Source organism: Equus quagga, chromosome 14, assembly GCF_021613505.1.
Source record: "Equus quagga isolate Etosha38 chromosome 14, UCLA_HA_Equagga_1.0, whole genome shotgun sequence".
Lineage (NCBI taxonomy): Eukaryota > Metazoa > Chordata > Mammalia > Perissodactyla > Equidae > Equus > Equus quagga.
This window is the reverse complement of record NC_060280.1, coordinates 29,169,252-29,241,340: the sequence shown is the minus strand read 5'-3', so window position 1 is coordinate 29,241,340 and position 72,089 is coordinate 29,169,252. Positions and strand designations below refer to the sequence as shown.

Sequence of the window (72,089 nt, the reverse complement as noted above, 5' to 3'; positions counted from 1 at the left end):
GAACTTTATTCTTCTTCAATATTGTGTTGGCTCTTCTGAATCTTTTACCTCTCCATATAAACTTTAAAATCAGTTTGTCCATGTCCAAAAAATAACTTGCTGGGATTTTGATTGGGATTGCATTGAATCTATAGATCAAGCAGTGAATTTTTTAAAAATTATATTCTTCAGTTCTATAATTTCTATTTGATTCTTTTTTATAATTTTCAGTTCTCTATTGAGATTCCTTATTTTCCCTCATTAAGCTTACACTTTTCTCTAATGCCTTGAACATGTTTACAACTATTTTAAGCTCCTTGTCTGCTAATTCCAACATTAATGTCATTTATGGGTCTGTTTCTATTAAATTATTTTTCTTCTGGTTATGAGTGACACTTTTCTGCTTCTTTGCACGTCTACTGCTATTTTATTTTATGCTGGACATTATGGATGCCACATTGCTGGATGTCCGAACTTTGCTGTCTTCCTTAATGGGGTGTTGAGTTTTGCTGACAGGGAGATAACTGACTTGTGGACGAGCTTGATCCTTCTGAGGCTGGTTTTAAAGCTTTGTTAGGGTGTGTCTGGAGTAGCCTTTAATTGAAGGCTGGATTGGCCCTACCCTTAAGGCTTGGGCTTTCTGAGAGCTCTACTCAATGCTTAGCGTACTCAAAAGACATCTCTATATTCTGGCTGGTTATAACGGAAGCACATCTCAGTTCTCTGCATGCAATGGCAGTTCTTTAGCTCACAGTTCTCCAGCAGTTGTTCTCTGCCTGGCCTTATGGAGTGTCTTCCTATGCACGTATGGGTAGGGGACACCTATGCATATTACTGGAGCTCCTTTTCTGTGCAGCTCCATTTTCTCTGAAACCCTGCCCTGCAAATTTCAGCTGTCTCAGTAGCCCCGAATTCCAATTTGTTTCCTCATCTTAGCAAATGTTCTGTTTGGCCTCCCCTTCCCTGCATCAGGGTCTAGAAAATGCCTCCAAATTGGCAGATAATGAGGCACATTGCATTTGTTTTCTTTATATTAGGGATCATATTCCTACACTGCCTGTTGTCCAATATTTGAAACAATTATTTCATATGTTGTATCCAGTTTTATAATTGTTTGGTGGGAGGGCTAATTCAGTATCAGTTACTCTGCACAAGCAGAAGCAGAAATCCCTCTATCATTTTTTAACTGTGTGATCTTGGGCAAGTCACTTAACTTCTTTTAGCCTCAATTTTTTCATGTCAAACTTAGGCTAATAAAGCCTACTTCAAAATATTGTTGTTAAGATGAAAAGAAATTATCTGAATTCCTGTTAGCATCTGGAGCATGTATAGAAGCTCCATAAATGATTGTTGTTTGTTACTGTGGTTACGTTTCAGTGCGTTAAAATCTGTATTGGGCAGATGCCATGGGAAAAGACTAACAGGAGATCAACAGTCAGGTGGAGAATCATACCTGAAGCCACAAGTTCTCACCATCCCACACCCCAACAATTCAGCAGCAATGGCATAGTGTGTGGCCTTTGGGTTGTCCCAACCAGCTACTGACAGGCCTGGCTAAAGGATGGTGTTCTTGGAGCCATTGTCCATAACCAGAAATGAAAGTGAGAGCAGCAAGTACAATAGAGCAGTGGGACATAGTGAAAAGAAGACACAGGCTTTGGAGTCCGCCAGGCCTGGGTTTCAATCCCAGATGTGTTACTTGACCTTAAGTAAGCCACATAATCTCACCTATAAAATAGGGGATAATATATACCTTGCAAGGTGGTTCTGAAAATAAGACATACTATATGTAAAGTCTCTGGTATATAGCTGACATGTAATAACTAACTGCTATTATTAGCTTTGTCATCCGATTATATCATTTCCTTGCTTATTAACTTTCCTTGGTTTCTTATTTCCCTTAAGAAAACAATCCAAACTTCTTAATATGGCTTGGAAGACCCATGACCTGACCTCCTTTTATCTCTTCGGCCTTGAATCCTGCCACTCTGAGCTTCTTTGACTTTTGCTTCAGCCACATTGAACTACTTTCCTGACCTCTCCTCTCCAGGCCCTGACACTCCCTTTATCTCTGTATGGAACATTATTCCTATCCTCGACTTGGCTTACCAATTTAGACATCACTTTATTCATGCATTCTTCAGTTCGTTCACTCATCAGATCCTTATGGAGGACCCAGCATGTAGCAGGTACTGGGATACAGCAGTGAACAGGCATATACCATCCCTGTCCTCATCGGAATTTACCCTGTAGCCTTACCATATCCGCTAAGTCTGGACTTGGGGCCTCTGCTATATACTTTCATGGTACCCTGTACTTCTCCTCTCATAGCTTTTCTCTTACTACCTACAGTACAGTTATTACCCATAGTTAACCGTGACCAGATTGTAAGCTCTGTGGGGGCATGAACCATGTTGTCCTAATCTTCATTTTATTTCCACTGCCTAGCACATTAAATATTTGTTGAACTAACAGCAAATTACTGAAAACTCAGCTTGGCTCTGCAATATACTCAGAGCATCTACTCTGTGTAAGGCACTGTAGAAGATAAAGATACAGGCCCATCACACCAGCCCAAGTGAGGGTAACAACCACCAAGATCTCTGACTCTTGGGCCCATGTCCCCACTTGCTGAGCTAACAAGCCCATGTGCTGATACTCTCTCAATTCTGCTGGCAGCAAACTGTCAGTACTTTTAAGGCCCCCAATCCACGGAGTTCTATCAGCTTTACAGATCCTGCTTATGTCTCCAAGAGCCACAGCAGCAGCTGCACAAGCAAGAGCACCTCCCTGTCAGTGAATGACCAGACCCCATGTGAGGCACCTTTTGGCTTCTCCCAGGCCTCAGGCAGTTTCCTGCCTCCCCTGGGCACTATCTCTGTAGTTTCATCTTCTTTCCTCAATTAAAACTGTCAAAGCAGGGTTGTTATTTCCTGTCTCCAAATGAGCAAAATAAGTATGACTGGAAACTCAGCTTTATTCAGTTTTGCTTAAGGAAAATTAGATCGGTCTCTGTTAGGAAGCAGTGAGAAAGTCATTCTCATGTACTGATGATGAGCATCAAAATCAGTACAGCCTTAGGGAGGGCAATCTGCGTCAAGAGTTTATTAACAATTTTTTCTTTGATGCAGTAATTCTAGTCCTAGGAATCTATCTTAAGGATAATTTAAAACACATCAAGGAGCTGGCCCCGTGTCTGAATGGTTAAGTTCACATGCTCCACTTCGGCAGCCTAGAGTTTGCTGGTTTGGATCCTAGGCATGGACCTACACACTGCTCATCAGGCCATGCTGTGGCGGCATCTCACTTAGAAGAACTAGAATGACTTGCAACTAGGATATACAACTGTACAACAATATGTACTGGGGCTTTGGGGAGAGAAAAAAAAAAAGAGGAGATTGGCAACAGAGTTTAGCTCAGGGCCAATCTTCCCCCCCGCCCCCCCCAACCCACAACACATCAAAATTTGGTTGTATTTAGGCAAAATGCAAGCATAACGCTCAATAGAAATTTGTCTCTATTGGACTTGCTTAAAAGTTGCTTAAAAGACATTCAGTTTTCAGATGAGAGTTACTATTACAAGGTATTTAGGTCCAAAATTTAGCAATTTGGAGGATATGAGAGAGAAAAAAAGCTCTCAACTCTGTAATGTGGTAAAGTGTCGAGAGGAGCGAACTAAAACTTCAGAATCAAGCTCCCCAGCTGACCTACCGCCCTGCGTGGCAGTCTTGGTGAGTCACCTACCCTCCTTGGGCCTGCTCCCTCCTCTAGAAAATGGGGTACTATCTGCCCTCTCTACTTTGGACAGGCATGTAAGGAGGGGGTCCAGCTTTCCCTTTTGTCTTTACTAGTGAGCTCTCTGTAATGACAGGAATGGTCTTCACTGGCTTCCCTTGGCCTTTAGAATGACAAAATCCTTACCACAGCCACAAGCTTCCCAACAGTCTGGCCCAGCCTACCTCTCTAGCCTCATCTTGGGCACAACCTCCCTGTTGGTCACTGTGTTCCAGCCACACCTCCCTCCAGGGCCTTCACACATGCTCTTCCCTCTGCCTGAAATTCTGTACCCCCTTTGCCTGACAAACCCCTACTTATCTGTAAGTCTGAGCTTAAATGTCACTTTCACTAGGATATCTTCCCAAATGACCCCCAACATGGTCAGGTCCCCCTATTGTATCCTCTAACAGTGCCCCCTGCAGATCCTTTGTAAGGCTTCTCACACTGGTCCTTAAATACCTGTGTACGCCATTATTTATTTGGCTGCCTCTCCCCTCCAGAACTCCCTGAGGGCAGGTTCTGTTTCTGACTTGTTCATGACTGTCTTTTCAGGGCTTGGCAGAGTGCCCAGCACAGAGACACAAGGTAATTTGTTAAATGAATGAATTCTTATAATCTGAGATCGTCAGGGATAGAGATCTAATACTTTCATTTTACAGCTGACAAACTAAGGCCCAGAGAAGATAAATAACTTTTCCAGGATCCCATGGCCAGTGAGCGGAAAAGGCAGTTTCAGAATTCATTCATTCATTCGATAAATGTTTTCTAAGAGCCTACTACGTTCCAGGCACTGTCCCAGGTCCTGGAGATAGACCGATGGCCAAGACAGCCCCTGACCTCCTAGAACTCACATCGTGGGGAGGAGATGGCCAACAGGCAGATAACCAAATAGCACTTATCTCTAGCTCACATCTTACATATCTATGAAGAAAGAGGTGCTCTGAAGACAAAATCATATAACCAGTGAAGTCTCAAAGCCATGTTTTTTGCTTCAAAGTGCAGGGCTCTTTCCACTACACCACGCTGCCTGCCCTGAGTAAACAAACAAAACCATAATTTATGAGGCTCCCTCAGCTGCCTCTGTGTGTGCTTAGTGGGGTGAAACCCTCATGCTGTCCATGAAAAAGGGCCAACATCATCAGAAGCAGCAGCTGACTGGCTTGCCTGCTAAAGCAGGTGTCATAGCATTAGCCAGCCTGGCCTCTACTGCCTTGAAACTTCACATCTGGCGCCCAAAGAGCGAGGGAGTGTGTTTAAATAAGACAGCTATTGACCAAGTGGACTGAGGAGGGTTGGAGTTGGCTGGTCTCTGGGAATGATGCAAACCACAAGGGGACAGTACTCAGGAGGTGAACAGGGAAAACAGATGGGCTCAAACTGCAGGCGTGACTATTGCCTGCGCACCCCATACATCATTAGGGGAGGCAGGGGGAGGCCTCTTCGCTGCTGGAGATATGTTTATTTTTTCACTTATAAAGGCACCCTCTGATGTCTGTACTTGGGGAAATAGAACATACACTCAGACCACTGGCTTTCCTCTAAACTGTTTCAAGTAGAAATGTGGTTGAAACAAGAGTATAGAATGCACGCAGAGTGACACGGCAGCCCCCTGAACGGTAAGGGTGCTGGCGGATCAAAATCAAAGGGGAGTCGTGGATTGTACAGGTGAGCAGAATCACAAGGATGCCCCCAGAAACACTGGGTCCACGAGCACTCCCTCCTCACTTGTCATAACATCAGTTTTGATAGCCCAATGTGTTGTCTGTAACATAAAGTGGACACTCGAATAAAGGATGGTTGGAAAAAAAATAAATGAAGGATGACAACTCATTCTTCTCACATAGGTAAGATTAAAGCCCAAAGCACTGTTTGAAAATATTAATAGTCACAGTTTACTGACCAACCACTGTGAACTGGGCACTTTATATGTATTACCTCTAGTCCTTGAGGTAGATATTACCTTCACCTTACAGATGAGGAAACTGAGGCTCAGAGAAGTTAAGTGACTTTCTGGTAGTCACACTGGTAGGAAACGGGCACTGAGTTCCAGTCTGTCCGACTCTAAAGTCCAAGTACTTTCTACAAAACCAAGATGTGACAAGCACTTGCCTGATAGCAAAAAGCAACTGTCGCTAGCTGCTCTGCTGCTTCTAACATTTTACGGGCTGGGAAGCCACATAACTCACACTGTGAGCTACGCACGATTCTAAGAAAGGGGAGGGCGAGCTTCAGGGTAGCTGTTCCCTCATTTTAGGGGTGAGCTTTGGGGTTCACAGCAAAAAACTTACTGCTAGAGTAGAAGCATATCACTGTACAGTCCCAAGTATAACGGCTGTTCAGTGACTGCCTGATGTGCACCTTAATTATGATATGCAAGAAGGCTTGCTGCACTCCCTGCCCCCGGAAAAGAACTCACGTCAAGAATGGGTGACGACAGGACACTCAGTCTGCCCCTCAAATCCCAGCTTTCCATGTGCTAGTGGGGCAGCCTCTCTGCCACTCAATTTCCTAATTCACGAAATTGGGCTGATATCTACACCTCACAGAATTGTTAGGATTAAATGACATAAAGTATACCGAAGCACCTGGCATGGAATAGGTGCACAATAAATATGACTTAGGAGGAATTTAGTTGTCCAGTCTGGGACTATGGGTCATTCTGGCCCAAAGAATTCCGGGGAGATGCGGTCAGTTCCAGGTCTAAATCAGACTGTGTGTTTGTGCGTCAGAGAATGGCCTACATGTATCCTTAGTGGAACCGTGGAACCAATCCCATCTCCATGGTTTAACTCGGCCCATGGCTCAGACAAGAGCCAGAGGATTTCCAAGCATGAGATGACCCAGCAAAAGGCAAATCATTCCACATTTGAAGTCACTCCCAATTCTCTCCTGTCCTGAGTTTCCAAGGGGATCAAAGGAGTCATTTGCCTAAAACTGAACTGAATCCAGCTGCATATTACCTTCCCCTGCTTGCTCTATCTCAAGATGCAGGTGCAATCTGGCTCTTACGTATGGCCTACTTCATACCGGTAATTTTCTCTTCTGGCGATTTTTTGAATGTACAAATTTGACATGTTAAAAATTCTTCAATGGCTTCCTATTGCCTGTAGAGTGATCTCAACTACTTAGCAAAGACCTCTGTGATCTGTCCCTTGCCTACTTACTTGGCCTCATAACCCACCATCACCCCTTCTCACCAAACCACTTAGAACTCTCTAAACACCCCATGCTTTCTCTTGTACCTGTGCCTCCTATCTTGCATATGTGTTCCTCCTGCCCGAGATGCCCTTCACTTTCCCATTTGGCAAACTCCTATTCTCAAGACCTCAGATAAGCACTTCCTCTTCTGTGAATCCTTAACCTCTAAGGCAGTCACAGTCACAGACAACCATTCCCTAGGCCCACACCGACTTGTGGGCACGTATCCCCTTTACGGAGAGGAGAAACGACATGGTACAGCGGAAAGAATACAGGCTTCAAGTCAGAAAGCCTAGAGTTCAAATTCTGGCCCTCCCTCTAGGCCAGCCAGACACCAACTAGAAGAGAAAGCCTCCGTCTCTAGCCTAATGTATAGTGCACTGGTGTGGTTTCCCATATGTAAAGATAGATGCAGGGGATTGTAGCCAAAAGATTCGGTGACCTGAATCACTGGCAAGATCATCCCCATCTGGGACTGACAATTTTAAAGGTATAATTCACGCTGCTCCTTTTGTTCTAACCTCCATGTTACACTCATCTGACAGGGAGTCAGCTTCCTATACAGGTTTGCTAATTGCAACCATTCAAGTATTCTAGTTCCTCCAATTTTTCATTATAAATTTGTTATTAAAAAAACACATCTCTTGGGGCCAGCCTGGTGGCTCAGCAGTTAAGTGCCCACATTCTGCTTCGGTGGCCCAGGGTTCGCTGGTTCGGATCCCAGGTACGGACATGGCACTGCTTGGCAAGCCATGCTGTGGTAGGCATCCCAGATATAAAGTAGAGGAAGATGGGCACAGATGTTAGCTCAGGGCCAGTTTTCCTCAGCAAAAAGAGGAGGATTGGCAGTAGTTAGCTCAGGGCTAATCCTCCTCAAAAAAATAAAAATAAAAATAACACACCTCACCTTTGTCACTTATTGGGCAAATCATTTAAACTCTCTTACCCTCCTTATCTTCATATATAAATGAAAAGTGTTGTAAGGATTACAGAAAATATATTTAGATACCAAGCATAAATTTTGGCATGTGACAAGCACTCATAAATATATTATTATTATAGCACATTATAATTATTTGTCTATGTCTCACCCTCCACTAGGTAGTAAATTCCTCAGGGGCAAGAAATTCATCTTTGTATCCCCAGCATCTAGCACAACAGTGCTGGGCACAAAGGAAACTTTTAACAAAAGTCTGAAATGCAAACATGCACGTGTCTTGCCAAGAAAGGCAGAGAATCTGTCATGTGCTTCTCTTATATCTTTCACAGCAGCCACTATGGTTGTTGAGCAAATCAGCAAGCATTCATTCAGGGTACACTTAGGAGTCGACAAACACATCCTTCTTCTTAGGGGTTGCTTCCAGTGGAAAAGTCACGTGATGTGAAGTCTGAAGACCCAGGTTCTAGCCTGGTTCACTCCCTTACTGTGAGATATTGGGCATACCAGCTAAATAACCTGGGCTTGTTTTCTGCAAAATAGGGGAGAGAAAAACCTTGTGGGTTATCACAAGGATGAAATAAGATAAAGTAAAGCACCGCATAAATAAAGGTAGAATATAACTAAGAGGGACAAGGGGAACACTCACAGCAGGCTTTACGGTTTGCAGGAAAATGGTTCTGCTTCCTGTACATCCCATTCCAGGATAGAATAAAAAAGCACAATATCATGATTATGCTATGTTTATGTAACCTTCACACATCTTTTAGGAAAAACTGGTTTTGATAATCAAAATGCAAAACACTGCCTTGGCTAACCCAGTGCAATCAGTGGGCAACCAGTGCTCTGGGGCCACTTTTCTACCTATGAACCTGCAGCGTGGTGCAAATAGGGCAAAAAATGCCAACTTTCCTCTTGATTTTCTCATGAAGGTTACGTCAAAAGCAAGGCCAAAAATTGGACAGTCTTTTTCAAGGAAAAACAGCGTTCTTGATAGAAACTGGGGCCAATTAAATGGATTGCTTAGGGAACTATGCTCTATTTAGAAGAGTTTCCTAGTGATCTAAAATTAATCAGAAAACTTAATTTTAGTCTAGCCTCTCTTTAAACTCTTCTTAACATTTATTAGTCTACTTATGTAACTGTAAGTTAGTAAGTATGGTATACTGAACATAAGTGAATCTTTGTTTATAGATTCAGACCACTTGGCTGGGATGCTGTAGAGAAGACTCAAGCAGCAGATGAGTGGTTGAGTTAGATAAACATTAAGATCGCCTTCAAACCTGACAAGCTAGGATCTGAAAAACTAGTTGTACTTTCACTTATAAAAACGAACATCAATCATCATTGCGCTGTATGGAAGTGTGAACTAATATGTAGCCAAGAGCAGTATAGCATCATGGTTAAGACTGCAGGCACTGGAGCAAATTGTCAAAATTTATATCCTGGCTCTGTCACTTGCTAACTCCGTGACCTTGAACAAGTTACTTAACTTCTCTGCCTCAGTTTCCTCATGTGAAAAATGGGAATAAAAGTATCTATCTCATAGGGTTGCTATGAGGATTAAGAATTAATACACCTCACATACTTGGAACAGTGCCTGGCACATAGTAAGTGCTCAAAAAATGTGGGTTATTTTGCTTTGTGTTAGTTTAATATACGTCAGAATACTAAGGGCTGCCCATGTAGTATTTCATGAAAGCCTTAAAACAATCATTTAAGGTAGGTGGAAGCTCACTGTAAAGATGCAGAAACTGAAGTTCTCAGAGGATGAGTACCTTACCTAAGGTCAGTGCCTTAGGTAGGGTCTGACTCCGTCCCAAGCCTGGTTTGTTTCCATCACAGCACCCTACTTCCCCAGTACACCAAAACTGTTGAGTGTGTACAAAACTGAGCTGAATTTATGCTGATCCAATATATATCCTATAAGCTGCCTTTTGGAATAACTGTTGGTCCCTGCTTGCTATGTTGTCAATATTCTTAAGGTAGGACAGAAATAAATCCATTGAGGGTTCACTTAATCACGGTTTACTTACATCACGATTGTGTAAATGGTGAGTGACGTTCAAACAGCTAAATAAAACCCGCTAAAATGGTCAACCTTCCTCAGCCTGTTTCTTGTTTTAAATCCTTTTTTGTTCTTTGCACAGGACTATAACATTTTGTCCATTATGATTATCCCAGTTCTTTTCTGAATTAAGTCACTTGTCTACCACTCATCTAAACATTGTCTCAACTGCTCTGCAATGCTATTCAGTGTGTACGTCCTGCCACTCTAAAGTGGTAACCTCTGAGCTCTTGCAATCTCTGAAGTATCTCATCCAGGACTAAACATAACTAGCATTCAACAACTGCTTGACGCTTTGGATTTGAATGATCCAAAGCAGATATTAAACGTGGTTTTTCCATTCTTCAAAAGCAGTCCAGTAAAAGACATGAAATAAGAACTTTAAGAAAACCTAAAAGACCAAAAGACAGCAGTTAAAGAAGGACTAGCCATGAAGAACTTTGAGTATTAAAAATAAGAGGGGGAGAAGCCTCAAGAAACAAGGAATCTGGCAAAAGCAAATGAGAAAAAAGAGGGGGAGAGGCGTAGAGGAGTCAGACAACATTCAAAGTCTGAAATGAAAGGGGAATTCTAGAGTTAAGGTGGGTTTGGATCAGAAGCGTTACCAAGTTTCTCTAGCTAAAGAGCCTGGGTGGCAATCTGTGGGTGGCCCACACTTAAGAACACAAAAAAACTGGACACAGATACAAGTGGTGAGAAGTGTCATGCAGCAGGGAGTGGCAAGAGTCAATCCTACATGCAGTCATTTGGGTACAATGTGCCCTTCAGAAAGGGCATGGTGACAGCATGGACTAATTTACAGAGCCGCCAGGGCAATAACTCAGAAAGCAATACTGCCTTCTCACAACGAGGCAGCCCCAGAATGTTTCATGGTGGTAAAAAGCTGCATTACAGCATACTAAGATCCCGGAACCAATGAAAGGAGACAAGTTTACCAAAACGAGTCTTGACACAGAGTACGTTTTTGGCAAATACATTATTATGCACTCATTCTACTCAGGTCCTGGAGAAACTATTTCATTTCCTTATATGGCCCTTCTCTTCAGCTCTCTCCTGTGTAATAACTAACGTCTTCTTAGAGAAACAAAGATAGAAAAGGAATAGAACCGTTCCACTCATCCCCCCCACCCTTAGTCTTTTTCAGGGAGATGAGTAGAGGCTCATATCATTGAGGGTGTCGGAGAAGAACTACCAGCTTTTGAAATCACTTTTTAAAAACTGAAATAATTTCTGCTGGAGAAATCTAATGTTGATGGGGGAGTACAGGGGAAACGCTGCAATTGTCTATGCTGGCTGCCAGAATTAAGCAGCCTTATTTTAACCATGACATTTTTCTTTAATCCCATTAGAATTTTCACTTTAATACTACCAGAACTAAGATACAATGTGCATGTACGGGTAGAAACACCAACTATTTGGTACATAAAATCAAGGAAAATGCCAGATGTCACTCTTAAATGAGACCCGACTTCCAATGTTACGCCTCTGCTTAAAATCCTTCACTTGGCCCTCACAGTCTTCAAATAAAATCCAAACTCCTTAGCAGGACCCCAACTTCATTTCTCAATATACTGCCCTCCCTATTCCAAAATTCTACAGTCCATTTCCTCCCCAAAACTATGCTCCTCTGCCTGGAAAGTCCTTCCCATTCCTCCTTGCTTGGTAAAAATCCTACTCATCCTTCAAAAAACTGCTTGGCTTCCCCTCTCCTCCAGGAAGACTTCCTTGACACCCACTCTCATATTGTAACGATGGGCCCTCCAGGACCAGTTCAACTGACCCCATCTTATCAACAGAATAATTAAGAGTGGTTTTTCAGGAACTAAGACATCTTGTCCAGTTCAGGCCAGGAGAACCCACCAACCCATCAAATGAGCCTATGAAAATGCTTGACAAGTGACCTTTTGACATCAAGGAGCTAAAAACTCCACTCAGATCACAGTAATGCCGCCATTTTGTAAACATGCATCCTATGAAGAAGCAAGAAACTTGACTATGCTTGCGCAGATCATTAATTACCTCACTCTTCCTTACCTTCAATCATCAATCTCCACACTTCAGACTACCCTGCCCTTCATCCCACAAATTGTACCCCAAGCCCTGGACCGGGGAGGCAGATCTGAGCGCATATATGCCCCTGTTTCCTTGCAGATCAATCTCACAAAATAAAGCTACATTTCTTGTCCAAAAAGCTGATGCCATAATAACTGGCTTTTTTTACGTGCATCTGGTAGGAGAACCCCATTTGTGCGGTAACACTATGAGCTCTCAGAGGACCCTGTGCTTATTTGCCACTGTACTCACCGTATGACGCTATAATTTCATTTTACTGGCTTGTCTCTTCCACTAGATCCGGAGGACAAGTGCCAAATTCTAGGATTCTATTATATCTTTGAGTGCCCAGGTCAGAGGCCTGACACATAGTACGTACACAATAAATGTTTTAGTGAATAGTAAATATAGCCATCTACAAATCTCCCTTTCTTTCAATAGGAAAATACTCTCTCTAAAGCCTTTCATAGAAGAGGACAACTATTTTCCCCCGTTGACCACATTTACAGTCAGAATGATGACTGTGAGAGAGGATAACATTTGGGTCACATCCTTGATAACATTTCAGGAAGTTGGTAGCTGACTGCATCATTAAGACATCAGGAAGGAAGCCACCATTTGGAGAGCACCTATGTGCTGTCAAAGTGTACCGAAATTATGCTATATCTATTACTTCAGTCTTGACAACCCACAGTAACTCGTTTTAGCTCTATTTTGAAAAAGAACTTGAGGTTTAGAAATTTGCCCAAGGTCACACAGCTAACAAGCGATGAAGCCAAACTAATATAATGTGCAAGATCAGGACTAGATTTCCTTCTAAAGGAACTAAAAAATGAGGTTGGCTGAAACTAAGATTTCCCACAAGGCTGAAAAAATGATGAAGGCAGCAAATAACTTGTCCATCTCAGACTATGGGTATGCACTTTTAACAATATAAACTGAAAACCAGCCTTGTTCCTGTTGAGAGTTTAAATAATTGCCCACACTGCTGCCATCCTGTCAAATGACAGACTCATCAGACATTTAGTTTGAAGCACTGTATTAAAACAGCTTCTCAAATTTATTTAACTCATGTGGATAACATGGTAGAGTTTTGTATAAAAAGAAAAAAAAGCCACCACTTACTACTTCCTAAGCCTTGCAGACAGCTCAGAATTTAGGCAGCATATTGGGCATACTAACCACAGGATTTGCATTATCCTTTCAAAGATGGAACTCCACCGGCACCAGAGATTTCCAATTCAAAATTCAGTTTTATTAGAGATCCCAGCATAATAATTTTTTTAAAAAGACTGGATTGTTGCTTTTTTCTTTAATTTTGTAGTCCTAAAGGCAATGACAAAAATAACCATTTAAAAGGGATTCCTCTCCAGAAATTTTTTTGTAAAGGTTTAAGTCCACGCTTTCCATTCTTCTCTTCAGCCTTTTACATTTTAAAAAGAAAGGGGTTTGGAATATGTCAACCTTTACTCAGCTTGCTACAAAAAGCCTCTGCCTTCTCTGCCTAGACGTAACGCCAGGACTCATCTCCCAAACCTCTGGTCTTAATCAAGTCCGTGGGGTGCCTGGCTGGAGAGCCCTGGGTGACGCTTGCTAAAGAAGTTCCTCTTAATCCAAGGCCAGTCACAATCTTAACCTTAAACAGTAGACGGCTGACTGCATCACTTACGACATACACCAGGCTAAGGCGGAAGGAGCAAGTCAGACATCCCTCGTCTGTTAGTCATGAGTCACGCCAGCATCCGAGCCTGTGTTCCTCTCCCCAGAGCTCACTGTGCAAGATCACCACCACACCACCTCGATCCACTGAGTTCATTGTCCGGCCATAACGGAACTCACTTAAAAGTTATCACTGGAATAGATGATTTTCCATAAGTAACAAATGAAAATGTTTTATTTGCGTTTAGATTACCAACAACTCAGTCTCTGCATCTCTTCTTGGACAGTCTGTACTTCTAGGCAAATGAGAGAGTTAAAAATACAGAGGAGGAACATCTGTATGTAAAGGTGTGCTTTATCTCTTCCTATTACCTTCCTGGAAAATTGTTGTTTCTGAACGTTCCGGTTCCTTGAGAAGCAGAAATTTTACTTAACTGTGGTACACTGGATATAGGAAGGGATTTCTTTTTAGCCTTCATTTCACTGTATGAGTTTCACTCTCTAGATACTGAGAGTGGGAAAGGGAGACAAGGAAGGAGACAAAATCATGAAGAGCAGTATAAAGCATGCCCTGTGTCAGCAACACGACAAGTCCTCTAATATCATCAATGCTGACTCTAAATAATTTCTGGTGGAGATGAATACATCATTACATTTCTATTTGTGCTCTGCCTGAGGCTTTTCCCTAACCACTAATTGTGAATGAAGGTCTAGTGAGAGAGCTTTTGTGAAAGGGGTAGAACACTGTAGCCTGGTGTCAGTGTACTTCATAATGGAGGAAAAGAGGATTACAGGGAGATTTTTGTTTCAGCCTTTAGTCCAACCAAGATTTAAAAGACTTACGGAAAATGGCTTCACACAGAAGTGTGGTAGCGGGGAAGAGATGATAGGGAGAGTGGCAAACACATCCAGTAAAATTCAGGGATAAAAGAATACCCACACAAGTCCACAGAATACAAAGGAACAAGGAGGAAGACTTCCTGAGCCATAACAGATCAGGGCATAGGGCCGGTAGGGTGCAGTGGATTAGCCACTAAACGGCTTCAGTGATAACTCTGAAACCTGTTCCAATTTATTTTTGGAGTAAATTCTTCTCCTGGACAGGTCAAAGATTGTGCTTAAAAAATGTCATTAGAAGTTAACAGCTTTTTAAATATTCTTTTGCCTCTTGCTTCCAGGTGATTTCCTTTTGGTTAAAACCAGAAGCAGTATAAACCTTACAGGATGGAAGAACGGTCTTTTGACACAGGCAAGGTGAGGCACTGGATGAACTTACACAGTAAGTGAGAGTCCGTATGTCTTGGTCTTCTCCCTTGACCACTCCACGTCTCTGACCCAACAGAGACAGCAAGTCACTTCTTCTGGAAGAAGCCAGTAATGGATGCTTGTCTGTTGGCCTTGCCAAGAGCAGCAGTCCCTTTCTTAGCGCCCTTTCGTTCCTCCTTGGGTTCTTTTTTCACAGTTGTGGCTGGGGGTCTGTGTACAGAGGATGTCTTCATCTTAAGCTCCTCTTCACTATCTGTGCAGGATTCACTCTCATAGACTTTTTCAGTCACTGGTAGAATATGGGAAAATGGAATATGAGTGGATTGAGTCATTCAGAACACTACTCTATCAAGAAATTGACATGCCTTACTCACCCCTCAGACCCTCTGATCAAGGGAGGTGTGCTCACCTACCACCTAAGCTTTCTCCCACTGGGAGATCTGATCCACCTTCAGATAGGAAGTATGCATCTTGAGTTCACATAGCCTCTAGCTAGGGCTCTGAATCAACATTCACCCTTACTCCCTTACTGCTGTGTCCCAAGCCTTTAAATGGGCCCTCATCATTTGATTGCCCAAATCCTGTATTTAGGCACTGGTCTATGCTAGCTTACCCTGTGAGCTCTATATTGGTATCTCAAATACCTACTTCTACCTCCAAGCTTTGACTGACTTCTTCAGTCTTACCTCCCTGACCCACAATGCCTGCTTATATACATGGCTGGTTTTTCTGGTCTTAATCTCCGCTTTACTTACCAGTCCCCAAGCTATCTAGCTATGCTCACAGCCATGGACCCTCCTGGCTAGCGCTATCCTCACATCACCCACTCTCTACACATCCTAAGTACAGAGAATTGGAGATCAGTTACTCAATTGTTCAGTTCCTAGCTCTGAGTGACACAAGATTTAGTAGTAGTCCACAACATGAAGATAACTGTCCCAAGCAAACTCAATCAGAAGACAAACCTGATAGTTTTAAGTAAGGATGATGATAAAATGAGAAACAGTTACCAATTCTCGTACTCCCTATAAGCCACAGGCATATTTTACCTTTTCTCCTACCAATAAAATTCACTGAACCCTCTCCAATGGCAACTTTGAAAATAATTACATCAGGGAGGAGTCATTACAAGGAAGCCCCAAAGGGCAGGGACAATGGCTTCCAACAATGATGTCACAGAACTGATAAGAACTCTTCAATATTACTGGAGTGCGTACACCAACCACAAGAAACAGCACAATGCCACCTTCCTGTGACTTTAGAGAGCTGCAGCAGCTGTGTAACCAATGTCAGTTAAATTCTTTCTCAGCATTCCTGGTTGCAGCAAATGACGGAGAAACAGGAAAGGAAAACACCTTTTCTTAGCTGAACAGAGTAACCTAATATGCATAATAAATGAAAGGTATTAAACTGAAAGGTATTTTTCCCATTAAAGAACAATGACAGTTTTAAGCTCTTACTTATTGATCATTTCTTTCTAATAAAATATATTATCAAAGTGTTCTAGAGGCATAGGCTTTGGAATCAAATAGATCTGTGTTCTAATACCTAGTCTGCTGTTTCTATAATCTCAAACTTTAACATGCGTCAGAATCACCTGGAGGGCTTGTTAAAACACAGACTGCCGGACTCTATTTCCAGAGTTTCGGATTCAGTAGGTCTGGGGTGGACCCAAGAATCTGCTTTTCTAACATGTTCCCAGGTGATGAAGATGCTGCGGGTCTGGGGACCACACCTTGAGAATCACTGTTCTTTCTTCTCCTATAAAATGGGGATAGCACTGCCACCCAGAATGTATGGATGCACCTAGCAATCTTCAGCAAGTACTTTTCAGTGCTATTTTTTACCCTTACAATGGGCCATGCTGGAGGTCAACTAGCTATTACCAGTGGAGCATTCCTTCACCTTGACCATCTAATCCAATTAAAATTGCATAATTAATAGGCCCCTCCCTAAGAGTTCCTAAGATTTGTCATTACTTTCAAGAGCCTAGAATTCACTTTGCTGACTCCTGCCAACTTAGAGGCTAAAAAAACACGAATAAGCTTCGAATATATATTAAGGGTTCTCGAAAGCCTTAAGGCTCCACAGACCAGAGGCACTGGAATCTCCCATGAGCCCATTAGAAATGCAGAATATCAGGTCCTACCTGAGGCCTACTGAAGCAGAATTTGAATTTTGGGGAGATCTTCAAGTAACGCACATAGTCAGTCAAGTCTGAGAAATGTTGCTGTAAGATACTTAGGGAATTTCCATGGCATACCTATTAGTTCAGCAATTAATAACCCAGAACACCATCCCCATCTCATATACAACTTCAAAAGCACTATGTAATTGGATTATTGGAACAAATTATGTGCTGTTATTTACTCAATATCTCAAATTAGGGAAGTCTGAACAGCCATCTGCAGATATAAAAAAGAAAACTACTTACTACTAGTTGGTGGCATGACTTGCTCCTTCTGTAAGCTATAAGCTATATTAAGATATTAAGCTATATAAGCTATATTCTGTATTCAAATGACAACATGTCTATAATATTAAACTCCAGCATCAATTAGCTCATTATTTCATTACTTATTAATGAAACCACTGGTTATCTCACTGCCAATTTTGTGGAGTGCATTGCTTGGGGGAGTTAAAAACCAGTCAGGGAAGCACCAACAAAATTTCTTAAGCAGCACACTTGGTATACCTTAAGAGCTAAAAGGAACATTTCTACATTCAAAGCTGTAGCTACTTCAAAGTATAGGAAAAAGGAGATTTCAACTTAAAAACACAGGACCTTTATTTTAGCTGAACATGATGCCACTTTTCTGGGCTGCCATAAAAAAAGGCCCAGTTTAAGCAGGTAACATCAGAATTCTTTTCCATCCAACCATTTAACTCTTAGAAATGCACCTTGTCCAGAAGCTTATCTCAGGGGTCCAATTCCCAGTCCCTGTAGCAAACTCACAGAAAGGCAAAGATCAACCTTTAAACCACAGACCAACTCTGACCCAGCACAGGACAGGGCAAGCCCCCTGCACCGGGACATCTGGAATGGTCTGAGCAGAGAGAGGAAAGCAGAACTCCTTTGTTGGTAACAGGAGCCAAGATTCATTAGGTTGAGCTTGGACTAAAAACCGTAAAAAAAAAAGTGCTATGTGAGCACAGTTTTCACTGTTGCATCCAAGGCTCTTAATAGTCCTGTCTGGAGACAGGAGTGCAGAAAAGTCCACAGCCCATACCTGGCCAAAATTTGAGTACTGTTTTGAATAAAGAAATAGGTAATTAGCCACAAATTCCCAATAAACTCTCACAGAGATGTATCTGACATTTTTCTTTTGGGGTAGAGGAAGGAGGAAAAAACTGGCACTGATGCTTTTGTCCTTTTAAATTTAAAAGAAAAAAAATAATAAGAAATTCAACAGTAAAATACATATATTACCACCAATAGTCAAACCAAGAGGCTTGAAAATGCACTACTAAAAGACTGAAAGGAAAAAAAAGAGAGACAGAGATCACTTAAAGTCCAGAATTCATAGGCTCACAGGAAATTTGGCACTGTAAAGACAGAACTTCCACATGCAAAGAGTTTTAGTCCCCAATCCTATGCTACCATTCAAACGGCAGAAGCCTTCTCAGAGGAGTGGGAGGTGGGAAACAATGGAAAGTGGCTCACAATTCATGAGACGTCTTCACCTATTTTAACCACCACATTGCCTAGGAAAAGATGATTCTTCAGAGTCAATCAATCTTTTTAAGACAAAAAGTTGGACCAGAAAAGGAAAGTCAAAAAAGGGAGGGTCTGGCCCCGTGGCATAGTGGTTGGGTGTGGTGTGCTCCATTTCTGTGGTTCAGGTTCACGGGTGCAGACCCTGGGCGAGGACCTACACCACTTGCTGGGCCAGGCTGTGGCGGCGACCCACACAGAGGATGGAGGAGGACTGGCACAGATGTTAGATCAGAGCGAATCTTTCTCACCAAAAAAAAAAGGGTAAAAATGCTTCTCTAGGAAAGCCAAGCTGTGGCAGGTGCCACAGGAAAGGAAAAACGACAATTATAGGCTATCCAACTAACAAGAGGTTTAAGAACATAACCCACAACTCTTTCCAACCACAAAAAGACTGTAGCAGGGTCTGAGCAACCCATCAGGCCTCAAGTGCTGAATTCTAAAAGCCCCACAGAAGTCTGGGTCACTTATGGAAAGAGTAGAAGAAGCCTGAATCCTAAGGCCCCTCTAGACCTCCACAGACCTAACATGGTTTACAAACAGGAAACATAAAGGAGGCGACGTGGAGGAGTCACACCCTCTGCAGAACAAGTGGGACAAAATACCAAGAAGACTCTTGACACTCTCTTCAGAGTCTAATATCTATAAGAGCTTCTTTTCCACTGTTCAAATGCATAAAACAACCATTCTAAAAAAACCCATAAATGTTTCTCAACGTCTATGAAAACATTTTAAGTTGGTACTGTAGTTTCTATCTTAAACATGTTTTTAGACATATTAATTACCTCACCTGAATCTTCACAGCAACCCCAAATATAGGCAAAAATAGATATTTACCTCCATTCCACAGATGAAGAAACTTCCCACCAGAGGTGACGTGACTTTTATCTAAGATTTCAAAGCTTATTTTTACAGCATATGGCCCAAACAGGAACCCAGGTTTTCTAACTTTAGTTGTAGTGTTCTCTATACTCTGCTACTCAAAGTGTGGGCCACAGACAAGTGGCACAGCATCAGCTGGGGGTGAATCACGTGCACATGAAAGCTGGAGGCACAGTGCTCTCTAAGGGATTATGGTGCCTCTCTTAGGTAATAACTCTGTCTCTGAATTTGGAGCCAAAAAATGTTCCTTACCTATGCTGCCATCCTCATCCACAAAGGTTTTAGATTTCAGCACGCGCTTTCGTTTTCTTTTGTTTTCTCCATTTGAGCTCTGAAAGATCATAGGAAGATCAGAGGATACAACATTAAGCTGACCAATGAAGCTACAAAGAAAAATAACAGAAGCTTTTTAATCTATAACAATCACCCTCCAACATTCCCTGATGACAAAATGTTGAACAAGGAACTCTACACACTTCCTTTTAGGGGGCCGGCAGTACCACACAGACAAGGTATGCTCATTCTATGTGCAGGCTCAATATTTCATTGTTTGTGAGAAGAAAAGTAGCATGTTGAGCAAAGACCTGTGTTCATTCAATTAAAAAACTCTTGTTGGGTAGTGCAGGCACCATGGCTAAAAGACCGAGAGGAGAAGGACCTTAATGGAGGAGACAGACAAGTAGAACAGACCAATGCAATCCGCTGTGGTAAGGGCTTTGAAGGAGGGCTGCAGCAGGCATTATGGGAGCACACAGGGAAGGCCCCTAAACCAACCCAGAGGTTTCCACAGCATGTGCCCTTGCTGTAGATCCTTGCTATTCCAGCCTTAACACTGCAACATTACAAGCATCTAATTTAGTCTCAAACAGGTTATCACTGACACCAATTTTCTGTTATCTGCACTGGTCTTTCATCTCATTTTCTTTTCAGCTAATGGGGAAATCAGCGCAAAATTGAAAGGATAGTCTTGACACAATGAATTAAGGAAAACTAACAGTCATAAAGAAAAAAAACTTGTCAGCACCCATCTTCTCAACTCTTCATTATCTACACGAACAGATAAAGACAAGATGCAGCTGAGGATCATTCACAACTACATTTCCCCCTTGTTACCAGCTTTTCTCATCTAGCCCTTTTCCAGGAGAGCTTCTGAAGAACAACAAATATGCATAAGTTGTTAGTTCTGTTCTATCATTCACACACTTTGCTCTGATGCAGGCAAGACCTCATTTTGCACAATTCCAAAAGGAGCTGAATATAGCACAGCAGCCCTGATGCTGGAGGTCATGAAAAACAAACCAGCTCCCAGGACTGACCTCTGCAACCTTCCTGAGACGCCATCCTATAGCTGAACTCTCACTTCAGGTGAGAAGAGAGCCCATCCTGTACTACCTAGCGGAGAACAGAATGAGACACGAGCCATCTGCTGGCATTTGTGAAGCAGACAGGAGTGAACCGATTTAGCAGAGTAGTTCTAGGTCCTTGGACAATAAAAGACACTTGGAAAGTCAATCATCCCAGTAAAGTTGTACCTTGATGGAAGAAGGCTCTGGCTCAGTCTTCAGCACTGGTTCCGGAGATGGAGAAGGAGGAGGAGGTGGGGATGGTGACTCAGCTTCATAAGCGCCAGGAGAGTCTGGTACAACTGAAAATAATGAAACCAGCTTAGAGAAGAGAACTATGGCACTATCTGGTGCAACACCTTCTCCACTGGCTCTCTAAACTTCCATGTCCAGCAAAGGGGATTTTGCAAGCAGTAATTCATGACAACCAAGGACTCTGCAGTTATATATCTTTAAATACATATATCTTTAAAATACATGTTTTATTAATTTTATACAAAGAAAATCAGAGAATCAAAAATTATTAGAGCTGGAATGTACCTTAGAGATCACCTTAGCTAAACTTTTTATTTTACAGATAAGTCAGAGTATAAAGTTGTTTTATAAATATCCACTGATTATCTACCATGGGTCATATATTTCACTTACATTGTTTCACTTTATCCTCACTACAACCCTAAGAGTCAAATATTATTATTTGCACATTGGAGTTGAGTAAACAGAGGTTCAGAGAGGTTAATTAACTTGCCAAGGTCACAGAGCTTGCCACTGAGGAAGGTTTTAAATCCAAGGCGGTTTGATTCCACAGCCTTACTATTCCAACTATTCCATGCTGCCTTACCACTCAGGGCCAGAAATTTCCTCTTAAGATCAAGTAAGTGGATATAATCCTCAGATTATACCAAATGTTCCATGCCAGAGTCTTTGTGACTGATATGAGGATTATTTGCAATCACCTGAGATGTTTGTTAGACTGAAATTTTCCAGCTGATGTTAAAAGCATCAATTTCATGGGAAAAATCATCTTTGAAATGATGATCACAATTATAGCTCTAACAATTAAGACCTGCTTACCATGTTGTATGGGAACTATTTCTAGTGATTGCCCTACTGACGAGGCTTGCTTTGCTACACTGAGATTAGCAGGAAAGAACACTTTTAGGAAAGAAATACTGCTATGGAAATGGTACCACTTGAGAAGAGAGCATCACAGAGGGATCCCATCATTTCTGAACAGTTCCAGAAACAGTGGTCTTAGTATAAGACCCATGAGAGGGGAAATGAAAATCCCCAGGTGACCTATTGCTTAATCAAAACAAAGAAACTGCTGGTCGGGTGCCCGGGTAGCTGCTTAGCCTCACCTGCTCCCTGAATCTCCTGGCTGTATTCAAATTCTTAGCACAAGTCTTGGATCTGAAATTCTCCCAACTGATTAGGTCAGTGTTAAAAATTATGACAGTGGAGGGTTCAAGGCCAAATGACCTAAAGAGGTGAAGCAGAACAGGAGCCAGAATGAAAAACTAAATTATACACTTCAAGTATGAAATGGGCCCCAAAACTTTATAACCTCTGGGAAACAAGAGACAGAAACATAAAAGGAAAGTGGTCCAGTTATTAACCCAGTTCTTGGAGGCTAGAACACGATGGGAGCTCAGGCAAGCAAGAGTAAAGTCAAACCACAGAGCCAAGCACCCATTTTTCTGAAGGTATAGCCATTAAGAAAGCTGTGTCACAATGTGTTACAGTGGTAGTAGGAAAGTTTATATAGTGAGGAAGCCAAAGAAAAGAAATTTTGAGTACTCACAGTAATAAATTTAGGAGTTCTTATTCTATTTCCAGTTCTGTAACCACTTGACTTAACCAAGGAAAACACTTAATCCCAGTGGCACCCTCTAAGACCCCTCTCACTGCACTGTATGGAACTGTTTATCTAGATTCCCCTCCAGACTCTAAGCTCCAAGAGGCAGAGGCACCACAATTTCCCTGTCAGTGAACACGTACCAATAATTTTTTTAAATAAAGGAAGACAACCATTTTCTCAACTAAATTTGGGATGAGGGGCTTCTAGGTCAAGAAAGATTCAACATATCCCTCCTTCTCCCTTCCACACCCCCAAAAAGAAACATTATAACGATGATAAAGGGATAAATGTAACCCCCCCCGTAACAGGGAAGAGAACAGAAGAGGAGCCAAGAGCTCTTAATGAATAAGAAACTTCAACAAATCCCTGGAAGATGGAAGGCAAATGGAAGAAAGTTGACCAGAGAAGCATCAGTCAATTAGCTGAGTCAGGAGAGGTTACTATATATCATAAAACTTCTATTTTATCTGATTTTTGAAACTGTGTATTTGTATTTCTTTGTTTAGAATTTTTTTTTAATAAAATAGTTTAAGAAAGGAAGGACAGGGAAAACAAATAGAATTTTCTGGGCTTTCTAAACATTAATCATTCATTCTCATAACTACACAAAATCCCTATTACTATTATTTCTGTTTCATACAACTGAGGTTCAGAGATTTAAAAAAAAAAACTTGCCCACATTCATATACTAGAATCCATGCCCGTCTGCCAACCATTTATCATCAAGCCAAGCATTCTCCCTCAATATATTTTTAGTGACATAAACATAAGGAATGTTTGATGCATTGGTGTATTTTAAATATACTTGTAATAAATTTGCAGCTCTTCAGAGGAAAGTTACTCAAGTAGTGAAAATATCACTTATCCCAGGAAAGCGATCTTTGTTGGAGCAGAATAAGAACTGTGGTAAAACTAATTTCAGGAATCCAGCAATGTAACCACTGTTTATCAGAGAGTTTTCTGGCAGAGATGGGTAATTAGAATTCCTGGAAATCATTCATAGCTTCCTAGGAATTTTTTTTAAACTACCTATCTTAACCTGAAACAAGGGTCATGTGCTTAACATTCTTCATAAACGATTTACAAGGTCTGAAAATGTTAGCAAAGACAAACATATTGGTTAAAACTCTTTCTTTCTAATAGAACAAAGAATCCTAAAATTCATATGGGGCAACCAAAGATTCAGAATTGCTAAAGCAATCCTGAGAAAAAAGAACAAAGCTGGAGGAATCACAATCCCTGACTTCAAAACATACTACACAGCTACAGTAATCAAAACAGCATGGTGCTGGTACAAAAACAGGCACACAGATCAATGGAACAGAACTGAAAACCCAGAAATAAAACCACATATCTACGGACAGCTAATCTTTGACAAAGGAGCTGAGAACATACAATGGAGAAAAGAGTCTCCTTCAACAAACAGTTTTGGCAAAACTGGACAGCCATGTGCAAAAGAATGAAAATCGACCATTCTTTTACATCATTCACAAAAATAAACTCAAAATGGATCAAAGACTTAAAGGTAAGACCTGAAACCATAAGACTTCAAAAAGAAAATATAGGCAGTACACTCTTTGACATCAGTCTTAAGAGGATCTTTTTGGACACCATGTCTTCTCAGACAAGGGAAACATAGAAAGAATAAACAAATGGGACTTCATCAGACTAAAGAGCTTCTACAAGGTAAGGGAAAAGAGGATTGAAACAAAAACACAACCCACCAACTGGGAAAAATTGTTTGCAAATCATATATCCGACAAAGGGTTAATCTCCATAATGTATAAAGAACTCACACAACTCAACAACAAAAAATCGAACCCAATCAAAAAATGGGCGGGGGGGCTGGCCCCATGGCCGAGTAGTTAAGTTCGCGTGCTCCGCTGCAGGAGGCCCAGTGTTTCGTTGGTTCGAATCCTGGGCGCGGACATGTCACTGCTCATCAAACCACGCTGAGGCAGCGTCCCTAATGCCACAACTAGAAGGACCCACAACGAAGAATATACAACTATGTACTGGGGGGCTTTGGGGAGAAAAAGGAAAAAATAAAATCTTTAAAAAAAAAAAATGGGCAGGGGATAGGAACAGACATTTCTCCAAAGAAGATATATAGATGGCCAATAGGTACATGAAAAGATGCTCATCATCACTGATCATCAAGGAAATGCAAATCAAAACTACACTAGGATATCTCCTTACACCTGTTAGAAGGGCTAAAATAACCAAAACAAAAAATAACAAACGTTGGAGAAGTTGTGGAGAAAAGAGAACCCTCATACACTGCTGGTGGGAATGCAAACTGATGCAGCCACTATGGAAAGCAGTATGGGGATTTCTCAAAAAATTAAAAATAGAAATACCATATGACCCAGCCATCCCACTACTGGGTATCTATCCAAAGAACTTGAAATCAGCAATTCAAAGAGACCCATGCACCCCTATGTTCATTGCAGCATTATTCGCAATAGTCAAGATGTGGAAGCAACCTAAGTACCCATTGACTGATGACTGGATAAAGAAGATATGGTGTGTGTGTATACACACACACACACACACACACAATGGAATACTATTCAGCCATAAAAAAGGATAAAATCATCCCATTCACAACATGGATGGACCTTGAGGGTATTATGTTAAGTGAAATAAGCCAGATAGAGAAAGACAATCTCTGTATGACTGCACTCATATGCGGAAGTTAAACACATGGACAAAGAGAACAGATTAGTGGTTACCAGGGGAAAGGGGAGGGGGGGGGGGGTGGGCACAAAGGGTGGAGTGGTACACCTATAATATGAGTGACAAATAATAATGTACAACCGAAATTCCACCAGGTTTTAAATGATCATAACCTCAATAAAAAATAAAATAGAAAAAAAAAACCTATTTCTTTCTAGCAATGAAGATATTTCTCTTAATGTTCTTTCTTTCTGGGTCTGGCATTTTCCTACTTTACAAAGACAGTATGTACAACTGCTAAAGGTGCTTATGACTCTGCCAAAAGGAGGAGAAAGGAATAGTCTTTGGGTATAGAGTGAAGGAAACAAAGTTGAAGGGAATTTTCTGAGAGAAGGTACTTGCAAGTGTATTTACTACTGTTAAGCACTTACTGAACACCTCAATAGGAAAAGTGAGGTGAATAACAAGAAAATCTACTACGTGTCAAGCACTGTCCTGGCACTTGAAGCATTATCTTATTTGATGTTCAGGAAAAGCCTACACAGTTTGTGGTAACATCCCCATCTCAGAGATGAGGAAACAAGGAACTGAAGGAGTAATCTGCCTAAAGTCCCACAGTAAGTGACAGAGGTAGGACTGACGCCCAGGTCTGTCTGACTCCACAGTCCCTGCCGCTGCCTCCACTCCTGCTGCCCATCTGCTAACTTCCAGCTGAAGACAGCATATTGAACTAATAGCACAGATTCAGTGTAACGGACATAAAATAATAGGTTAGAGACTGTGTGAAGGTTTAAAATAAAATCTCACTGGCTTTGAGACAAAGAAGAAATTTAGGAATAAAATGGCAAAGGTTTATAAATTTAGTCAGACGCCAAAAACTATCTTTGCCAGAGAAAAAATCTGAGAGCCTCTGCTCTATATCATCTGTTATTATAGGCTGTCCACCTCTATCACATTTCTTCTCACTCCTTTCCAAACTAAATAACCCCACTCATATTTCTAATCACCCACGGGTATTATTTTTGTGGGCTAAGGCTCACAACTACAGAGAATATTTCAGAAGTATGTAATGAGTACTCAATCAACCACAGTAATTCCTTGACTTAGAGCTGACTCCTTCACTTATACTAGAGTATCTAGTTTACCTTTTTAATGTATATTAGGCTGACGACTTCAAAGACTTTTCTAAAATCTTCCCCAACTTCTTTTCCTGGTTGGAAATAGGGAAGACTGTTCCAATTAGCACATAGTCCTGAGTTACTTCCTAATTATTTTCCTGTGTGTTTGCATGCAGTTGCCTCTACTTCCTCAACTCTTAACTGATCAGAATGTTCATTGATGGTTCTGGTTTCATCCACACACGTGGGAATCTTCCTTTCAGTGGTCCTGGTCAAAGCATTTTGATAAATGACATGGAATGAGTATACAGCAACTACCTCTCTGGGATGCTCCCAATGCCCTACCCCTACTCATTCCAGAGAGTCACTAAAAACTCTAAATCCACCGAAGAGTCAAAGATGTACCTCCATCAGAGACATATTCAACTTCCTTGTACAGCTTCTTTCAGTTCACTTCTTTTGCATTTCTGTCATCTCTACACATAATTTGTTTTTCACTCACTTGTATGGTTGAGCTAATACCCCTTTGGGGGGAGACTCTGCTACCATTTTCAGTTCTTCTTACGGCAGTTTCTGCTAAGAGTAGAGTCTAACAAGTTTAGTTTTGTCCTTCAGCAGCACAGCAGCTTCCTTCTTCTGCATTCATTCCTCTTCTTTAATTTCTTTCAGCATCAGTTTGCTTGCTTTTGTCTGTGTACCTTTAAGTGACAGGAAATCCCTTTGGCCCAGAGTTCTGCCTGCCATTAACTAAAATGTTTTATACTCATTATGCCATGAATTCATGGAGAATAGATTACAGCAGCTCCAGTCTTTCACCACTGATTCTCAAAGTAGGCTTTTCAGGGTAGAAGCTGTCTGGCATATCAGTTCAGCCTGGGTATCTTTCTCTTTAGCCTCCTCTTTCTACACTTTCGTTTACATGATTTGGGAAGAGATCTTGGCTCCTAGAATACTTGATGTTCTTTTAAAAGGCACATTAATTTTCCAGGTGAGAATCTTGTCCTTATTCTGTTTGCTTATCTTACAACAGTACCCACAACCTAAAACTGGATGGGTCTATGGTGTCATTCCCTTTGAACGATGACAGACACTGTAGATTCTGCATCTTAGCACGGTTTTACTTATGTGGTACAAAACACAACCAACACCCTTGATGCCTACAATGTCACCTGCTTTAAAGCATTCACATGAAGGTAGTCAAAGGAATACCTCCATTTTATTTTTAAGAAAGAAAAGGTCTTTAATAATACACACAATAATAATCCTTGTTCTCTTTCCCTCTGTGTTTGTTATTTTAGCAAATTACCAGAAGATCATGGTCAAAAGGTTAAAGTAGATTTTAAACAGAAATAGGTGCTATGTCTCTCAATGCTAGGATTACTACTGTCAGTGTGACCAAGAATAAATTACTTTTTAGCTCCTTAAGCATAATAAGAATTGACCCCTGCTATGAACTGAACGTTTGTGTTGCCCCCAAATTCATATGTTGAAGCCCTAATCCCCAGTGTGATATTTGGAGGTGAGGCCTTTGGGAGGTAATTAAGTCAGGAGGGTAGAGCCCTCATGAGTGCCATTAGTTTAGTGCCCTTATAAGAGCCACGAGAGAGATGATTTCTCTTTCTGCCACCTGAGGATATAGCAAGAAGGTATCCTTCTGCAAATCAGGAAGAAAGTTCTCAGCAGGAACTGAGTCAGCTGGTGGACTGATTTTGGACTTCTCAGCCTTCAGAACTGTGAGGAATAAATTCTGTTGTTTAAGCCACCCAGTCCATGGTATTTTTGTTATAGCAGCCTGAACCAACTGAGACAATCCCCCTAGCCAAAAATTAATAGCAATGCCCACCTTCATCCTCACTGCTATCAGACTCAGGAAGTTTGATTCTTCTCCTCTTTTTCTTCATGTTTTCAGTTTCTTTTGTCTCATCATCAGATAACTCCACTCGCTTCCCCCTGTTGCCATCCAGGAATAATTTAAGCACGTTACACAAAATAAAAATATAAGTATTCATATGCTACTATGGTCTTACTTCATAACTCACAGTCTTAATTCCAGAGTATAGAAGAGTTAAAGTAGACCAATAAGGCTTCTTTCTAAGTATACTCTGCTAACTGACCACAACTAGGTCACTTCATGGGGTAACCAGAATAAAAAATTTCTCTAGCTCTCTAAAGACCACTGTAAGCTATTACCAGGTTATCAAGAATTTTTCTAAATTCCTCTTATATCCCTTATCTTACAATCATTCAGCAAACGTTAAATAAGAAGCTACTACCTACAGACAAGGCTTTTTGCTAAACACTCAGATGCACAGATCAAGAAAATACTGTTTTCAAGAAGGTCTGGCAGGAAAAACAGATGTAAATACCACTAGGTATAATACAAAATGATAAATTTTACTGGACAAATAAATAAAATGTCATGGGACATGAGTCTTACTTGAAAACTTTAAAAGCTAAATAGGAGTTCACCAGAGAGAAAAGGGAGACACACATTTGAAAGAGAAAGAACAATAAGAGCAAAGGCACAGACTATGAGAGCTTCAGGTGATTCCAACGACATAATATAAAACCTCGCCTCCATCTTGACATTATTTAGCTCCTCTGTTTGGATAGTCCATCACACTACTCATCTGATCAACAAATAATTTATCAAGGGCCTACTGCGTGCTAAAGACACAAATATGTACGAGATGTAGTTTTTGCTTTCAAGTACTTTATTTCTATGTAACTAAATATCAACTTATTTTTTCTACCTTAAGCTAGAAAAAGAACAAATTAAAGCCAGAATAAATAGAAGGAAATAATAAAAATAGGAGCAGAAATCAATGAAATAGACAATTAACACAGCTAAAAGTTGTTATTTTTTGGGAATAATAAAATTAATAAGACTTTTATAAAACTCATTAAAAAAGAGAACAATATATATTACCAATATTAGAAATGAAAGAATGAAATGTTATCACTACATTTTATCAAAGAATAAGGCTATATTATGATCTTTATGCCAATAAACTCAACAACTTAGATGAAATAAATTCCTTTAAAAACACAAAGAAAACTGACCACCTCCCCCATAAGAAAATTTGAATAGCTCTATTTATAGAAACCAAATTCATAATAAAAAGTTTCCCACAAAGAAAACTACAGGCCCAGATTCACTGGTGAATTTTATCAAACTTTTAAGAAAGAAACAATATATATCTTATACAAACTCTTTAGGAAAACAGAAGAGGAAACTCCTTCCAACTAAGTTTATAAAATTAGCATCACTTTGATACTGAAATCTGAAAAAGACATTACCAGACAGAAAATAACTGATCTGTTGCCCCCATAAGCATAAAGGCAAAAAATCCCTAACATAGTATCAACAAATTGAATCTAGCAATATATAAAAAGGATAATACATCATGACCAAGTGAGGTTTATCCCAAGAATGCAAGTTGGGTTTAACATTTGAAAACCAATCAGTGTAATTCACCACAGTAACAGAAACATCATATCATCTCAATAAACGCAGAAAAAGCACCTGTCAGAATTCAACACCCATTCATAAAACCTCTCAGCAAACTAGGAATAGAAAAGCACTTCCTCCATCTGGTAAAGGGCATCTATTAAAAACATACAGTCCACATCTTCCCTAGTGGTGAAATACTGAATGCATTCTTGGCAGTAACCATCAACAATCAGTGTTGCACCATGGTTGGGGACATTTTAATCCATCTATATCACATGTTCCTCAGAGGTGAGGCTCACTAAACACAGCCTTGACCTTCTGAAACTTCAGCAATTTGTTGATGTTTTCTACTGGAGTAGCCCCAACCTTGCCACAAAAGTCAAGTATTTCTGGGCCTATCAGTGCTGACAGTGTCCTTTAGAATTTCTTTCAACAGACTAAGTCCTACCAGCTATGAGGTAGTGTCTCGAATTCCTGGATCCATTTTTAATAGCTTGTGTGCTTTTTATTTTCTTTTCTAATTACATTTTACCACTTGAAAAATAAACTCATTGATATAAAAAGAAAACAAAGAACTTTTTCTCTTAAATTTCACTGGAAACAGTAATCTTCATTTGGCAATTTGAAGTGAAACACAGACACACAATCAGGAACACTGATGCCATGTCCACAAATTTAAAACAAAGTAAAGGAGAAAAGACAATCAATTTGGATCAATGGGGCCCAAAAAACTGGCTGTGGGCTCTAAATCATATCACTTGACTGACTGCACAGTTTCACGTCACCAGATAAGCTGTGGAGCTCCTCTCTTCATACACCCTAAGGCAGTAAGCAGGATTTAGTGCCGAACTGAAAACTGCCTGCTGTCAATGAACCCAAACAGACGTTTTCACCCCCAGCAGAGACACTCTTCCCCCATGAGCGACAAAATTTTCCTACCTTTTTTTTTCCTTCTGTTGCATCTTAACAGGCTCTGCTTTCTTGGTGGATTTCTTGAGGCCTGCAGGGGCTGCCAGCTTTGGTTCAGTGACAGACACTGGAGGTTGCTCCACTATTTTTTCTTCTTTCACTGCTTGCTCTGAATCCAAATTGACTTTAAGTTTATCTACAAATAAAGTATAGCAGGCAATATATAACCCTATCGTGCAATATTAATCCATCATTCCTTTGACAGTCTACTAAGCGTGAGGCACTATGTCAGGAGCAGGGGATAAAGGGATAAAAAACTGGGAAAGAGGTGGCTTATTGCAACATTTTCAGGCAACTGTTATGGAAAATTTAATCATGTTTTCTTATTACCTGAATGATCAAGTCACTTGTATGTATCATCTGACTAAAAGCAACTCCTTTTTATACTCAAAAAAATATGAAATACCTTTTCAAGCAAAGAAAGACAACAAATGACGACTTTTTAATTTTGTCATCAATGTTCTAATTTTTTTTACATAGAAAACATTAAGGTTTTTGTTATTGAGATATAATTCATATACCATAAAATTCACCCTTTTAAAGTGTACAATTCAGTGGTTTTTTAAATTGTGCAACCATCACCACTATCCGATTTTAGAACATTTTCATCACCTCAAAAAGAAACCCTGTATCCATTAGCAGTCACTCCTCACCCCCAACCCAGCCCTTTATAACCACTAATCTACTTTCTGTCTTTATAGATTTGCCTATTCTGGATATTCTGTATAAATGGAATCATACAATATGTAGCCTTTTGTGTCTGGCTTCCTTCATTTTGCATGTTTCAAGGTTCATAAATGTTGTAGCATGTCTCAGTACTTCATTCCTCTTTATAGCTGAATAATATTCCACTGTATGGATATATCACATTTTGTTTATCCATTCATCAGATGATGGACCTGCGGGTTGTTTCCACTTTTTGGCCATTACAAATAAGGTTGCTATGAACATCTATGTACAAGTTTTTGTGTGGACATACAGTTTTAATTCACTTGAGTAGATATCTAGGAAGTGGAAGTGGGTAACTACGTCTAACTTTTTAGAAGTATTGCCACACTGTTTTTCAAAGCGAGCACATCATTTCACATTCCCCACAGCAACGTATGAGGACTTGATTTCTCCACACCTTTGCCAACAGTTGTTATTGTCCAGCATTAAGTTTTAAATGGTTCAAGTCCCCACAATCAACTATTCATCCACCTCAAGCTTCATTTTCATTGCAACGATCTTGTCATGTGTCAAATATAATAAAAACATTCACAATTTTATTCTAAACATTCAGCCTTGAAAAAAACATCTGTTAAATAAATGAGTTTCATAAGCCATTCTTTTTATTAGGTGAATATTTAATTCTTTTATTTTATGCAGGGTTTCTCCCTCCCTCTATTACATTCTATCATAACATCCTGTTATTCTCTGCCTAGCAATTACAATCATTAACTATTTTATTTTTTCTGTATTTGTCTGTCTCTTCCTCTAGAATATAAGGGCCATGAAGGCAGGGACCTTTTTGTCTACCTTTTCTCCATTGTATCACTATGTAGCACATAGTAGGTGCTCAATAAATATTTGCTAAATAAACACATGAATAAATAAGTGTATCTTTCTATAGTTTGACTGTATTTTACAATTAGCAAATATTCATGTCTTATGCATTTTAGAAATAATAATTTTAAAATTCACTCATGTTTAAGGTTATGAACACACAAAAAACAAACATGTGGGCCTCACCAAAATTGCTGAAAGAAACCACACAATTTGATTGGGTATAGCAGACTAGTACCAGCCATGTAGGCCATGACATCAGCATGATCTATTTTCACAGAAGTAGGGAGCCCTTGTGCACTGTGCCTGCAATAATACAATTGTGTTTCCCAATAACCGGAAAGTTAGCAAATTTTCCATATACTTTCAGAAACATAAAAATGTTCTCTGATAGCTTTTATGACAAAGAAACTGTTGCCCAAATCCCTCCCCCAACCACCAATCTGACCATCATAAAAAAGCAGAATTCTGACTAATTTTGCTTACATAGGCATATAACAAAATGTTTCCCCACAAAATTTTTGTAAAACTGATGCTCCGAGAAAGTGTGCCATAATTATCCTGCGGCTCCTGCATTCTTCCTGGTATTCTGCCACATACCCTCAGGGGATGTGTACTTGATATGAGAAGTATGAAAATATGTGACTAATGGTTCCTTGTATACGAAAGAATTCTTATCTAAATAAAGGAGATTTGCTTTCCCAAGAAGTAAATATTTTTAAACAGCCATTACTACCTGGACCCTTCTAATTCACACTGAGGGCTATCTAGTTCATTCCTATGAGTAATCTGCAAAAATAACTAAAGAAAGGCAAAGGATTTCTTTTGGAGCCCCTTGGGAGACAGGTAATGGTGGTCAAATCAGGCAAACTGACCCCAGCATCCAAGATATTAACCTCAACACTACACTGCCTAACCAGGCAGCCTCTCTTTGATTTCAATCACCCCTTTTCAAGAGCCCTATGAAACAAGTATTTAGTTCTCTTTTCAAGGCAGGAGGTAAAAATAGGAATAGTAAACTATCCTCCAAGAGATCTAAACTGAACCCAGCTCTCCCTTAAAACCCAAGTGTTCCAGTTGGGTTACTTTTATCAATATATTGGTCAGTAGACTGCAAATTTATGTTAGGATGCAGGAGTGCTACATGGTAGTGTACAGATGGGTAAAAACTGGACAAGGTAGCTTTCACCTCAGATATAATAAGTTATTAATGTTAACAATCATGTATTAGTCAAAAGAAGGTAAAAAAATGCTTACTCATAGCAGCTTTTCCAAAAAAATTGCTCATTGCATTCCCTTTCCCTGGTGCCTTGTTGCCTGCCGAAGATGCCTAAAAGCACAAACAAGAAAATGCACATGATTTTTTTCTAATGTTCAGGCTGCTCTTCAAACAGCAGTCAAAAAATCTCTTCAATAGCAGAGCACACCGTTGTGATGGTACCATCTCTACATAATCATGCTGAAATGTGTAAGCATTAGATATAAGAACAGATCCAGACCACACGGATCTGGCGTTAATCTCCAAAGCTTAGTTTCTCATAGCTTTTATAAAATTATTATTCATTAATGTGTCTAAACTCTTCTTGAGTATATTTAAAAACTACTTAACTTGACAGAATTAAAACAGATCAGAGGCAGTATGGTACACAATGGGGAAAAACCTCCAAAACATTACATTTGTAATCATCAAAAGTGGATCTGAATGCTGGTCCCAGCACTTCATAGTAATATGACATAAAGGCGAATTACTCAAGTGTAGGCCTCAGTTTCACCACATACAAAATGGAGATGATAGTATCTCCCTCACGGAATTGATAAGAGGATTTAAACAGACATCAAATAATTGGTGGGGCCGGCCCCATGGCCACAGCGGTTAAGCTCATGCGCTCTGCTTCAGCGGCCTAGGGTTTCGCTGGTTTGGATCCTGGGCGTGGACATGGCACCACTCATCAGGCCATGCTGAGGCAGCGTCCCACATAGCACAACCAGAAGGACCTACAGTTAGAATATACAACTATGTACTGGGTGCTTTGGGGAGAAGAAGAAGAATAAAAAAGATTGGCAATAGATGTTAGCTCAGGTACCAATCTTTAAAAAAAAAAAAAAACCTAGTGGCACACAGTAGGAGTTCTAGCAACGTTACTGTTTTCCCTCCACCTCTCCTCTCCTTTCCCAAAGTGGAGCTTTAAAATGACAATGACGGTAATATTTGTAATAACAATAATTATGCTTTTCTGGATTATTTTTTAATAGTATCTTAATGAGACTTTTGTTTCTTTTTTTTGGTGAGGAAGATTGGCCCTGAGCTAACATCTATTGCCAATCTTCCTCTTTTTTTCCCCCTCTCCCCAAAGCCCCAGTACATAAGTTGTATATCCTAGTTGTAAGTCCTTCTAGTTCTTCCATGTGGGATGCCGCCACAGCATGGTTTGATGAGCAGTGTGTAGGTCCATGCCCAGGATCCAAACCAGTGAAGCCCAGGCCACCGAAGCACAGCACTATGCCACCAGGCTGGCCCCCTTAATGAGACTTTTCTTAAGTCAATGCACTTAAGTTAGGTCAGATGACTGAACAATAAAAAAAAACTAAGGGAAGAGAATGAAGAAAAAAAACCAAGAAAATTCATAAAATAGAACAAGAATGTTAAATATACTAGGAAGGAATGCATGCATGGCAAAGTCCAGAATATAACATGTTCCCAAAATGACATGTTTCTAATATACAATTCTTTGTACTTTACAATTTTCAAGGTGTTTTCACATGCATTATTTCAACTGGCTCTCACAACAATCTCGTTATGCGCACAAGGCAGGCATTACCATTTTACAGGAGAATCTGAGGCTTGGTGAGAAGCATTATCAAAAGAAAAAGGACTATTTCAGGTGAGAATATCAAGAATTAAAGGATTCAAACTAAAGTAGAAAAATTAAAACTAAATAGCCAAACCTCATACATAATTAAACTACTACCACTGTGTCTACTAATGCTTTTCTAGTTACTCACTCTAAGCTGTGAAGGCATATCTTTGAAGACTTACATTTGTAACCTCTTTAGCCTCTGTTTTGGTTTCCTTGTTGGCATCTTGGATTTTTGAAGCAGCTTTAGAGGCAAACATTCCCATAATCCCTTTGGGCTGCTGGGAAGTCTGTTTGGAGGTAGGTGGGCCATGACCATTGGCGGTCAATTCGTTACTGGCTTGTGTCTCACTTGACATCTGAAGATTTGTCTGCTCGAACTTTTCAGAAGATGAGGATTCAGCAGGAGTTCTAGGGACTGCAGCTGCACACTGTATGGCACTAAACCTGGGGACAGAAATGTTACATTAATGTCAATATCAAACTTTATTTTCAAACTCTTGCTTCTTTCACACCATACCTTCTAACGCTAATACTATAAAATTAGAAAACTTTAGAACAAGAATGGATTTTAGAATTTATTTTGGGCAAAACTCTCATTTAGCTAAAGAAACAAGTACTAGAGAGAAGTGAATGACTTCCTATGTTATACAACTAGTTAGTAATAGAACTAGAATTGGTCTCAGTTGTCTTCAACTATACCATATTGAGTATTTTTGCTTTTTTGAAAAAAGCATCCTAATGCAAAAGCAGGAGTATACCAAACAATAACAAAAGATTAGTAATTTCACCATCCTTAGGAAACCAAATGGTTATCTCTAGTTTTCAAAGACTTTCACCTTATAGGGCTAGATATTCAATAAATACTAACTGAATCAAAATTAAGAGCTTTAAGTATTAACAAATTTCCTGGCAACTGTCCCTTTCATGCCTTAAAACATGGAAGAAGCTGGGAAAGAGCCACTGGCTCTTACAATTTGTGGTCCTTTACATTTGTTAATAATTTCTAATAATTCTAACTAACGGCACCAGATAAGTATGCCAAAAGGCAAGTGAAGAAATTTGGAACAGTTTGCACGGCATATTAAAGGGAATTCTCATCTCTTCTTCTCTAATCCCTGCAGATCTGACAGTTTCACACAAATCCATAACATAATGTCCCACACTGTGAATGAGTAACTGATCCAGCCTTCTCAAATGGCTGCACTTAAAGCAAAGTTCCCTAACTTTTTCTAACAAAGAAGATTTTACTCCCCCCAAGTCTTTTGCTTATTGGGGTGTGTGAGAGTTCCTCATTTTTTGTATTTCAGGTACCCAGCACAAGACCTGGCACGTGGAAATATATGTTGAAAGAAAAGATTAAGTTACTGAAAGTGAGTCTTCTGGCTTCTCTCCCTTTTTCACTGTATCACCTCAACTTGGGATGAGAGAAGACGGCAGTTAAGAAACTACATGGTGATAGCAATTATAGATCAACAGGGCAAAGCTTCAAGATTAACTGCTAGAATAACTGGCCTAAGAAAAAAATTCCTGATAAATCCTTTAATTTCAGAAGTAACTTTAGACTAAGTAGCCCCAAAGCTAGAGTCTACAGCTCCAAAAATCTTCCACTGATTTATTATGGTCCACATCAGAAAACCCTACATTAACACAAATATTTTGTGCATCAGAGTTAAGAACAGACGGAAACTATTTCCTTTCACCCACCACTCTTCCTCTCTGGCTTTGCAGTGCCTCCATGTACAAGGAAAAGAGCAATGTTTTATTTCACTGTCAGCATCTAAAGTTGGCCCCAAGACAAGTCTTTCTCGATCTGGTCTACATTCCACACCTTAGGGTCAGGACCAGGAACTGGCAATGAGGAAGAGACCAAGTCAGGCTGGGAACACGTCCGAAGAGAGAAGAATCTGCTCAGTCCTAAAGTTTCAGCTCTCTTCCTGTCACAGCACTTCTTAAAACACACGAAACAATGAGTCACATCTCAGCTGGCCTACAATTCTCAGGACCAAATACCAACTTCTTTCTTGGAGATAAATTCTTCACATTTCTACCGAGGATACTTTAAGTATTTAAGTCAAGTTTCATTAAAGTGCTTCCTGTTAGCACATTTCTACTTGCCATGTTTATTTTAGAGATCCCTGTGCACACTTCATTTTGAATTTTTGAGTCACTTTTATTCGTTTGCTTACTTGCTAGATACAACAGAAGAACTGATTTTTAGAGCTTGACATGCCACAACTAGATTTTAATACAAATTGTTTTTGAAATCTAATAATATAATTACATAAACATATCAGGGTGTTAATGTTTTCTTGTAATCCTTCCCTAAAAGACATCAGACTTATAAATTACTACTCTCTGGCTATATTTATTTATTTATTAAATATCTGTATGCCTATTACACTCAAGGTTTTGAGCTAAAGAAAAAAATACCTAATGTCTATCATTAATTCATTCAATAATTATTTACAGAATGCTTACCATTTGCCAGGTCTCACTTTGGGTATACAGCGGTTAACAAAATAGACACAATCCCTGTTCTAACAGAACTTACAGGAACTTGTTTGGCAATTCTATACCTATTTCTCCTGATAGACCTGGCTTTATTAGTTATCCCATCTCGCCCAGTATCTTCAACCATTTCCTCTTTTATGCCTCTTCCCTAACAATACAAGTTCAAGGCATTCTCAACTTTAAAAATGTATATATACTCCCTTAGTCTTAATTCTTCTTCAGCTGCCTCTTTTTCCTCCATCTTACAGTTAAATTTCCTGCAAAGAATTGCCCATATTTGCTGTCTCACTTCCTCATGTCCCCATCTACTCAGTTGACCAGAATCTGGTTACTCCACTGAAAATGCTCTTACCAAGGCTGTCACTAAATCCAACAGACACTTTTCAGTTCCTATTTTATTTAGCTTCTCAGTAAGGTTTGATATTCTCAACCAGTCCCTCCTTTTTGGAACTCTTTCCTTACCTTTTAGAATCCCATATACTCTCAGGATTTTCCTCTTATCTCTGGCTGCTCCCTGTTAGGCCCCTCTTTTTCTGCTCCTCCCTTACAAAATGGCTGTCACTTAAACAGTGTTTACTACGTGCCAAGCACTGTCCTAAGTGCTTCACACATATTAATTCACTTACTTCTCTACAGCCCTGTGAGGTTGGTACTATTGTTAGCTTCATTTTACTGATGAGGAAACTGAAGCACAGAGAGGTTAAGTCATTTGCCCAAGGTTACACAGGTAGTAATTGTGGCCTGGAGTTTACTTTTTGCCCTTCTTTCATTTTATACATTCTCTCTGCCTGACTGTATCAAATGCTGTGGTTCAATTAAATTACCTGTTTTTTCTGACTCCAAAGTCTCTCTTCTCATTCCAGATTTCTCTCCTTAGCTCAAGACTCACCTCTCTATTACAAAGGACAGCTCCAGTTGAACTCCCCACAGACTTCTCAAACTCAACACGTCCAAACACAATTCATCATTTTTCCCTCTCTTCCAAAGCCTGCTCCAGCTCATATATTCCCTTTCTTAGAGATAGCACCAGCACTCATCGAGTTGCCCAAGTCAGAAACATGGCCATCATCCTCAACACCATGAACACACCTACACACACACCAGCAGCAGAGCCATGACTCAAGCCCATAACATCAATTTCCAAAATGCACATGCATTATAGTCCATCACCTCCCTGTGCTGTGAACAACACAAAAAATGAGCAAGGTCTGCTCCCAGCTGTGGAAGCTCAATTGCTTTTGGACACAAGGTAGAGGGATATCAAATTAGGACAGTTTTTTGGAGGACAACATTTAAACTGGTTCTTGAAGGATGGGTATGATTTAGACAAGCAGAGACTGGGGTAAGGGAGTAACAAGGGGCACAACAAACATTTCTGGTGGCAGTGACAGGATAAATACATGAGAAATAGATTTATGGGGAGTCCACTAGGGTTTTCAATATGGGTTGTGGCTGCTATTTTTTACCTTATGATGTACTAATAAAACCAGGCATGTGTCTTACTGCAAGATAAATGGGGTTTTACTAGACTTGGCATTCACTCTTAAGAGGCAGCCACTGTGTAAACATCTTACAAAATCAATTCGTAAAGAAGCCCACAAGGAACATTAAGGAGCTCACTTGCTGCAGTTCTGCAAGTTGCTTTTAAGGATGTCATAGTCGGTATTGAACAGAGGCCCACTGTCCTTTAGCATGGCTTTCTGGATGCTGTACACATGGATGCTGGCAGTCACAGCTAGCTTGGACTTCACTGCTACAAGTCAACAGGAAAAGCAGTCTGTTAATACACAAACTTCATAGCGTGCGGGGACTTTAACAAGAAACCCTTCTGCATTAAAGCCATTTACAATCTGTGGTGGTCCAAAAAGTTCTAAAAGGCCAAATAGCTACATATACAGCCTAACATCAACTCTTCTGTCCACGACGGGGACATTATGACAAGGTAGGTGGTGGTGAGTCAGTTCTAAGTACAGCACCTGTGAGGGTATCACTCATCTAGTGGACACTCAGTAAATATTAATGAATGATTGATGATGACCATGATGTTCTTTTTTTCAGTTAGGAAAGAATCTTACACTCTAGCATATAATTAAGGAATAAGTAATTTCTATCTAAGAAGACTCACTTATGAAATTCAATTTTAGTTTACAAAAAGCAACTCTGTAACAAAAATACTACTAACCAGGTAAGTCTGCAGAGGAAAAACACAAAAGAACATCACAAGAACAAATTTTAGGTTCCATGAAGGAAGGGACTGTGCCTAACTTGTTCCAAGCCTCTAGTGCCTGGCTCAGCTTAGATGCTCACTACGTATCTATTGAATGAATAAATCTTGCTTTGTCTACCACAATGGAAATTCAAAAAGAAAACAATGGACTTCTCCACCACCCTGAATACCTCAAAGTTAATTTGTAAGAAACGACTCCCCTGGCAGGAGTCTTTATATACAAAGTATGACAGTACAGGTTTTTTTGTGGTTTTTTTTGAGGAAGATCAGTCCTGAGCAAACTGCTGCCAATCCTCTTTTTGCTGAGGAAGCCTGGCCCTGAGCTAACATCCGTGCCCATCTTCCTCTACTTTATACATGGGACGCCTACTACAGCATGGCTTTTGCCAAGCGGTGCCATGTCCACACCCAGGATCCGAACCAGCGAACCCCGGGCTGCCGAGAAGCGGAACGTGTGCACTTAAGCCCTGTGCCACCGGGCCGGCCCCCAGTACAGGTTTTTGTCTTGAGACATAGGTCCAAGATCACATGGACTCCCCAATGTTATAAAATTTCTTTGAATTGGTTTTTAAAAAATGGATTAGTAGGGGCCAGCCCTGTGGCCAAGTGGTTAAACTTCTGTGCACCCTGCTTTGGCAGCCCCAGGTTTGGGGGTTCAGATCCTGGGTATGGACCTACTCTACTCCTTGGTGGTGCTGTGGAGAGATTCCACATACAAAGTAGAGGAAGACTGGCAAAGACATTAGCTCAGGGCTAGTCTCCCTCAAGCAAAAAAAAAAAAAAAGAGGATAGGCAAAGGATGTTAGTTCAGGTGAATCTTCCTCACAAAAAAAAAAAAAAAACCAGAATAGTAGCATTAATAGTCTTGAAACAGGTGGACAAATTTAATTTACAAGTTATATTAAGTCTTTCTGACTTTAGAAAAGCATTCTTTAATCTTCTTCCTAAAAATATTGTTATGGAACACAACATAATATTTAGAGACTACTGTCTTTTTACAGCTGATGAGGTGTTCCATATGGTATTCATGAGAGGTTTTGTATGTCTGTCACAAGCTTCGAAATCCTGTGATAAAAGTGCTTTATTTATGTCAGCAGCTATTGGCCTTAAAAATGGGAAGTTAGGCAGATGTAGTATCATATTTTAACATGTTTGAGAAACTACTAATAAAAGGAATATACGGCTCTTCAGTTAAACAGCTACATATATTACATGAGATGTTAGGGGCAGATTTTTTTATTGTGCTTGCATTAATGCCATAAGAGGAAAACTTGCTAAATCACTGAAACACTTACCTTCCAATTTATCTTCTCTCACTACTGCAACCTTGTGGCACTGTAAGGAAATAACACTTCATTAGTGTTGAACGTAGTACAACTTGCAATTTTAAAGTTTCCTTAACAATAATTCAATTGCCCTTGGTTGTGAAATTAGGAAGATTAGGTAACCCTGAAAATATACGTTATATTTTAATAAAGTCAGACTCATTTTTAACTTGCTTATTTTAAAGGTTCTCAATCGGGGTAAGGAAAATGATAGAGCATAGATACCAATACAAAAAAACCCCTCAAATCAGTGTGAGGAAAAGAGGATTTTTTAGTAAGTGATGTGATGAGAATTACTGTACAATCATACGGAATCAGATAAAAATTGGATCTCCCATGCCATACAACAGAATAAATTTGAAATGGATCGGAGATCTAAATATAAAGAATGAAATCATATATGCACTGCAAGAAAATATGATTGAATCCTTCTATAAATGATATAAACTGAGAATGAGGAAAAGTTTCCTAACTATAATTCAAAATCCAGAAATAAATGAAATAATTCATAAAAACTAACAAAGAACTTTTAGTTGACAAAAAACCTTTAACCAAAGTACAAAGACAAGTGATAAAGTAGGAAAAATATCTGCAACTTATATCACAAAGGGTTCATATATAGTTTCTAAAACAGAGAAAACAAAGACTAAAAATCCTTTAGAAAAATGGCCAAGATATATGAACAGACGGTTCACAGAAAAAGAAATGCAAATGACCCTGAAACATATGGCAACACGTGCTATGTGGAGACAGGTACTCTCATACATTGCTGGTGGGAATGAAAAATGGAAAGGTATTTGGCAGTACCCAACAAAGTACATACGCATCCTACTTCTAGGAATGTAACTCTAAAATACACTGGCAAAAATACACAAAACACATATCCATTAAGTTATTCACTACAGCACTATTTGTAATAGCCAAAAATTGTAAATAACTCAAACGACTATGAATAAGGAACAGGTGAATAAACTAAGGTATATCTATCCATGTAGTATCATGCGGCTGTCACAAGGAATGAGGAATATTTCTATATCTGCTATGGAGTGATGCTATGCTAAAGATCTACTGTTATGTAAAAACAAAGCAAAGTGCAAAACAGGATGTAAAATATAAAAACTTTTACCTAAGAAAGGGCAGTAATATGAATATATATTTGCTTATATTAAAAATATATATAACAACAAAAACAATGAAAGAATGCAAAAGCAATAAAAATAGTTACCTCTAAGGGAAAGGAGGGAATCTAAAAACTGAAAGTGGGGGAAAAAATTTAAATTTAACGAGATACTGAGTTGGTGGCTTAACCACAGAGAGGAATTATTTCAAGTGATTCTAAAACACAGGCTAATTGTGCATCCCTAATAGGATATATCCTATAGACAAAAAGATCTGCACAGAAATTTTAAACTGTTTTCAGTAATCATATTGTTAGAAAAAATATTGGTGTTTTCATAATGCGTTTTCTCTTAAAAAAAAAAGGCATTCTTAAAAATGTCATCTGTACATTTTTGTACAATGCAAATCTGTACAATAAAAATTACAGAGCTTATGAGAAAGACAACATTAGGAGCTAACCACTCAAATCTATGTAACTTTGTAACAAGAGCCCTAAAAACAATAATTGGTACCATCAGGAAAACATCTGGGCAGCCCAGACAGTTCTGTGTGGTTAAATGCTGCCTCAGGGGAGACTGAAAATGCACAAAAATGACACAGTGGAAATGCCAGTTTGCTGGTGCTAAAACAACACAGACCAGAGTAGAGCTCTAACTCAGTGGGTTCCTGTTAAGGTGGACACAGGAGTAAGTTCAGCATCCACAAACCCAGAGCCTGGCTGGGGATAAACCCCCTGAGTTTTTTAGCAGTTAAAGAGAAAGGGGAAATATGATTAGTTGATGAGAGAAAGTTCTTCTTTATTGAAAAATTCCAGCCAATAAATCCAGAAGGAATGACAGAATTAGAACACCACCATTTTGTAGCCCCTAGTGAATTAATGATCTAGGCAATGATAAAAATCAATCTCAACTAAAATCACTAGATGAAAAGTTAATGAGAAATTTCATAAAGAATGGATCAGGCCGACAACCACTAACATCACAAAAAGAGAATCAACCAAACAGTCCTTTGAAATTTTCAACTAATTCTCTGAAGACTCTCAGGATGAGATTAGGCGGCTTTCACTTTCTATGCACTGCTGTTAAACATTTTTACAATAACAATGATCATCGGAAAAATAAAAATTACTTATAATTTAAAAAAATCCATACAAGATCTATAATGTCTTTTTTCTTTCTAGAAACACTTAAAATCTAAAAAACAAATTAGAAGGAACAAGAACCAAACCTGACATTATGCTTAATCATCTGCCTTTCCTTAGAAGGGCTCTCTTTGAGACAAAAGGCACGGGTAAGCATCTACACTGGTCAGTAATTCTACAGGCTTCCACAGAGCTGCCCTATGGGGCTGCCATAAGGGAGAGTACAGAGCTCCAAACTTCTCACAACCACTTCAACCACAGTCACCCTATTCAATAGATTTTATATATTAGGATTCTGATTAAGATGTCATTTGAAAAAGCATTCTGCTGTTTTAAAAAAGGTGGGCGGAATTTAAATGCCCTCAAATTTAGAAACAGCCACAGCATAGAAATTTTTAAGTGATTATGGACTACACATCATTTTGAGCAAGCCACAGCATAGAAATTTTTAAGTGATTATGGACTACACATCATTTTGAAAAAGAGTTTCAAAAGAATGCCCTGAGGAACACAATTTGAATGCCTTTCAGGAGTTCATCCAAGAATCCCCTACACCCTGAAGACCAACCCCAAAGACCACGCAAGGATCTGAAATTAAGAACTTATGTCATACGGGTCAAATAAAAATCTACAACTTTATCTTAAAACATAAATCCTTAACCTTGCACCCTGTTCCAGAAGATGTGTTAACACTCAAAATTTTATGAATATGTCAATATTTTTCCTCCAGATTCTCAAAGGAATCGGTGACCAAAAAAAGAATTAAAAACACTGCTTCAGAGGAACACAATGAATCCCAGGTAAAGAAGTGACTATGATTAGACTGAAGGTATTGGTGAAACTAAAGAAAAAGACTGAAGAGGGCTGGTTAACTGGAAACAAAGGAAAGAAGACATTCAGATGCAAACTTCAGCAGTATCCATTCAAGAGCCTGTATGGAGATGATTCTGATGGCAGGTTTATGTCCAAGAGCAAATGAATCCAGTCTGCTTAATTTTGTGTTTCAGATGTATAATGGCATCTGATTCTACCTACACATGCAAATATCTTGATTATTATCTGGCTGGCCAAATAGCTTACCAACAAAGAAAGAATATGTTGGTCAGAAAATATAAGGATCTGATCCCTTGTTTTATTTCTCCATGTAAATTATTAATTTGCCATTCCAGTTGTAAATCTCTCATACTTGGGACTCTACTGCTACAAGACAAATCCAGTGAGTATTCTGATAAATCAGGCTTCTGAACTTCTGAGTCTGAGGGAAAGTCTAAAGGGAAGAGGAAAACTTATATATTAGTGCATCTCTGAGAAGAAGCCCTGATCCCTGGGCTAAGTTCTACAGGGCTGGTTGTGGAGGTAGCGGGAGGTAAGAGGTTTGGGGATGTGAGAACAGAGGAGGTGCGCCTTACTTTTAGGAAGAAGCCAGAGAGGAGGAATTATCAAAGTTCCCAAGGATCAGTCTGGTGCAGCAGAAGGAATGAGTTATCTGTGCAGAGCTTCTGGTGCCCACCAAGGCATGGGAGTAGTAAAATGATCCCTGTGCTCCTGGGAAGGAGATGGAACCAGCTAAGAGAAAGTCAGCAGACCTGAGAAAGCTTTGCAGTTAGGATGATGACAATGCAGCAGTGACGTGTGTTGATGAACGACCAGATACCAGATGGGACCACAACAAAACACTGGAGGATAACGATGTTCCCAGATCACGTCTCTGCACTGCATTAGCTCAGCCCCCTGCCAACACCCCCATCCTTCAGCCACTTAGACATAAGCCTACCAAAATGAGAGCTCAAATTAAAATCAAGTTCAGTTAAAAAAAATAAAATTGTACTTTCTGAACACATGAGTTTGCGGCTTGACATTTAGACAGGCTGGAAATTAACCACCATTGTCCCCAATATACCTGCAAGAGGAAGAAGGAATAACAGAAGCAGTCTCCCAATGTTTCATTGCCTAGGAAAATTACATAATAATGATATAGTGTCTGCATCACAGCCAAGATAGTACCCAAACTTCTCAGTGATAGGTTTACTTTAAAAATCCAAAATCATCATCATCTTCAAGTAACTTTTTGGAACTTCCATAATACTAAATTTTGTTGGTTTTTTCCCAATGTTATGTTATATCACACTGTTTACAGCTCAAACACATTTAAGCTCTTTATAAGGTTCTGAGAACTTACAGAATGTCCATTCTGAATGAGACTGCCGGACACTAAATAGGTGACATGAAGTTGGGCTCCAGAATTTTCCTTTCGCTTCCTTTCAACATAATCATACAGCATCCTGTTCCAAACAAAAGGACATGTCAGTCATTACTAACAGTTTACCTCATCAACTCTTAATTCATGACTTAAAGTTAGATATATTGGGGGCTGGCCCTGTGGCCAAGTGGTTACGTTCTTGCACTCTGTTTCGGCGGCCCAGGGTTTCCTCAGTTCGGATCCTGGGTGAGGACACGGCACCGCTCAACAGGCCACGCTGAGGTGGCATCCCACATGCCACAACTAGAAGGACCCACAACTAAAAATACACAACTATGTACCAGGGGGCTTTGGGGAGGAAAAAAAGAAAAATAAACTCTCTAAAAAAAAAACAAAGTTAGATATATTAAATATAACAGTCCAAATTTTCTACAGTATATTTTTGCTCAGTCTATGGACAGAGTTAAAAAAAAGATGGATTTTAGATGGGACAGGGGAGTTGGGGTCAACTTGTATTGAACTGGCAAAGAGACCAAGCAACTGAAATAAAAGAAATCTAATAATAGATCAAGAGGGACTGAACCTGCATTAAAACAATGGCAATGACATATAATGGATGGAACAATGAATTAAGAATAAGTTCAGTCACTCTCTACCTACGTGATCCTGGATAAGTTAATTTTTCTAGGCCTCTTAATATCCTGAGATACAAAATGGAAGGCCTGTACTAGATCAGTGATTCTCTTAATCTGGGATTCGTGTGGCCATCTATAACCCTCCAGCCCCAAAACTGTAAGCAAAATGTGTTTTTTGGGGCAGAGACAGTTCAGGGTTTTCAGTAGATTCTCAAAAGGATTATTCCAAAAACATTAAGAACTACTATGTAGATGATCACAAGTGTCCAGCTCTGAAATTCCAATTTTACAATTATTCAGATTCAATGCTGTTCCAGAAATGTAGAATGTAACACTTATTCACAATGCCCAGTATTCAGAGCATTCATTAACCTGAGATTCCCAAACACTCAATGTAAAAATAATGCTGCTTTTAGTAACATCTCTAAACATCTTTTTATCCTCAAGATCCAGCAAGTATCAGAAGTTGGCTTCCCTCAATAACTGACAGTTTAACAAAACAACAACAAAAGAGATATACCATTTGTGTCTTTTATTTCAAAAAATATTTACTGAGTCTCTATGACATGTCATATTTCTGCCAAGAACAGTTAGAAACTCAAAAATTCACAGAAACTCAGCCTACACTGTTGAGCACTCTCTTTTTGAAGCGTGCCCTCTCTTAGCTTCCATGATCCCATCCCCATGGGGCCTCCTGCGACGACTCTAACTGCCTCTGCTCCCATTCCTGCACAGACTTGACTGCCTCCTCCTTTTCTGTACTGTTCGGATTCTCTCTTCAGCTACCTTTTCACTCTACATTTCAGAGTGGCCAACCGTCTGGTTTGCCTGCATCTGAGGGGTTTCCTGAGACATGGACTTTAAGTGCTAAAACCAACAGTCCTGGACACAGCAAGATGGCTGGTCACCTTACCACATATTCTCCTTGGTCTATTTCATTCATCCTCATGGCTTCATTTATTCCTGACAACATCATCTGCTCAAACCACCCAAGCCAGAAATCTGGGAGTCATTATCCTTCACATCTCCTTATCCAGTGAGTTGCCAAGTCTCATCAGTTTTCCCTCCCAAGTAATTCTTGACTCCTTGCCCTCCAAATCTCTTGACCGGACTGTTTCAATTTCAAGTGTCAATTCCCTCCCACCCCTCCCCCTTCCCATTCATTATCCACAAGGCTTCCTTGATGAAGTTTTAAAAATGCAAATCAAGTCATTCTGTCAACAAAACTTTGCTGAGTGGCTACTTTCCATTCTGGGCTTTGGGGATAGAGCAGTAAACAAAGTAGTCCGACTTCCTCCCCTTTTAGAGCTTACATTGTAAAAGAGAGAGACAAAAAATAAACAAACAAGTAAATATATGTTAGATGGTAGTAAATCTACAGGAAAAAAATAAAAGTAAGAAGAATAGAGAGCACCTGAGAAGTTTTGCTATTTTATATAAGGTGATTAGGGAAGGCCTCATGAGCACAGGCCTGCAGGAAGCGACAGAGCCACCAATGTGGCTATCTTGGGGAAAAATGTTCTAAGCAGAGAAAACAGCAAATGCAAAGGTTCTGAAACAAGAATGTAAGCAAGGTCCAAGGAAAAGAAAAGAGGCAAGCGTGTTGAATAAGGAGGAGTGGTAGGAGAGAGAGAGCCCAGTGCCAGACATATAGGGCTTAATGGCCTATGTAGGACTTTAAGCAAGGAAATCATTAAAGGTTTAGAGCAGAATAACATGATCGCACCTTTTAGAAAGATTCTTGACTGCTGTGTGGAGAATGTACTGTCGAGGGGCAAGCGACGAAGCAGGGAGACAAGTCAGGAGGCTACTGCAGTAATCCAGGCTGGCTCACATTAGGATGGCAGCAATGGAGGTAGTAATTAGGGGATGAATTCTGGGTATATTATAAAGGAAGAAACAAGAGGATTTGCCAGTGGATTGATTGTGGCGTACGAGAGAAAGAGGAGTCAAGGATGACTAGACTAAACAACTTAAAGAATGAAGGTGTCATTCAGGGAGATGGGGAAAAGCAAGAGGAGCAGGCGTTGCGGGGAGAAATTAGGAGTTAGGTTTGGGGGCATGTTAAATCTGAGATGCCTATTAGTCATTAAGTGATGCTAAAAAGGTAGCCCGATATTCTTGTCTGAAGTATTACTCCTTCTTCAAGTTTTCAATAGCTCCCCAGCCCCTAAGGATCAACTGCAAGTCCCTAGCAATGACATCTAAGACTCTTCTTGTTCTGGCCCCTGTATCTCTCACCATTCTCCCACTCTCACACAATTTCCAGCCTTATGAAACATTCTGCAGTTCCCCTCGCTCCTTTGTATGCCCTTCCTTCTGCCTGGAATGTTCTTCTTAGATATCATCCACCTAATTCCTCATCAAGTTAGCAGCTCAGTTATCACCTCCTATGTGAAGCCTTCCCTACCACCATCAGGCCAGGAGGGTACTCCTGCCTTCTAAGTTATCCCTTATCTGTTATTACAGCACTTACCACGCTGCGTTCTAACTACTTAGTTTATATATCTGCCATCCCCACTAGTCTATAAGCTCCTTGAGGACAAAAATTTGCCATATTCAGCATTTTTGTTGATTCCTGCATCTCGTTCTCTTTAGTGTTTTCTTCCATGTAGCAACTACATTAGGAAAGATGAGGTAGCACAGATTCACAAACATCTTGGTTTATTTATGCTATTTAGGACCATGCTGGCAGAAGAAATGATTGGCAGGTACCATGCCCAAGATGATCTCAAGCTTGCTGGCTAAATGCGTTGTCTTTTATCCACAACTCGTCATCTCGCCTATATCATCACAGTCATTGTCCTCTGTGCACTTGTCTCCCCAAATCAATCCAGTTCTCTTTTATAGTATGAAGAAGGTCCAAACTGCACTAACCCTTTTTGTAAAAAATAATTTCTGCATATCTGTTGAGTCTCTAAGACATGTTTATCTAATTTGATTACACTAAACATTTTATTTTTACCAACAAAACACACAAAATCTTCTTAAATATGAGTGACGACATATGACTTCTTACCAGATGCACTTCCTACACACATAATTAACTATTCTTATTTTAACTCATTATTTTTCCCTCCTAATCAGGTTTACTCATAATTTTCCCCAGGATGAAAACAGAGTATAGTTTACACTGCCTTCCCTAACCTAGTTTAATTCTTTCACAGCATTTTTACAACCTAAAATTACTTGTTTAAGTCAATGTTGGGAAAGACTTGGTCAGATTTGTTGTTTTACGACAAAGCCTAAAATAACACTAAAAATACAGTAAGAACTGAACAAAAACTTCTTTAATGAATCCAAGCAAATCAGTAACAACCATGCTCAGTCACAGTGATACTTTAAATGCTTCTACTACAGGTAAAAGAAAAAAGGTGACAGGACCCTCTAAGTCTCAATTTTTTCATGTGTTAAAAGAAGTTGATAACATCCATCACACTGGATTGTTATAAAGACTATGTGAGAGAAATGTTTGTGAAAGTATCTACCATAAGGCTTAGTACTCATTCAACAAATGTTTATTGGCACCTATTATGAATCAGGCACTGAAGACATAACAATTGTGGCATGCCGAATTTCACGAAGAGGGCTGCAACACCTCCCATCCCGCATGCCCTTCTACATCTTCCCACAGAGAGGGGGAAGCCCTCCCCTTCCCTTAAATCTGGGAGGGCTAGTGATTCATCTTAACCAAAAGAATGAAGCAGGCTTGACTTCTGAGGCTAGTCAGAAAAAGCAATCAGCTTCTGCCTTATGCTGGAGCACTGCTTTTGGAGTCCTGAGCTGCTGTGTAAGAAATCCGACTAACTGGAGAAGCTACGTTCTTAGGAAGCCCAGACCACATAAACAGACCATATGCAATAACTGGTCAACAACCCCAGCTGAAATCCCAGCTGGTGGCCAGCATCAACTGCCAGACATGTGCATAAAGATGCCTACAGAAGATTGGGCTCCAGCCATTGAGGCTTTCCAGCTGAGGCACCAGACATTATGGAGATAAACCATTCTCACTGCGCCTTGCCTAAATTCCAAACCAAAAGAATTCATGAGCATAATAAAATGGTTGTTTCAAGCTGTTAAATTTGGGGGTAATTTGTTACATAGCGATAGCTACTGGAAGAGTGATGAACTTGATAAACATGTTCCCTGCCCTCATGAAGCTTATATTCTACTGGGTGGGACATACAATAAGCAAGAAAATGTCAGGTAGTAGTAAGAATTATAAATGTTGGAACAACTGGATATCTACATGCAAAAGAATGAAGTTGTACTCTTTCCTTACACCAGATACAAAATGATTCCTGGAGGAAAAAGTGACTATTCACACATCTTAGTGCTTCATTTAAAATTGGCTTGAGCCAAGACCTGATTTGAAAACTACAGTGTACTCTTTATCATGAGGACTGAAGCATTTTTATTACGTTTGCAAGCATACGATACATAGAAACTTCAAATATAGTAATAATTACTGATGTAAGAGCTACAACCACAAAACTCTTAGAAGAAAAACAGAATTAAATCTTCATGACCTTGAGTTAGGCAAAGCCTTCATAGATACCATATAGGAAGCACAAGCAACAAAAGAAAAAAGAAAAGAAATTGGACTTCATCAACAATAAGAACTTTTGTGCTTCAAAGGATGAAGTGCAAGATAAGAAAGTGCAAAGACAACCTAGAGAATGCAAGAAAAGTTTTGCAATTATATATCTGATCAGGTCTTGTACCCGAAAGTACAAGAACTTTTAACACCTCAACAATAAAAAGACAATGCAATGAAAAAATGAGCAAAGGAAGTGAACAGAATCTTCTCCAAAGATATACAAATGGCTAATAAGCACATGAAAAGATAATCAACATAATTAGTCATTACAGAAATGCAACTCGAAACCATAATGATACCACTTCACACCCACTAGAATGGTTAAAATAAAAGACATATAATAAAGAGCTGACAAAAAGGTAGAGAAATTAGAAACCTCATACCTTGTTGGTGGGATTGTAAAATAGTGTCACCACTTTGAAAAACAGCTCCTCAGTTCCTCAAAATGTTATATATGACACAGAAATTCCCATCCTAGGTATATACCCAAGAGAACTGAAAACACAAATCCACACAAAAACTTGTACACAAATGTTCTTAGTAGCATTATTCATAATATTCGAAATGTGGAAACAATCCAAATGTCCATCAACTGATGAATGGATAAACAAAATGTGGTTTATCCATAGTTATGGGTTGTCTTGTGTCCCCCCAAAAAGACAGGTTGAAGTCCTAACCACCCGTACCTCAGTGTAACCTTAGTTGGAGTTGGATTACTGCAGATGTAATTAGTTAAGATGAAGTCATACTGGAGTAGGGTGGTTCCTAATCTGACTGGTATCTTTATAAAAATGGCTATGTGAAGATCCAGACACACAGGGAGAATACAATGTGACAACAAAGGCAGATACTGGGGTTATGCAGCTAAAGGCAGTCTGTCAGCAAACCAACAGAAGCTAAGAAGCAGCAAGGAAAGATTCTGCTCTACAAGTTTCAGAGGGAGTGTGGCCCTACCAACACCTTAATTTCAGACTTCTAGCCCCCAGGATTGAGAGACAATAAATTTCTATTGTTTTAAGCCACTGAGTTTGTAGTATTCTGTTATGGCAGCCCTAGGAAACTAACAGACCATGTGATGAAATACTATTCAGCCTTAAAAAGGAGTGAAGTATTGCTACATGCTATAACATCGACAAAGCTTACAATATGCTAAGTGAAAGAAATCAGACACACCCAAGATTACATATTGTACGATTCCCTTTACACAAAATGTCCAGGATAGGCAAATCTACAGACGGTATATTAGTGATTGCCTGATGCAGGGGGAGGGGGGGTGGGGGAGGTGGGGGGAAGAGAACAGGAGTAGGCAGAAAATAGTGAGGAACTTAATGGATACAGGGTTTCTCTTTGGGGTGATGAAAATGTTCTAAAATTATTTGTAGTGACGGCTGCACAGCTGTGAATATATTAAATGCCACTGAATTGTACATTTTAAATGCGTGAATTGTACGGTAGGTGAATTATATCTCAAAGCCGTTTAAAAAAAAAAGAATTATGAAAGAAATTAACAGGAAGATATGATAGAGAATTAGGGAGGGGTGGGGATACCTGAAATAGGGCATTAGGGAAGGGCTGTTACAAGAAGTAACATGTGAAATTTGAGCCAAAACCTGAAAGATGACAACTGGGAAAGAGCACTTGAGCCAGAGGAAACGGTGCAAATGTCCTAGGGTGTGAATGGGCTTGGCCTATATGAGCAACAGAAAGGCAAACACGGCGAGAGTATAAGTGAGGTAGAGAGCAGCATGCGATGAAGTTGGTAGACAGGCAGGGGCTAGACAGTGTATTAATTCTATAAAAATCATAGGTAATAAGAGCAGCTACAGTAAAAAAAAAAAAACCAACAGGCTTATATAATAGTTACGTCACTTCATATTTAAACATCCATAACCACAACAAGTAACTACTCTTATAGGTGTCCATTCTCAAAGTTACCTGAACCTGTTGGGTTTGGGCCAGGACTGGTCTTAGCAAGACCAATCTCAGACAGTCAAAATCAGCCCAAACCCATCCCTGGGCCAAGAGTTTCAGCTCTTGAAGGCATAAACATCACAGTCAAAATCAGACTCCTAGGTCTGTCCAACAGCAACCAAAATAAAGCCAAGTAAATCCATTCTAAAGATCAGGGATTTTCCAAGATTTATGGAACATTCCTATGACTCAAAGAAAGTTCCAAGGAACAGGGAAAAATCAGACCACCTTTTAAAACAATTAAATGAGTATTTAACTCAATATGCGTGCCCTCAGTCTGCTCACCAATTCCTCCCTTTGGGACACAGACAATATCTGCATATTTGCAGGTCAAGAAATTTTGAAGTTAATTCAAAAGTTTGTTTTTCCCTTTCAGCCTCAAGTTGGCCTGCAAGTTTCAGCAAGGAAAGGTGAGACGGCAAAATTCAAGTAAGGTAATGCTTTGTGCCATCCTCAACACTCCCTTTTCAGTTTCACTGAAATAGTTCTCCCCTGTCTCATCTGTTATACAGCTGTCTAAAACACCTGTTGACCTCATTATGGAAGTATGTCAACAACACCCAGAGACAGGCCTAAGGAGTATGTATGAAAATGTAATGAAGACATAAGATAACACATAAACATCTCAGATATAAACAGAACTGGCTAGCCTATTTACAAAATTTTAAATAACAAAGTGATGTTAACCAGAGAGCAAGGCTACAAATAAATCCAGTAAGTGTATCACCACACATTTGAACAGAAGTCCACTTATCTCCTAAATAATAAACAAAAGTAGTAAAAGGTAGTACAAATAGTATGCTTTCCCATTTCCCCAAGAAAAAAAAAAAAGTTCTAACCTAGAGGTTATCTGTAAAGCTGAAAAACAAAGCAAAACAAAAAACTCCAATGTGATTAAAATTAGTAAAAAATTGGACTTACTGTTTGGCCTGGTTAACATGAACCCCTAGCGTATAGCTCAGCCATTTGTATGTCACCTGCAAGAAGAAGAAATTTTTTAAACGTTTAATTAGATGACTCCAGAGTGCAGGACAGTCCCAAGGGGTTCTAAAGATTCCTACTCTTAGATGATTACATCTTATAAATTACAATAGATGCCACCCCAGTTTTGCCAAGAACCATCCATCTGGGCAGGCAGGACTGAGAGATTTATCTTACAAATACTAAGAAGTTTGTTTCACAGACCAATTAATGCAAAAGAGTCTAAAAAGAAAGGCTGAATATACACAGAAAGAAAAAGGCTCTCATTTTCTTCACATTCCTTGTTTTACTAAGGCTCTTTTATCACATCCTATCCTTTTTTGGGGCCACCACCAAAAATTATCCTCAAATTCACCCAGAAGCTAGATTTCTTTGAAGTGTGTGACTCAGAAACTTCTAAAGCAAGTTGCAGCCATACAAACAAACATCAAAGGGCACTGGTGGTGCAGCGGCCTGGGAATGAATGACGTGGATGAATACTTTATCAGAGGTTAGAGGGGAACTGCTGGCATCAAGCCTTGATCTTCCCTCCAGCCTTTCTCGAACTCTCCTGTCACTTGTCGCTTCCTTGTACGCCTGTCACTCTCCTCTCAAAATCTTCCAATTCTAAATGTTGAGTTTCCAATAATTAGAAGACTTGGATAGGTTAGGCAAAGGCAATGTGATGCAGAAGACGGCATTAGCAAGAGATGGACCCAGGTTGGAAAACTGTCTATCCCCTACTAATTCGTATAAATCCTTACTTTATTTGTCCAAAGAAATTATTTGACCTCTTTCTTTTCTAGCTCTGGGTAGGTCACTGTAAAGATTAAATGCAATAATGTGGATCCAAAGCTCACAGTAGGCACTCAGTCACCACGGTTTGCAAAAGGCATTCACACCCATCGTCTCACTTGATCTTTACTCCACCCTGAGAGGCAGGTCAAGCCTGTATCAACACCAACTTTCCAGGAAGAGGAAATAACTTGTCACTTAACCCAGTTAAGACGTAATTTCCTCAACTGTAAACTTGGGACTTGAAACACCAACCACCTTATCAGATAGGTGTAGAGACGCCCTACAAATACTATCAACCGATGCCCCTCCCTCCGCGCGTGACCTCCACGACCCCTGGTGCGTGCGCCGTGCCCAGCAGACCTCTCCCGCGAGTCCTCGCTCGCCCCGAGGCGCGGAGACCTGTCTCCCCTCGCCGGTCCCCACGAGGCCACACGCCGAGGGGTCAAGGCCCCCCCCGCCCTCGCCGGGCCCAGGACCCCAGTCGCACGCCCGCCTTCCCCAGTCCTAGCTCCTCACGATCTTGTTCTGGTCCGTGACGAACTCGTCTATATTTTCCAGATAAAGCTGGTCCGCCATGGTGCTGCGGCGCCGGTCCCCGCCGCCTCGGAGCTCTCCTTGCCGCCACAACCGCAGCTCCCGCCGGCGGGAAACGTCTTTTCTCCCACCCAGGTCCCGGGTCGTTTCCCACGGCAACGGAGGCGACGCGCTACGGCGGCCGTCCGGGGGTCAAACTAGTCTCCCAGATGGCGCAGGCTGAAGTGGGCGGAGCTTATGGGAGCGGGCGGAAGTGAGGAGGGAGGGGGAGTGGGCGTGGTCAGGAGGGGCTGTTTGTGGAGCCCAGGTTTCGAATCTCCTGTCTGCCAGTTAATGACTGATCCACGGCAAAATAGCTCACCTCAAGGAGCCACAGTCTTTTCACATGAAAGTTGATGAAATAATCCTTGCCCTTTCATACCTTTATTCAACAAATATTTACCAAGTACCTATTTAATCGAGGCACTTCTTTGGCACTGGGGACCCAGCAGTGAACAATAAAGACAGAAATAAAGGAGTAATTTTAGTAGAGTGATGCCAGCCGGGATAAAGTACTGCTTGTTATAATCCCTCAGAATTGAGACATTAGCAAAGGTTCTTCCAGAGGGGATGGGAGACAGAGAGCATTTCAGATACCGGCAGGAGCATTGCTGGTAAGAGAAAAGGGTTCATTATGCTGGAATGTTGAGAGAGGAGGCCAAAGAGGAGAGAAGAGACTTGGGAGGAGCCAAATCATGTTGGGCCGACAAGGTTGTGTGAAGGGGCACATGACCTTTATTCTCAGGAAAAGTTTGCAGGTTGGGGAATTTCAACTAAAATTTCTCGTAACATCCGCTAAAAAATATCCTTTATCATTGACTTCAGCATAAGCCAGTGTAGTTCAATGCAGCAGCGTTGTGGATAATCGAGCCGTTATCTGGAGTCAGAAGCTGGATTTGAAATCCTGGTTTTGATATTTGTTGTGTGACCTTAAGTGAGTTATTTAACCACTGCAAGGCCATCTATAAGATGGAAATAATAACAGTACCCACTTCAAAAGTTTGTTGCAACATGCATTCATTCCAGACACAGTTAGCAAAAGCCTACTAACGACCAGGCACTATTCTGGGTACTGGCGATACAGCTGTGATCAATAGTACATGGAACTGTTCACATGTAGCTTACATTCTTGTGCAGATATTTAAGTAAGGATGGTAAATAGGATTAAAATAGGATAGTAGTAGTGGAAATTGAGAGAACCGAGTGTCTTTGGTTTTCTATTTAGCGTCAGCAAAAGCTGCTGATGAGTTAGATGAGTGGAATGTGGGAAAGACAGGAATCAAAGAAAATGCCTAGATATGGAACCTAAATTGTTAGGTAAATGGTAAAGCATTTGACTACTGAGATGTGGAAGATTGAGAGAAAGAGCAGATGAGGAAATGAAAGAATTCTATTTGGCCAGAGTTATAAATGAGATCCTATACATAAAACCCTCACACTGTGCTGTCTGCACACAATAAAATCAGTGACAGTTGGCTGTTACATTACTATATGCCAGGCACACTGTACTAGGTGCTTTGAGAGTGAGATTTCATTGAATCCTTATAGCAACCCTGCAAATGTGTTGTGTTTGTCCATATTTTATAGACTAAATTGCCTAGGCTTCAGAGAGGAGACATGGATTTTCCAGGTCACGGGGTTCAGTGGTAGCATTGGGATTGGAACTCAAGTTTCTTGTCATTGCTCCACAGGAGTGGGAAATAAGTCAAGATAATTGACCCGAGAAGAGTCTTAATACTAACCCCATGCCAAAGGGAGAGATGAAATACTGTATAGAGCACCTAGCCCTACATGGCATGTCCTAGATATGCCAATATTAAAAGAGTTGCATGACTTTTAGAAGCCAGATTAGCAGTTACCCTTGGGAGGGTAGAAACTGGAAGGCTTCGGAGAAAACGGTAATGTTCTGGTTCTGGATCTGGGTGCAGGTCTCATGGGTGTGTTGAGTTTTTGAAAATGATTTGATCTGTACCCTTCTGATATGTATAGTTTTCCCTGTGTGTGTTCACACCAATAAAGAGTTTAAGAAAAGTGATTATTTGAGAAATCGTAACTACTGTGCCAAGTCTTCTCACACTAGGAAAATAGAAAATAGGTACAGGTGTTGGAAAGAATGGGTTTAATCTTAACCTTGGATAAGAGAAAAGAGGTTCTGGGAAGAAGGGGTAATGGGTAAAAATGGAACCCAGGCAAGATAGTAATGGAATTATCAAATTAAGATAACCGACAAAGGCATCTCCAAGTCCAAGGTGGAGCAATGGTACTAGAAAGGATGACCAGCTGTGCCCAGGCGTGGGTAGGCTGGGAGCTGGGCTTGTACCTTAAGGGCGGGGTTGCCAGAGTGGGAGGGGAAGGGATAGCTTTTCCATTTGTATCTGAGGCCTACCCAGCTTCAACATTCCCACCTCAGGGGAGGGTAGCTGAATGGAAAGCATGTGGATTTTGCAAATATATTTTTCTTTTACAAAGCAAGGAAGCAAACCAACAAAAATCTGTGCTTGAATCACAGCTTTACCACTTCCTAGCTGTGTGGACTTAGGCAAATCACTTAACTTCTCTAGTCCACAGTTTCATCTTTAAAGAAGGGACAATAATATGCAGTGGTATGCTGATAAATGTTTAACAACCAATTTGTGAAATAAAAAAGCCCTGATATGCAGCGGTTGCCAAGTTCTGTGGTGTAAATATCCCCTTCATAGCAGACTTCAAGCTACCAATATGGATGTCACTGAAGGCAGAGTTAGGAAAAGATACGCACTATCGCACCATTTCTGCCATAAAGTACAATAAAGAAATAACCTCAAGAGCATAAATACTAGTAAAATGCAGTAAAATAATTAGGAAGTGAGGAGATTTGTATCTTTATTGTCTTTGTTTTTAATATAATTTATTTAGTTATAAATTTATATAATTTAACTTTTAGTAATTGCTCTGTTTAACAACTGACTTGCAAACTTTCTGAAACTTCAACTTTTGGCTCTTCTAAGCAAGTACAGACCAGCTCTAGCACACCACTATAAATCATTTACCTTGCATGATTAAGGGTATGAAAGGGTAACATGTTCTGTGGCTGGCAGATAGCTAAGCTTTCTATAAGTAGTAACTACTATTGTATAACAAACACTTATATACCACTAACTATATGCCACGCTCTGTTTCAAGTGCTTTACAAATATTAACCCATCTAATGTCTGTAAGAACCCTAGAAAGGGGGCTGGCCTGGTGGTGTAGTGGTTAGATTCACGTGCTCAGCTTCAGTGTCCTGGGGTTCATGGGTTCAGATGCTGGTGCAGACCTACACACAGCTCATCAAGTCACACTGTGGCGGCATCCCACATATAAAATTGAGGAAGATTGGCATGGATGTTAGCTGAGGGCCAATCTTCCTCACCAAAAAAAAAAAAAAGAGAGAGAGAGAACCCTAGAAAGGAAGGCATGTTATTATCCCCTTTTTCCACATAAGTAAACATTGGCACAGAGAGTTTAGGTAAGTTGCCCAAGCTCACAGAGTAAGTGGCAGAGCTAGAATTAAAACCCAGGCAATCTGGTTTTTTTTTTCAAGGAAGATTAGCCCTGGACTAACATCTGCCACCAATCCTCCTCTTTCTGCTGAAGACTGGCCCTGAGCTAACATCCATGCCCATCTTCCTCTACCTTATATGTGGGACGCCTATCACAACGTGGCTTGCCAAGCGGTGCCACGTACGCACCCGGGATCCAAACTGGCGAACCCCAGGCCTCCGAGGCGGAATGTGTGCACTTAACCGCTGCGCCACTGGGCTGGTCCCCAGCATCCATGATCTTAAACACTGTATTTTGCTGTCTCATTATGAGTTTATACCGGCATATAGGAAAACCAATAATAAATACAGTGAACTCAAACACATTTTATTGCAGAACGTTAGAATCTCTGTGCACGTCAGTCAAGTGAGAATTGCTGAGAATTGCGGAAGCCAGGTAATAAATGGTATATTGAGTATCTACAGGATGTGGGAACATAAAATCCAGGCAAAGAGGAATTAATCTTGGAAGTTTTCAGGGCAGTTGTTGGAGGCGCAGGGGAAGAAGGTTAGTTTGATTAGGTTTAGGCAGGGAATCACAGCTAGCAAATGCCAGTAAACAAGCCTAGGACTGTGTCCAGAAAATTAGTGTTTTTTCTAGATAATGCCTGAAAGCTTAGTTCTAGGGTCAAAACTAAATCAGAAAAGAGGATTCCTCTGCACTTTCACTTCCATGATCCTAGGTGTGAAAGTCTTCCAGCTCGTGTGCATTGCTGAGATGATAATAACTATCATCCATGGGCACTTACCATGTTGTGAGCACCTCACATAGAACGACTCATTTCATCCTCACATAACCCTGTTACATTCTGTTATCCCGGGGCCAGCCCAGTGGCGCAGAGGTTAAGATTGCACATTCTACTTTGGTGGCCCAGGGTTCGCCGGTTCAGATCCCAGGTGTGGACCTATCACCGCTTGTCAAGCCATGCTGTGGTAGGCGTCCCACATATAAAAAAGTAGTGGAAGATGGGCACAGATGTTAGCTCAGGGCCAGTCTTCCTCAGCAAAAAGAGGGGGATGGGCGGCAGGTGTTAGTTCAGGGCTAATCTTCCTCAAAAAAAAAAAAAAGTGAAATGTAAAAGGCAAATCTCCAACAAGGAATAGTACCTTGATTCCAACCTACACCTGAAATGCTGCTTCTTTAAAACAAGCAAAAAAAAGACAACTTGCTCCCTGTTCCTTAAGGATGAGGCTTGACATCGATGTTAAGAACAAGAGCATTCTCCAGAAACCAGACCAATCAACCAAGTATTTGCTAACCAAGGGAGGCCAGGCAAAGCTCTTGGGGATGGTGGTGTCAGGTGATACCAGCAGTGGGAGCCAGAGGATCAAGACTCACCAGAACTCCCCGTCTCAAAAGAGAACCTAAGGTTGGTGTCAGAAAAAGAAGGCTGAGTTTCCTCTCCTCCTCATCTCCACTTCATCCCAAAATGACTGACATCAGAGAGGCTAATGATTCTGAGGGGCATGGGGTGGGAAATCTAGACAGGGCTCCATATTTGGGGAGGGGAGGGGTGGTCAACCCGTATGCAGGTGGGATCCCCAGACTCGGAGGAGGGGAGGGGAGCCTGGAGGAGCCGTCAGGAGCCCACCAGCTAGCTGGGCTTCAGGGCTGACACAGATCTCACGGGGACAGCATTCCAGGCAGAGTAACAGGTCAGAAGCAAGGAGTAAAAGATTAAGAATTAGGACTTGGGGCCCACATAACTGTGCAAAGATTGTTCCGGAGTCCCAGGGGCCCAAGACTTATTAACAGCAAGGTATTTAGCATTAGATCATTCATACGTTAATTTGTCATATATTACTAAAGGCCTCCTGTCCACCAGGAGTGTGACTGATGAGAACACAGCATGGTCTTCACCCCTGGGAGTTTAGTCTATGGGGAGTAAACAGCAATACAATACGAGGGAAGCAGAGGGACCGTGGGAACCCGGCGGAGGCAACTAACCCAGCCTGAGGATCAGAGGAAATGTGGGGAAAATGGACTTGGGTATCTAAGACTAGATACCATGTAATCTCTCCTTTCACTTTAGGCAAAATATATAAGAAATGAACTCAGAGTGCTGTCATCGTTATAGCTTTTACAGCACACCACAAGCCTGTCTTTCCTCTTTTTTAAAAAAGCTGTTTCATGAGAACATGTGCACCTTGTGTAGACTGTCTTGTGGAATGTACACCCATCAAGGCCAGGACACATCAACCTCGCTGACAGCTAGGGAGGCAGGAGCCCAGGGGAGGGTGAGGTAAGCCTCCAGGTGCTGTTCTGAAACTCTTTATCACTTCTACAAAAGTCAGGGTCAAACCCCTCTGTCATCACAACAAAGTGGGTGAGCCAAGAGGGCACTCAGACACTGATTCCCTTGTTTCACACCCACGGCCTCCCCACCGCACCCCGAGGCCACACTCACACCCCAGCTGGTTTATTCCTTAGCTCAGTCACCAGAGGTCCACATTGCTCCCTTTGCTGCCTGGAGGTTCAGAAAAAGAGCAGAACGGGATACCATCACCTCCTCCTCCACCCCCACCCTTGTCTTGCAGTTGCTTTGTATGTTGCTTTCCTTTCCCAGTCCCTTGGGGGCTGGAAGGGTGCTTTGGAGGGGTGATAATAAAGGTGAAGATAATTAGAAATTGGTTATGAGAAATTTTGTCTCAAACACGTTGTTTCTGAATTATCAAAATTGGGGGAGGGAGGTGGAATTCAGGGCTGGAAAGAAGCATATGATCCTTCTCTCAGAGACCGTTGCTCTCCAGCTCCCAAACACTGCTGGTTGGTTGGGCAGACTTCCCGAGGATCTGCCATGTGGCCTCAGCTTTAGTATGGAGTAAAGGAGGGGCAAAGGCCATTCCAGACACAGGCTTGATGGAGTGGGATGCTCTCTTTGCCTCACTGTCTCTCTCCCAGCATCACTGCTTCTCTCCCTATGACTCTTCTGTTTTCTTCTTTGGCTTAACCACTGTTTCTACTTCCTCATAATTTTAGTTTAAGCACAGCTGTTGGTTGCTGTGGCTCATCTCTACCACCACTTCCAGCTTTTGACTCGTCATTGCAGATTTTCTCAACAATTCCCCATTTTGTAATTCCTAAATGGTTGAATCTGATTTGCTCAGCTTATCTCAGGTTTTTGGGTTTTTTTAAATCTCAAATTATCAATATCTTTCAGGATACTGAGCAGCCAGTGGACAGGTTCCTCTTGGACAGGTGCTCATTCATTCATTGTTGAATTGTCCACTGAGTTCCTTCAGTGAACTCACTATATATGTGAGATACAGTAGAATACAAGAGACATATGGCCCTGGTTGGAAACAGAGAAGTTAACACTTACAAGATCATGGTATAAGAGAGGAAATGGACAATGTGCACCCACTGGAGATGTCCAGTATGCTGTGGGATATGTCTGTGCTCAGATGCACAGTTAGATTGGGTATCCACAACATACAGATGGGAACTGAGGCCATGGGAGGGGATTAGATCACCCAGGGACAGTGCTGAAGGCAGAACCCCAGGAAACATCAGCAATTAAGGGACAAGCAAAGGAGGAAAGTCCTAAAAAGGGAACTGAGAGGGAGAAGGAGCACTGGGAGGGCAGTATGGAAACAAAAAGAGAAGTGAGTTGGAAGGAGGGAGTTATTGACAGTGTCAAATGCTTCCCCAAAGTGGTGTTGAGTAGGGATTGAGAGGAATGCATTTAGAAATCAGGAGGCCCCTGGTGACATTGGCCAGAGGAGTGAGAGGCACAAAAGCGAGATTGCAGTGAAGGAAGGAGTAAGGAGTAAGAAGAGGAACTGAAGATAGAGGGTAGAGACAACTCTGGCCATTAACTAAGTGGAAATGGAGAGGTGGGTGGGGGTGAGGGTGGTCATGAACTTCACAACACATCTGCCTAAGCAACAGGTTTGGGAGGTGGCAGTGGCCAGTTGTCTTAGAAAAAAGTAAGACAGGCATTCTGGGGTCCTTTGCATATAGAATGTCCTCAGTCAGAGATGCATCAGAAACTGCAGGCTTGAATCTGCAGGAGGAGGGCAAGCAGTGCATCCTCAGTTCCCACGGAATGGGAATTCTTCAAAGGTCTTTTCATCCCTGGATTCCCAGCACCCAGCATGGTCGTAGCTGGCATAGAGTAGGCCCTTAGCAAATATTTGTTGACTGATAACAGAATGGCTGAATGAATAGACGGATGAAATTGAATTAAATGTTGTTCTGCTCTATAATTCCTTTTGTGGATCTACAGAATATTGTTTGTGGAAGGTGTTATCTACCTTTCCTTCCACTGCTGAAATGTTTCATAGTCTGTTATCAGAGTGAGCATTACTGATAAGCTAACTGGGGAAATCCAGCTTCCTTCAAAGGTCCAATGATCAGAAATGCATGGAGAGGGGTGGCCTTTTATGGGCAAAAGTTAGGACCAAGTCCAGGTCCTAAACAGGTCTGATAGCTGCAAAGAGCACTGCTTGCTGGATACTCCAAAGGTGGGCTTCATATGTTCCTATATATAGTCTTTACACACTGTTTTATCTAGTAAACACTCCATACATTTTGGGTTGACTAATCTGAAGTATCTTACCTTTCAATATTTTTTTCCAAGACTCTAGAATTCCAAGACAAAATCAGATGGTAGACTTCTCCCAAACAAATTCTCCCCATTTCTTCTTTCTGTGTTCCATGAGGAGATGCCTCCATCACATCTCTGATCTCCTTGTACTTGCCATATTTCAGACCTTCCTTATCATCCATCTTTTTTTTTTTTAACTTATTTTTCTGCTTATAAAGGAAATTCATGCTCATCCTCATCTTCTCTGGCTCCATCTCTGTTCCAACATGCCCCCCACCCCCAGTCCATCTTTAACACCAGTTCCAGGATGATATTCCTAAAACAGAGATCTTTTGATGTTACTCCCCACTTAAACTTAAAAATTCAATTTTAGAACACTTTCATCACCCCCAAAAGTCCCCTTGTGCCCTCATTGTCCATTTCTACAACCAGTCCCTGATCCAACTCTGGACCCTAGACAACCATTGATCGGCTTTCTGTCTCTATAATTTTGTCTTTCCTAGAAATTTCACACAAATGGAACTCTACAACATGTAGTTTTTTGTGTATGGCTTCTGCTATGGGCTGAATTGTGTCCCCACCCCCCTAGATCATATGTTGAAGTCTTAACGCCCAGTAACTCAGAATGTGGTTGCATTTGGAGATAGAGTCTTTAAAGAAGTAATTAGGTAAAATGAGGTCATTAGGGTGGGCCCTAATCTAGTATGACTGATGTCCGTATAAGAAGAGGATATTAAGACATGTACGCATGCAGAGGGAAGATCATGTTTTCATTTCTCTTGGGTAGAACCCAGTGCTTTCAAGATCAAGTTTAAGCTTCTCATCTCTTCAACCTCACCTCTCACCCTAGTTGCTTCTTACCTATGCTCCAGCACCATAGATTGCTGATAAATCCTTGTACACACTATGTTATTTCTCATTTACACATCTTTGCATATGCTGTGCCCTCTTCCAGAAGTACCCTCCCAAGTTTCTTCTGCATTTAAGAAGGCAGGTGCCTTCTCTGACTCTCAGGGTAATTTAGGGCTCCTTCTCTTTGCTCTCATAACCTTTTGAGCTTCTCTCTTTCAGACAAGATTAAAATGTTGATTTGACTGTTTCTTTTACTAAGCAACAAATTCCTTAAGGAAAGGGATGGTGTGTTACTTATTTCTGTATTGCCAGTGTCCAGGACCTATGACACAATTGGGGCTCAATAACTGTTTGCTTAAAGAGTGAATAAATGAATGAATGATTCAGTCATTTGATTTCTATACCGAATGTTTACCATATGTTTGGTATAATGCTAGCCACTACAGGGCCACAAAAGAAATAAAAGATATGTTTTAAGGTCTCAAGGAATTTTTAGTTAAGTTGGAGAAACAAGAACTACTCCAGAAAACTGACTAGAGAACAAAGTAATAAAGAAGTAAGTTGCTGAAGAACACTGGACACATAGACTTCTGTTCAGATTCTGGCTGTACGCCTTGGGCAAGCCACCTAACCTCTCCAGACTTTAGTTTCCACATCTGTAATATGGAGATAATAATCAGACATATTGAGTTTGAGGTATTAGTGGAATATAGTGCTAATAATTAAACACCACCTCTCATCTGGACAGTGCTTTATAGAAGCTTACAAAGATGATTCACACCCTTTGATCAACTCTGTGAGATAGAGATTATAGTTTAGCAGCTATGGCAGATTGTAAATATGGCCAGGAATTATCCTCTTCCCTCTATCTATATCTTTTGAAAGTGCCCTTCCACACTGACTCTGGTTTGGCTTTGATCCATTTTGACTAGAAACATGCCTGAGTGTGGGGGCTGGCCTTCTCTCATTGCACTTGGAATCCTGAAACAGCCATGTGAATAAGCCTATGCTGCACTGCTGGAGGACAAGAGGCCACATGGAGGAGAACCAAGGGGCTCCAGCTAATAGTCAGCCAGTGACTGCCCATCACAAAACATGTGAGAGAGGCCATGCTAAATCATCTAGCCACCGCCCAACTCGCCAGCTGACCATAGACCCAGGAGGGAGCCGAGCATCTTTCAACTAAGCTGGCCAAGACCAGCTGACCTATAGAATTGTGAGCTAAATAAAATGATCATTGTTCTAAACCACTATGTTTCATGGTGAGTCATTTTATGGCAAAAGCTAACTGACACAGAGAGTCAGAGCAATAAAACTTTGGAGCTAAGCAGCCTGAGTTTGAATTCCAACTCTGCCACTTACTAGCTATGTGGCCTTGGGCAACCTACTCCATCTTTCTGAGCTTCAGTGTCCTCATCCGACCATGGGGGTAATGGCAGTACCCCTCCCCTGGGGTTGCAAAGATTAAACAGGATGATAGATGTCAGACATTAGCCCGATGCCACTTGGCTCAGCATAACTGACTCATAGAGGGAGCCATTGTTCAGGTGAGTAAACTAGACAGGAGAAAATTAAACTCTTAGGTGTTCAGTGGCTTTCCCCAAGATCACATAGCCAGAAAATGACTGAACTTGGGACTCAAACTGAGACTTCTTGACCCCTACTCAGTCTAGGATTCCTGACAGACTAGTAGGGCAGATTGGCTGGGGGTGCAGAGGGGCATTCAAGTGTCCACCTGGTGACAGATTGCCTTGTGTCCAGTCTCAATATGAAGATTAAAATAGGCTGGAGTTAATGAATGATCAAAATGAAGTTTTATAAAGATTAATCTGGTAGCACAAAGAACAAGCCATTGGCAGGCATTGGCAGTCCCATCCCTTCATTCTCTGCATCCCATGTCTCCCCAAGTCTGTTTTCTTTCTGTACTGCTTCTCAAAACCACTCTTTTCTCTCCATTTTCTTACCTTAGCCCTTGTCCCTTTCCTGGAGCTCTGCAATGGCCTACCACTTCCTTTGGTGTCTCTACTCCAATCCCTTCTCCTCTCCCCTCATCCTTCTCCAGCCACACTTTGGGCTCTGTGCCAGCACATCCCTGACACTCACCACAAGACAGATGCTGCTCATGGGTTTTGCCCAGGAGCTCTCTAGATGGCTTCCAGGAATTGAGAAGATAGACTTCCATGTGCCTCAGACACCCCATCCATAAAATGAGGGCCCATGATAAGGCCTTCCAGATCTGATGCTTTCTGAGGGTGGCGCCTGATCCCTAATAAAGATCTGGCAGGTACACACTGTCAATGAGCAGCAGATGGCAGTCACCTCTCCTTTTGTCATCTCCCATTAGGAGCTGTGGGTGCTCCTTCTCTCACATGAAGAGTAACAATGAAGCCAAAGCAATCTTAAGAAAGAAGAACAAAGCTGGAGATGTCATGCTCCCTGATTTCAAAGTGTACTACAAAGCCATAGTAATCAAACTATATAGTACTGGTACAAAAACAGACACAAATCAATGGAATAGGATAGGGAGCTGGGAAATAAACCATGCTTATATGGTCAATTAATCTATGACAAAGGAGGCGCGACTATACAATGGGGAAAAGACAGTCTCTTCAATAAACGGTGCTGGGAAAACTGGACGGCTACATGCCAAAGAATGAAACCGGACCACTTTCTTACACCAAATACAAAAATAAACTGAAAATGGATTAAGGACTTAAATGTAAGACTCGAGACCATAAAACCTTTAGAATAAAACAAAGGCTGTCAACTCCTTGACATCGGTCTTGGGGATACTTTTTTTGGATCTGTCTCCTCAGCCAGAGGCAACAAAAGCAAAAGTAAACAACTGAGACTATATCAAACTAAATGCTTTTGCACAGCAACGGAAACCATCAGCAAAACAAAAAGGCAACCTAACGAGTGAGAGGAGATATTTGCAAATGATATATCTGGTAAGAGGTTAGTATCCAAAATATATAAAGAACTCATACAACTCAATATCAAAAAAAAAATCTGATTAAAAAACAGGAGATGACCTGAATAGAAAGTTCTCCAAAGAAGATATACAGATGGCCAACAGACACGTGAAAAGATGCTCAACGTCACTAATCATCAGGGAAATGCAAAACAAAACCACAATGACATATTACCTCACACCTGTCAGAATGGCTATTATCAAAAAGACAAAAAACAGCAAATGTTGGTGAGGATGTGGAAAAAGGGAACTCTCACACACTGTTGGTAGAAATGTAAATTGGCGCAGCCACTACAGAAAACAATATGGAAGTTCCTCAAAAAATTAAAAATAGAACTACCATACAATCCAGCAATGCCACTTCTGGGTATCTATCCTAAGAAAATGAAAACACTACTTTGAAAAGATATGTGCGCCCCTATGTTCATTGCAGTATTATTTACAATAGCCAAGCTATGGAAGGAACCTAAGTGTCCATCGATAGATAAACGGATAAAGAAGATGTTTTATATATACACACACACACACACAGACAAAAGAATATTACTCGGTCATAAAAAAATGGAAATCTTGCCATTTGCAACAACATGGATGGACCCAGCGGGTTTTATGCTAAGTGAAATAAGTAACACAGAGAAAGACAGACACCATATGATTTCACTTATATGGGGAATCTAAAAAATAAAACAAATGAACAAACAAAACAAAACAGAAATGAACTCATAGACGCAGGAAACAAACTGGTAGTCACCAGAGGGGAGAGGAATTGGGGGGTGGGTAAAACAGGTAAAGGGGATCAAGAGGTACAGACTTCCAGTTATAAAATAAATAAGTCACAGGGATGTAATGTACAGCATGGGGAATACAGTCAATAATATTGTAATAACTTCGCATGGTGACAGATGGTTGCTAGACTTGTTGTGGTGATCATTTTGTAACATATATAAATGCTGAATCACTATGGTATACGCCTGAAACTAATATAAACTAATATAATACTTCAACCTAAAAAGAAGAATAGCAATGAAGATAGGACCTCAACAACCAATTAGAAAACACTCTGTGGCCCAAACTTTAACTGAATTAATTGCCTGAATTTAAAGAATAGGGAATTTCACATTAAGTCTGGATTTCAGGCTTCATTTATTAATCCAAACGTCTGGCTGCCATCTGTTGTCAGGGCATGTGCTCTACTGTGGGCTTCAGCCCTTATCCCTCCCTCTGGCCCCCACAGCATGTAGGCCAGGTGTCTTTTACCATGATCAAAGTGCTTGTACTGTTATTTTTCTTAAACCTTTTCTTTATGAGTGAAATATTTCTTGGCCACACCTTCAACCAAAGGAAGAAAATACAAGCTAGATTGAGAGGACCACGAGTTTCAAAAAAAGGAGAAAGAATCCATTTCTTTGTGAAAATGAAGTGAGTACAGCGTGTCTGCGTTGAAAGAATACAACCTAAGATGCCATTATGAAAATAAAGCACAATAAGAAATAAGAAGAACATAGAAAAGATGTGAGATGAAAAAGCAACAAAATGGAAGAAAGCACTAAAATTTCAACAAAATTTATTCTTTTGAATACAAATAAATGTTCTATAATTAAGAGGGAATAAGTTGTAAGTGAATAAAATATAATGGAATAAGTGGAACGGTAACATCCTCAGGAGACTGTAGGCATCTGAGATTGCACCATCTAATCCAGCACTCCCCCTGTAATCCTCTGCTTTTATTGATGAGATAGCTGAGGCCCAGTGACGTTGGGTAACTTGTCCAAGGTCACAAAGCTAGGAAGTAGCAAAGCTAGGAATAGAAACCATGTCTTTGGACTCTATATCCGTTGCTTTTCCCATATATCCTTTGTCCACAGAGCTTGACAAACATTTCTCGAGTTGACAAAAGGAAGCATAGTGTAGAGGAAAGAACATTAAGTTGGGATGAAGAGTCCTAGATTCTAGTTCTAGCTGTACCACTGACTGGCTGTGTGATCTTGGGCAAGTCACTTTCCCTCTCTGGAACTCATTTTCCAGATCAAAGTATGAGAAAGGCTAAACTCAAGACTTTGAAGATTAATTGGGAAGTGTGTCACATTAGCCAATTATAGCCTTATGTCCTGTGGCTAAGAACTTGGCCCCAAGATAAAGGAGTAAAGACCCCATGATTAATTTGAATAAGAAATAAATTCATTAAGATGATCTTCTGTATCTCATGGAGTCACCAGAAAGCCTGGAGAATTAGGTTCTAAAAATAGGCAGACAATGAAATCATATGTACATGAATGTCAACAGTGGCATTATTCATAACAGCCAGAACATGGAAAACACTCACATGTCCATCAACAGACAAATGGATAAACAAAATCTGGTATACAGTGGAATATTATTCAGCCATAAAAAGGAATAAAGTTCTGATATATGCTGCAACATAAATGAACCTTGAAAACAATATGCTAAATGAAATAAACCAGTCACAAATGACAACATACTAAATGATCCCATTCGTATGAAAGTCTAGAATAGGGAAATCTATAGACAGAATGTAGATTAGTGGTCACTCAGGGTTGGGAAGGGATGGGGGATAGGGGAGTGATAGTTAAAGGGTAGGGTCTCTTTTTGAGGTGATAAAAAATTCTAAAATTGACTATGGTGATGATTGCACATATCTATGAATACACTGAAAAGTAAATCATATACCTTAAAATGGGTGAATTCTATGGTGTGTGAGTTATATCTCAATAAAGCTGTTAAAAAAATTGGCAGAAACAAAGGGAGCCAAAGCAGGTACAACCTCAACCCAAATCATGCTGTAGAACCAATTCAATAAGGATACCACTGTCACCTCTGCCCGTGCCCTGAACACTGGACCCAGCAGCTACCACTTGCTCTGCTAGCATTGCTGCCCTGAATCCTATGTTACCGCCACTGCCGCCACCACTGCCGAAGTGAACTCTCCACTGTCCCTGCTTCTTTGCAACACAAGTGTCTCATTCTAAGTTCTGGGAGAACGTACTTGATTGATCAAGCCTACATCACACGTGCATGCCCTGGCTGTAAGAGGGGGGGGGGGGCGGCAAAAGCAAATATCTGGGCTTTTCCATTCTATGATGGGCGACAAGATCCGCCTCCCTCCAAGACTCGTGTGGTGGAGAACTCTCCAACTATAAGGAAGGAGTTTAGGTGTGAGGCAAATGAGCAAACCAACCAACCAAGCAACAAATAAAAATAAAAGACCTGGCCTCTATACATATATATATAACCTCAGTTAAAATGCAAATATTTCAGATTAATGTGTCCTTCAAACACTTATTCATTCACATATGCCTGCAATCACTGTGAGCATTTATTAAGCACCTAACAACTCTTTGCCAGCTCTATGCTAAGCCCCACAGAATCAGAAACAAATAAAACACTGACTTTGCCCTGAAGGAGCTCATGGTGAGCAGGAGAAAAAACGGAGTGTTATGGGTCCCAGGCTAAAAGCATAAGAAGTGAAATAGGGGCACAAAGGAGGGACTGGTCAATTTTCCTTAGGGAGAAGATTAGAAAGTCTTTATAGAAGAGACGACTTTGAGGAGAATCTTAAAAGGTGGGGTGGTGCCTTGCTAGGCAGAAGGGAGGAGCTAGGGGCATGGAGCAACCAAGAGCATCGGGGGAAACGATGGGCAGCACAGGTGTGGAAGCTTGGGGTGTGGACGGGGCACAGTGAGAGACTGGAGAGGTCACTGGAGGCCAGATCATGAAGGCCATGGGGCTCAGACCAGTTTGGACTTCCCTCTTTTCAATAGAGAGGTATTGAAGGATATTTTGGTTTTGAAACATCATTTTGATGCTGTGTAGAGGATGAACTGGAGGAAAAACTGGGCTAAAAGATCAGTTAGTGGGCTGCTGCCATAGTCCAGACGTCAGATGGCAGAAGAGGCCCTGAACTAGGATGGTAGCAGTGGATGGAGGCAAGGAGAGGGACAGAGTTGGATATGAGAGAGGAGGAGTAAGGAAAAATGTAGCACACCTTATCTTGTCAGAGCTGCTTAAGGGAAAGAAGGACCCTGATAACAGGGTATCAACCCGTCTACCCATCTGTTCCATCTACTCTCTCACCCACTCCTGCCCCAACATACTGATATGTAAGAGCTGGGGATAAAGAAATGGTTTCCCTGTTGGCGGGGCTCTGTCTAGAGGAGGAGATGGGCATCTAGATAGACAATTACAAAGAGTGTGATGGCTGCTAGGAGACTGCTGGGTAGGAGATGCTGTGGAACGACTGTGACGAGGGAGTTCAAGGAGAACTTCACAGAGAAGAATTGAGCCCTGTTTTAAAAGATCGAGAGGAGTTGGCTAAAAGAAAAAGCTGGGAAAGAGGCATTGCAAGCAGAGAGAAGAGCATGTTATGGGGCCATGAAAAGGTGCCTTGCAGTCCTCCGACTATAGGAGCGTAATAGACCAACAGCCCCAGACGTCAAGTCCACGGCCCAGTTTGTGCTGAGACCTCACCTCCTGTGAGCTGCTCCCAGCCAAGGACTGAGTGCAGCAGGGAGACTAAGGCAGGTGTATTCCTGAGAGGCAAGGGTCTCCTCTGACAGCCAACTTTGGCTCCACAACAACCCAACCTTCCTTAGACTGTACATTCATCTAGACACTTCCACCCAACCTCCCTTCCTCTTCTGCTTCCTTAGGGTCAGACTTGCTTGGAGGATTTATGTTCCACCCAACCTCTCTCTTCCCATTTTTTTTCACACGTT

At 40.7% G+C, this 72,089-nt stretch overlaps 1 protein-coding gene across 2 annotated transcripts; it reads right to left on the bottom strand.

The window, feature by feature from the left end:
* Window positions 1-13,887: 13,887 nt before the first annotated feature.
* On the bottom strand, window positions 13,888-55,573 carry POLD3 (DNA polymerase delta 3, accessory subunit). 2 transcript variants are annotated; one of them, XM_046685561.1, is made up of 12 exons: window positions 55,364-55,573; window positions 54,011-54,066; window positions 45,863-45,965; window positions 41,394-41,433; window positions 39,492-39,624; window positions 35,540-35,804; window positions 33,760-33,832; window positions 30,928-31,093; window positions 28,378-28,484; window positions 21,066-21,178; window positions 19,786-19,864; window positions 13,888-15,225 (listed from the first exon to the last, which is right to left on the bottom strand). In XM_046685561.1, the coding sequence occupies exons 1-12, from the start codon at window positions 55,421-55,423 to the stop codon at window positions 15,023-15,025; spliced, it is 1,398 nt and encodes a 465-aa protein (XP_046541517.1). In that variant the 5' UTR covers window positions 55,424-55,573; the 3' UTR covers window positions 13,888-15,022. The 2 variants fall into 2 exon arrangements, with proteins under 2 accessions (XP_046541517.1, XP_046541518.1); XM_046685562.1 differs by lacking the exon at window positions 55,364-55,573 and adding an exon at window positions 55,208-55,324.
* Between the last annotated feature and the right edge of the window lie 16,516 nt (window positions 55,574-72,089).

Coding starts and splice junctions, on each gene's coding strand:
- POLD3 (XM_046685561.1), bottom strand. CDS start 55,423: ATGGCGGACCAGCTTTATCTGGAAAATATAGACGAGTTCGTCACGGAC. Junction 41,434..45,862: donor TCATTCAGAATGGACATTCT/GTAAGTTCTCAG, acceptor ATTTCCTTACAG/TGCCACAAGGTTGCAGTAGT. Junction 33,833..35,539: donor AGGCTAAAGAGGTTACAAAT/GTAAGTCTTCAA, acceptor TTGTGCTTTTAG/GCATCTTCGGCAGGCAACAA.